The sequence below is a fragment of the Phaseolus vulgaris genome, chromosome 7 (assembly GCF_051622355.1).
Source record: "Phaseolus vulgaris cultivar YP4 chromosome 7, ASM5162235v1, whole genome shotgun sequence".
Lineage (NCBI taxonomy): Eukaryota > Viridiplantae > Streptophyta > Magnoliopsida > Fabales > Fabaceae > Phaseolus > Phaseolus vulgaris.
In genome coordinates, this window is record NC_143504.1 from 50,899,004 (window position 1) to 50,971,092 (window position 72,089).

At 30.1% G+C, this 72,089-nt stretch overlaps 4 protein-coding genes across 6 annotated transcripts in view; 1 reads left to right on the forward strand and 3 right to left on the reverse strand.

The window, feature by feature from the left end:
- Positions 1 to 11,629: 11,629 nt before the first annotated feature.
- LOC137829973 (ARM repeat superfamily protein) lies at positions 11,630 to 17,108 on the reverse strand. The gene is made up of 5 exons (XM_068637028.2): positions 16,439 to 17,108; positions 15,147 to 15,427; positions 14,840 to 14,956; positions 12,748 to 14,655; positions 11,630 to 12,219 (listed from the first exon to the last, which is right to left on the reverse strand). Exons 1-5 carry the CDS (start codon positions 16,446 to 16,448, stop codon positions 12,151 to 12,153), a joined length of 2,385 nt encoding a protein of 794 aa, XP_068493129.1. The 5' UTR covers positions 16,449 to 17,108; the 3' UTR covers positions 11,630 to 12,150.
- A 24,005-nt stretch (positions 17,109 to 41,113) lies between these two features.
- RHON1 (Rho termination factor) lies at positions 41,114 to 45,655 on the reverse strand. The gene is made up of 2 exons (XM_068637030.2): positions 45,523 to 45,655; positions 41,114 to 42,416 (listed from the first exon to the last, which is right to left on the reverse strand). Exons 1-2 carry the CDS (start codon positions 45,560 to 45,562, stop codon positions 41,335 to 41,337), a joined length of 1,122 nt encoding a protein of 373 aa, XP_068493131.1. The 5' UTR covers positions 45,563 to 45,655; the 3' UTR covers positions 41,114 to 41,334.
- A 2,137-nt stretch (positions 45,656 to 47,792) lies between these two features.
- Positions 47,793 to 56,463, reverse strand: LOC137829977 (mitochondrial ATP-independent inner membrane protease subunit 2). Of its 2 annotated transcripts, none has more exons than XM_068637033.2 (5): positions 56,288 to 56,463; positions 54,583 to 54,752; positions 49,595 to 49,778; positions 48,699 to 48,805; positions 47,793 to 48,312 (listed from the first exon to the last, which is right to left on the reverse strand). In XM_068637033.2, the coding sequence occupies exons 1-5, from the start codon at positions 56,357 to 56,359 to the stop codon at positions 48,231 to 48,233; spliced, it is 615 nt and encodes a 204-aa protein (XP_068493134.1). In that variant the 5' UTR covers positions 56,360 to 56,463; the 3' UTR covers positions 47,793 to 48,230. The 2 variants fall into 2 exon arrangements, with proteins under 2 accessions (XP_068493134.1, XP_068493132.1); XM_068637031.2 differs by having other exon boundaries at positions 48,699 to 48,808; positions 56,288 to 56,462.
- Positions 56,464 to 67,938: 11,475 nt separating this feature from the next.
- TTN8 (Structural maintenance of chromosomes (SMC) family protein) overlaps positions 67,939 to 72,089 on the forward strand; it is a 16,384-nt gene continuing 12,233 nt past the window's right edge. For both annotated transcript variants that reach the window (XR_016523142.1, XM_068637036.1), the window contains exons 1-5: positions 67,939 to 68,167; positions 68,243 to 68,707; positions 70,147 to 70,383; positions 71,072 to 71,305; positions 71,660 to 71,898. Coding sequence is in view for 1 of the 2 variants with exons in the window: in XM_068637036.1 (XP_068493137.1) it covers positions 68,270 to 68,707; positions 70,147 to 70,383; positions 71,072 to 71,305; positions 71,660 to 71,898 (1,148 nt within the window). In the remaining variant the exon portion in view is untranslated. The remainder of the gene's footprint in view (positions 68,168 to 68,242; positions 68,708 to 70,146; positions 70,384 to 71,071; positions 71,306 to 71,659; positions 71,899 to 72,089) is intronic.

Here is a 72,089-nt window from a genome sequence, read left to right on the forward strand (position 1 = left end):
TTAAATGACAAAGGAACAAAACAATAGTGCGACAAAAATTAACTCCGGCGAGACAACTCCGGTGACGTATTCAGTGAAAAGCAACTAGTCTCCCACGCTAGCTTTCACCAAAATCCAAATATGATCTGACACTGATCTTCATCACATTTTCACAATCAATTTAAGTTTTTCTAATCCCAGTGAAGTTAGGTTCGAATGGTTATTTGAATTTATAACTTGTTATGTACTTACCCTAATGTCACTGCTCCAATGCATCAGAATCTGTGCAAAAGTGGAGTGTTGCATCATGACCACAATTCGTTACCAACACACCACAAATTAATTAAGGAATTCATGACAAAACCACCACTTTATAGCACGTCAGAACATCATAATTATAATGTAAGTAAACCCTTAAGTTCTGATTCTGCTCTACACATCCTTACTTGAACATCAATATTTTTATATATAGGAAGGAACACACTGAAGAAACCTGGCTTGGCTTGTCAAATACCACTACAGACTAAAAACATCTGCTACAAATATTCCTTACTCTGTATCTTGAGGTGATGCTGAGCAACAATCAAATCAAACATAATTTGATAGGAGTATAAATTGCATAATGTATACATATATACTTTATGATTAAAATAAATAAAAAATCTCAAATAGTTATAACTAAGTTTTACAGTTGAATTTACAGTGAGTGATAATGTTATATATATCTGGAATTTAGAGTGGTGAAGCAGTGTTGGTTGTAGGTTATAGGACATGCACACAAAGAGTGAGTTACGGAGTGTTATGAGATTGCAGTGAGACTGGTATGAGAGAAACAGATCGGGCAATAGAAGCCAAAAGGGACAATAAAGCTGCACAAAGTTTACCTTCCCCGTAACTGCGTGATTTAGGCTAGTGACTGCTATTTCTGATTAATGAAAGAGAGTTTCTCCAATCCAAGGGACTAGCCACTGCACCCTGCACATCTCTGAACTCCTCCACGTTATCAACAGTATTTTGCAGATTCAATCACAATAATTGCATCACTCAATTCAACTCTCTTTCTCTCAACTCAACAAAACAAACACAAGACGTGAAGAAACTAACACAATACATATATATTATTACAAGCAAGCGTTACCGTATGCTACGTATTGTTCAATTCGCATGCATATGTCAAACCCATGTGCATGATCTCTCTCTCTCTCACTCTCTCACTCTCACTCTCACTCACACACTGCTTTGTTTCGTTTTTCCTTGCTTGCATGCTACCTGCTTCATTTCATCATTTTGTGTGTAGTAGTACAATATGCTAATTGACTAGGCTTGTCATCAACTATAGTGCCCCACTACTATACAAATTCTTTTGTCGTTATTCCTTGCTTGATAATTTCACACAAGAATATGGCCACGTAGTTTCAAACGTAGCCCTGTTTATATCCACCAAAAATTGTGCCCTTTCACTGTACATTTCTCATATAGCGAGGTAGAATTTTCACCATTCATCAAGATGTAATACTACAACACATTCACTCTGATAAATCCATGTGGTATCGAAAAAGTACCGACAAACAAAAAAAAATAGTAAGTTTTCATATCTGAATATGATCAACCAGTATATTTAGCATACTCTAGGGCATGTTCACCAACTCTACTTCACGAGGAAACCCGTACAGACTCATATATATAATTTATACCATATTTTTTATCCATTTATAACATAGATTATCTTATTTTTCTTAGATTTTTCTTTATTTTGAATTTTAAATAAGTTTTAGATAATGATTTTTATTATTATTGTAGAAATTTTAAATTTCAAATAAATTTAAAGGTAGATTAGGGATTTCAAATTGGTTAGGTCTATAAATAGATACTTAAATAATTTTTTTCTTTTATTTTTAATCTCTCTAAATTATTTCATAAGTTTCACTATTTTTATATGTTTATTTTAAAAATATTTTCTTACATTACTTCTATTTTTCAAATTTACATATAAATACAATTTTTCCGACAAATTTTTCTCACCATTTTTTTAATAAAGAAAAATGTAACTAAAATACTATTTCAAAGTTTTAAATACACGTTTTACTATTATACTTTTTTTTATTAAAAATCGCCAAATTTAGTATATTTTATATTTTTATTTAAGGTGAAATTGCAATTGCCTCTCATGATTTCATGTTTTTTTATCAAAAAAATAATAATAAATAAATAAATAAACATTTAAGATGTGCTCTAATCCTTATATATACAAACAAATCTCTCTCAAACATAGTTATCTCTTGTTCATAAATTTTTTTAAACTTTCTATATAATATTAAACCTTATATAAAATATGCACATTCTCTTCTTAGTAAACCAAGAACACAACAAAACACCTTATTCAAACAAACAAAAATCTTGACAGTTGTAAAGACTGAGAAAAATAGTTTTAGATTAGAAGTGGTATAATTAAAATGACATTTAGAATATTTTATTATTAAATTTAAAAGAGCATATAAATAGAAATTTAGTTATTCAAGTATAATTTTAAAAGAACCGTCATCTCTCTAAAAACTTCATTTTCTTTTCCTCTATCTTCTCTCTAAGATTTTGACATCCTCGCTCATCAGTTTGACGATCGGAGTACGTCATTAGACTCTTGGCAGCAAAGACTACAAGACTGCTTGATCAGAATCTTTGATAGAGTAAATTCATTTTTGTTCATTTTTTCATTCGTCTCCATTCTCTCTAAGATTTTGACCTCTTCACTCATCAACTTGACGATCGGAGTACGCCGTTAGACTTCTGACAACGAAGACTACAAGATTGCCCGATCAAAACCTTAAATAGACTAAGTTCATTCTTGGCTCCTTTTCCATTGAGTTAGTTTTAATCTGGTTAGGTTTGTCTTTAGTTTAAGCTTGCATGTGATGCTTTTACCTTCAAAAGTAGTCTCAGTTAGCTCAGGATCCTAGTGGTATAGTTAGACTTTTTATCAGGACTCTGTGTGTGTGTGTGTGAATTCTAAGATTTGGTATGATTTAATTATGTGATTTTGGATTGTTTAGAAAGTTTAAAATATCATGTGATTAAATGGTGCATTATTGTGTTACATGAGATATGGAATGATGTTAAAGTGTGATCAAGACATAATATTTTAAGGAAAGAAAATCATGTGTTGAGATTTTGTTAGGGTGTATTGATTTGTCAGACCCGTAATGAGACATCCTGACTATGCTGATATAATGGAATTACATAGATGAAGTTATTCAGTTGGTGAGAGTCGATGGAAGTTCATATGACTTTGTTTGCGGTTTGAAATATAATTTGGTCTTTCAGGTCATATGAATTTACCCTATCATACTAGATGATTAGATGATAAGATATTGAGATGTTATGTGCATGACTGTGTGAATTTTACAACGAGTAGTATGACAGATGCATGTCTCGAGATGCTAATGTCAATACACGAGTCTTCCGGAAGTAGAGTCAAGTGTCTATGTGTTGTGAGTTAGTAGAAGTCTGACATATAAAAGATGAATTGTGAATTTTAATAAACACTTGATGGTTTGAGAAATTGTATGAGACTTGATTAATTATGTTTATTAATTTGAAATTGAAATTATATAGAAATATTTATATAGCTAGCTTACCCTGTTCTTTGTTTGTGTTTGTGATGATCGTGTTTTACACGGAAACAGATAAGGTTGCAGGTAATAGAGCTCCTCAGTGAACGACTGGAGGATGAAATAGCTTTAATTTGAATTCTTTGTTTTGTTTTGAAAACTTTTGATGTATATATTAAAATCCCTATGAAACGGGACATCTTTTTGAGGTAGTTGTACATATTCATATGTTAATTACATATTGCTTGTTTTACTTTTATTTTATTATATATGGGTAAAAAAAATTAGGGATGTTGCAACAGTGCCACAACATTGCAAAAACACAGTCAGCGAAATGACTCTATGATTTCCGTTGTTATCACATGATGTTCTCCCACCCTATCTGCCAATTCTCAGCACCGTGAAGCTGTAAGGATCCAGCATAAATCCTATTCAGTATCTTTTAACTCTCTTTGCTACTTTGTAGTAGTTCTCCTCATTTGTGACACACACTCCATCCTTTTTTAGCTTCATCTCTTCTCCATTTCTCTTACATTGTCAAGCCTCATCTTAGCCTTTTCTTACGTTTTGAGCACCGCTCTTTTTCCTGCTCTTTCAATGTTTATTTTCCCTACTCTATACTTGCACAATACACATACCTTCCATAGACAACCACCACACACAATACCATAAACAATTATAACAACAAATTTTACATTACCTTTTAACTCAGGTTTTGCTTTTTAATTCTATCTCCTACCCATATCTAATCCTCTATTCCACTTTTATCTCTGCTTTCTTATTGATAGCACACACACTAAAGGATCCAAACACCAATTTGAATAAGAAAAACTTACAACCTCTATCTTAGACGTAACCTATGACCAAACCTTTAGTTGTACCATTGTGAAAATTTCCATGTGATCTATTCTATTATTCTTGAAAATACTTTTATTTATGTGCTTTCAAATTTCTCCTAAAACTGCTATCCAGATACTTTCCCATATCATGTTAACTGTTTTAGATGCTCCAATTCTGAAATGTAGAAAATGCGCCTTTGCATCGTGATAATCTACCGATGTGACTCATAACCCCTACACATTCTCCAGACTTTCCAAGTAATTTTATATTTTAAAGAACAAATGACTCGTGAACTCCTCGTTTTCTCCACACATAATGCACTGATCATTTAAAACCTTTGTCCTTCTACCTTTCAGCTTCACTCTAGTTTCAATCCTGAGTAAAACCCTGATGGAGATAAGAATTAATGTTGAATTTGTTTATTAGACTTGTGAAAAAAAATCTCAAATGAGGAAAGCAATATAAAAGTAACAAATAAGAGGCATAATAGCTATCCTTTGAATTTGGAGGCTGGTTTTAGATGCCATGAGGAAAGAAAAAATATTCCAATACAATACAATGCTTACAAATTTAACTTTCTTAATTTATTAGAATTTTTTATATTTGGTGAGGCCTTTTTTTATCAATATTTCATAAAAATAATTATAATTATATAAGTGGGTGCAAACCTCATCCCATTGAGTCGATTTTATGGGATTATCCCACAAGAAACTCATTTGTTACAAATTTTAATAAAAAATACAAATTATATCTCACAGAATATTAAAAAATTCTAATAATTTCAATTTCCAGAGTTGATTTGTAAAGGATACTAAATTAACGGGCTATTAAAAAGGCATTTGGTAAGAGACAAATTTGTTGAGAGTCAAAGAAGTTCAATCATGCTTATAATGGTGGAACACGAATCTAGTTGTGGAATGGTAAATACGAAAGCTGAATTCAATAAAAAAAATTATCATCAACAAAGAATAAGAATATGAATAAATGTGGGAGTAATAGACATATTTCCATCATTAAAAAAGTGAATACACTGTAAAATATTAAAAAAAAAAACAGAAAAGTCAACTTAACCCGTGTGAACATTACAGAAAAGTGTGGCATTTCTTAGCTACACACATCAAACTCACATACATAATTCAATAATTTATTGAATTATATAGTTTTTTTAAATGAACTATAATTTCTTACAAAATTTGTTTTATTAGTTAGTTATAGTTTATATTTTATTGAGACTTTTCATATATCAATAGGAGTTATATTTCGTACAGTTCTTAGTATCTTTTTATTATTTGTTTAGACAAGATATTATTAGAATTTGATTCAGATTTCTTAGTATCGTAGTTACTTTAGTTATCACGGGTCATGAATAAATAAACAAAGCTTACCACTCACTGTTGGAATTAATTTACTAGAATGTGTGTTTATTAATTGTAATTTTGAAATTTGGTCTTACATTGTTGAGACTTGGAATCAACACAACAACCCTCCTTGCACATTTTCTAGATGGATGTAGATGACGATTTATAGTAGAAAAATCTAAAATTTGTCAATGATTTTGATCTCAAAATTTAATATGGTAACTTTTATTTTAACATTATTACATATTAAACAAATATTTTATTAGAATGATTATAACTAAACATAGTTAATTAAAAATAATAAAATAATCTTCAAAATCAATTTATCATATTTATTAAATGTTAGTAACTAGATGTAGTTTGAACTTTAGTATGAGGTTTTTATTTTATTTTTTAGAGCTCTAGCAACTAAATTTGATAAAAGAAAAAAAGAGAATCCTATGAAATTGACAAGCACCTTTTTTTATGGCACAAAGTCCTCCATTGTATCCAGCTATATCTCCCAAGAAGAACAGTTATAAATTTGTAATGATCATGGCATCATAGGCCTAGCTAGAACCAAGTAGAGGGGGATTGTTTACTTAATATACTTCTTTCACTCTTTTTGTTATTCAAATCTTTTCTTCCTAAATTTCCTTTTTCTCCATTCAAACATACTCTGAATGAATGCAAGGTAATGTTCAGAACTCTTTATGTCAATTTTGATCTGACCATTGATTGGGATCATCACTGTCCAGGTGCATCTGCATCCTCCTTCCTGCTATTCCATGATCGCAACTTCTCACACACATTTTCAATTTCCAACTCCAAATGGACAAACTATCAAACCTATTTTATTTTTAATTCAAATTTAATATACTCATTTATTTTATAACTTTAATATCCACATACATCACCTTTTAAATTAAAAAAAGTTAGAGATCTTATGTCAACTACCTATAATAATATTTTATAATATATAGTTAGGTGTAAATCTTATTTTATATATAATTAGGTGTAAATTTTATTTTATAAAATTGAATAAAACATAAAATAGAAACTAATTTTAAAGACAAAAATAATTTAGTTGTTATAGTAACTAAATTAGAGACTATTTTAAAAAAAAATTGGTTTCTAAATTAGTTTCTATAATTATTAAATGGTTGGTATCTAATTAACTACCAATGTTTTAACTACCAAATATTTAGTTTCTAAATTTGGTAGCAAAAACCTTGGTTGCTAATTAGATATCAATTTAGAAACCATTTTAACTAATTTAGAAACCAAAAAAATTTTAGTCCCTAAAATGGTTTCTAATTTAGCAACTAATTATTTTTTGTCTCTAAAAATTGGTTTCTATTTCATGATTTTTTTGTAGTGTAGATTTAAATTTTATTTTTCAATACATTAGGTATAAACTAAATTATCTAATTTTTTTTTTAATATAAATATGTTTTAGTAATTCTTCTTATGCTTTTTATTTCAATTTTATATTTCTACAAATATTCATGAATATCTGTTAATAGCTGATTATAAAATCTTTAAACAGGCATTTAATGGATGGTATGAATTTTGTTGTCATTGAATATGTGTGAAAACAATATAGAAAAAAAAATAAGTAATATTCAGAGAGAAAGTTAATTTTGTATGACTCTTCCACTGATATCTCTTTTGTAATCAAATACAGGGAAGTCCAGTGTGGAAGAAGATATTGATTTTGCTGTTAATGTCGACGTTGAGACCCACAATGTCACTGAATTTCTTGAGGGTGGGGTCTTTCACTTACCATAGTGAGCAAATGGGTTTTTGTGTGACAGTTTGGCATTTTGGCAAAGAGAATAGTTATATACACTACTCATATATATTTCAATTTTTCATATTAATAATTTATAATATATCTTTTACTGATAAAAAATATAGTATATTTAATAAGATACAAATTATCAAAACAAAACTCTAATTTTAATTAAAGAAAAACAGCATATAACATGTAGTTATGTTCCTGTCATTTTATTCATTCCTAAGTTTTAAATATCAATTACATGCATACATTGTTGTGATTAAAATCTTGAAAAATAATCATTGTCAATTTGAAAAAAAAAATTGGTTTAAACCATTATGAAAAAAAAAATTAAAACGACTTTTACGTCAAATTATAGGAAATCCAACATAAACAAATTTATCTTAATTAAAAAAATGTCACTGTAATTTATTTATTTTTGTCACTTATTTTTTAGTCTAATATAATTGGACTGACGTGGAAGTCAACTTTCCTCTAGTATTTTTATAAATCCATTATTTTGACATTGAATAATGAGATTTTTTTTGGTGTGTTTTAAATTCAATTTTTAAGCATGCATAACTATGTGAAATAATTGAAAGAAATGTTTTGCCTACCATGGAAGAACAAGATTTTTTTTTTAAAAAAAAAAAGTAGTTATAGAAAAATGACAAGAGTTTTTTTTATCAATAATAAAAAATAAATAAATGGGAATCACTATAGAGGTGATCTAATCCTATACATAAATATATAAAACCATTCTCCTAACTAGACGCACCTACCAACTATACTAAGGAACTACCGTAACAATCACATCAAACATTAATAAATCACCCTTATACAAGCCAAATGATCTAAGACCCAACTAAGATAGGAAAAATAAGAATAACGAGACTTTGCAAAAATTTAAGACCAAACATTTACTTGCACATAAGTGAATACTTCTAACGCGTCTGTCACTCCTCTGTTGAAGATGACCGAGTTCCTATGTTTCCAGATCTCACTCACCGTACCAACCCAAATTACTCCCCAAACATCATTAACCGCTTCAGAAGCCTAACACAACCTGAATTGTGAAAAATTTGACAGTGGATCCTTGTGAATTACAAACGACACTCCAAACCACTCAAAGCAAAAGCTCCAGACACGCCATGCAAAACCACAAATAGAAAACAAATGGCTTGACGACTCAAAAAATGACAAGAGTAATGTTAGCAACATGCATGTATCCCTTACAAATCATCTTATTATCGTGTAAAAATATTAAATAAAACTAAATATATTTTGCGTCTAAAAATATATATAAAGATATATTTAATTTGTTCTATATAATAAAAGTGAAAAGACTAGTCTAAGAACATTATTGGAATATTTAGAATTATTCTTTAATGAAAGTAATATTTAATTATTTTGTTTTTTCTCTACTTATTTTGAAAATATTCCCTCCAAATAAGTAATAGAAAAATATTTGCTTTCTTATTCTTATTTTTGCTTTTTTTTCCCTTGTTGGTGTCAATAAAAGATAAAAACACTAAACACGTTTGATTTAAGCTGATCATAAAATGAATAGACATGTAATATACTTGGAGTAAGTGTATTAATTTCAGGCTATTTTTTATGCTAAACATGATATCGTATGTAATAAAAAATATAGGAAGGCTTTTAGATAGACTAGTAAATATTATTTTATTAGATATGTTAAAAAATGAAACAAAATAACGTGATAATATTAATATTTTTTATAAAAGTTTGTATGGATAAATTTGTGAAGTAAAAATTCTAATTTAGTAAAAAATTATTAAAACTAATTAAATTACTGCTACTTTTTTCCTTAATTCGCATTCCATTTTTCATTTTAAAAATATGTTTTAGTTCATAGTGTTTAAACAGTTTGTATAGTCTTACAAAACTGAGAACAAGTAAATAAGTGCCACGAATATGACTTTCACTTATTAAACATGATTTTAATACTGTAGGAATCGAATCATAAAGAATTTTTTGATAATAAATCTGAAAGTATACAAATTACAGACTTTATTTTTCTTATTGAAAAGGATTTTATCTTAGAGTTTAAAGACAGAATAAAATATATTAATTAAACTTTTATTATCAACCTAAACTCAACTATATAATATTTTAAGTAAATTAAAAAAGTTATATTAATTTTAATGAACTGAATCATATTTCACTATATTCTAAATTATTTTAAATTACTTGAACTATTTCAATGATTTGTATATGGCGGTTTCTCTACTGCACTCTTACATTTTTCTTCTTGCATCCTCGTAATGTTCTCGTAATGTTTTGCAAAGACAAAACCGTCTTTATATAAAAACGGTACATTTATTTATTTTTCATTTCAGATTATGAAATCCGGTAATATTTTGGATTGGCGTTTTCAGTAAAATTTTGGATTGGCACGTCCAGTAAGCTCCCGAATTTGTGCTTTCGATAGTACATGAATGACAGTGTTAATTCAAAATGAAAAAATGCAGAATATCCATAATTAAAAAAATCATTCCAAATCTGCCAATCCGTAATTCAAAATATGTATTCCGGATTCATAAATCCATAATTGAAAAAAAAAATCATTCCAGATCCACCAATCTATAATAGAAATTAGGTTTCTGAGCAATCCAAAAATCAACAATTTATGTAAACTTTGCTTTCAAAACATCCCCTCATCCGGAAAGAAACATAATTCACTTTCACATTTATGAATCTGTAACACACTCCATATCCCAATTTCAAATAAAATTTGAAGGTCAGTTTTCGGGTTTAAAAAATTGTGGGGATGGAGGAAGAAAAATGTAGGGTGCAGGAAGAAACTACCTTTGTGTATATATAACGTGAATCATGAAGTAGTGGGCCATAGCGTGAAGCGCAACCCATAATATCAACAATGTTGTCTCTATTGGTTTGTGGTAGTTAGGTTTTGAACCTCCTAAAATTACCACTTCCACCTCTTCAGAATTTAAAAAAAAAAAAGAATGGGCAAAAAGGCCTTAAAATTTATATTCTTAACCCAAACTAACACGATAATTCCATGTAACCATTTTTATTACCTTTAATATTAATATTCTCTCCCTTTATTTTCAAATGTGAAACTTTTTAAATTTGAAGATAACATTTTTTCAACTATATTCTTAATTTAATTAATATAAAAAAATTAATTATAATTGTGTATATATATAATGTGAAACAAATTTATATTAAAATGAAATAAAATACTGAAAAATATAATAGATAATTCACTTAAAATTAAATTTGAAATATAACAGTTAAATATTTTTATTAATTTTAATGAAAAAAGCCTTTCATAACTATTAGAAAGAGAGGACTACATTACAACAGAATATCCTACACATTTTAAAAAAGTTGTCTATTATTTTATAAAAATAGATTCAAAAACAGATAATTTAATAAGTATTTTTCTTCCTATAATGATAACTTAGTGAAAACCACAAATTTTAACAAGTACTTCTCATAATGAATCTCTTTTTAATAAATTTTAACCAATAGTAAAACATTTTTAAGAGTATCGTGTTATAAACTCTTTCTACTTTTTTTGATTCATTCATTTAAATTTTCTCATGATCATGTCTGATATTTCAAGAGTCTTAATTTGATCATATTATGACATATCTATTTTGTAATTTCTCGGTGAAGAAAATTAATAAATATTAAATCATGTTTATGATTAATTATTAAAGAATAAAGAATAGTTTTATCTTCAATTAATATAAATAAATAAAATTATAGAAAAAAATAAGTGAATATATAAACTTAAAACCAATTTAATTAAAATTGGATTGGTTTAGTAGTTCAAATGGTTAAAAATATAACAAATCAAAACTCAAATCAAATCAATCCAATCTGATTAAATAAGTTTGAAGAATTCGATTTTCTTCCAAAGCCAAACCAAAGTATGAAGGGTCCAAGATATTGCCCCAATTGCACTGTGTGATGATTTCGTCCATTCTACCACAGTCTGCAATATTAAAGAGAAAGAGCTAGAATTCCATAACATTTTTGCAGCATAGCCTATGAACCATGGTAAGATAATGCAAAGGGTCAAAACAAAAGTGTAGATCACAAAGTTGACACGGTTGAATATATAAAAATAAAAGCTCAGAGAACAGTATAAGGTACAATGATTTATAGTAGATGGCAAAAATCTATAGTATATGTACAAATATATACAACACTGACTTGGGACCACATCAGTGATGGTCTAGCAGAATATCATTGTGGTTTACATGTTTCCAAGCTTAAGCTTCAGAAATGTAGAGCCTATATCCTCCCAAGAACAGCTACCAAAGTAAGAACAAAATTAGAAGTCCGTACAGAACAAAACTTGGAAAATACTAATACCCCAGGAGAGGGGAAGAAATGAGCCAGCCAGGAAATGGTGTCCCAATCCTATTTCTTGAACCTGAGAAAAAGCAATGACATGCCACTAAAATATGCAACAAGACAGCTTTGCAAATGATACATGTAAAAATCAAAAGAATGCAATGAAACAAAAGTCCTATAGGCCTAGACAGCAGCTATCACGTGTTACTTAGGCAAGAAAAAGTGGCAATAGGATAACCAAATTTGCCCATGTTCATGATTTTCCCTTCCCAGAAGCAGCTTGTTCCCGCTGATTGCGAAAATGGCTGAGAAGCTGTTGTGCCTGCATCAACATGTACATGTCAGCACTTTTTCTCTCACAATTTTCAGATTATGCCCATTACAAGAGACAGTGCATGCAATGCATTTATGATCAAAGTTTCACATGATAGCTATAGTAGTTATTGTGTTGTGACTACAGAAGTTTTCTAAGTTCAAATAGAAGGGGAAATCTTATTTTGGACAGCAGGAGGTTAGGATGAAGAATTCATTTAAAATGCACAAATACAATATTATCCAATCATACTATTATGCAAAATAAGTTTGCTAACTCGTATAAATTGGTTGACCATGTAAAAATCTTTACACTGATAGTGCATGAAAATTAAACTCGTGAAAAAATATTAGAGAACAAGATTGCAGCCCTTAGTTTCAACTTTCAACAAAATGAGTTCATAATTATGATTGACCCCAGGCTTCAACACTATTCTACCATAAGAGAACAAAGAATTCAGCTAAATGCAGCAAACTGACTGACAGATATACAGACAATAAAACTGTTAACCACCAATATAGATAATAAGCACCACACCTTTTCCTTTGCTCTTGGTGTACCAGATACTGACAATGCAACTAGGGGAGGGACAGCTCCTTCTTGCAAAACCAGATTACAGAACTTAGAACTATGAAGGCACAATTGCAAGAGAATGGAGGCAGCATTTTCCTTTCCCCTCTGGGAACCTGACTCAACAAATTCAACAAGTAAGGGGATACCCCTTTCCCTTGCAATTTCTATTCGGCCCTCTGGAATTGTTGACAGGTTTGACAGAAGAGCAACAGACTTGTCAGCCATTCCACCAGCATTGTCCATTAACCGAACCAGAAATTTCACTGCTCCAGCTTGAACTATACGAGCTTTATTCTCATGAAATATTGACAGGTTAAATAAAGCAGTAGCCGCATCCTTCTTTCCTCTAAGAGTCCCTGAGGCAAGAAGATCAACCAAAGCTTTAACTGCTCCAGAACGACCAATTCTTGCCTTATTGTTCTCAATTACTGAGAGGCTGAATAGAGTTGCCGCAGAATTCTCCTTGGCACTATCATTTCCTGTCTTCAAAACATGGATTAGAGGTTCTATGGCTCCTGCTTCCATGATCAAGGCCTTGTTATCTTCATTAATTGACAAGTTCAGTAGAGCTGTCACAGCATGCTCTTGTGTTACCTTCATGTCTGAATATAGCAATGAAAGCAAAGGCATGGCAGCCCCACACTGCCCTACAATGGTACGGTTTTCCCGGTTATGCTTCGTGAGGAGCCTCAATTCTTCTGCAGCAGTAGTCTGTGTTTCAATTGATTGGCTGTGAAGATCTTCAATCAATCTACTGGCTTGAGATGATGTGGTCAATTCATCTGACCCGGAGTTGAAAACAGAATGGGAATCAAATATTGAAAGACTATTATTATTACTATTGTTATTATTATTATCATTATTGTTTCCATTCTCCAACAATCCCACATTTGATCCAGGGTTTTGAAATGTCTTTCCAGATAACAAAGGAGATATCCCTGATTGTTTGTTACCAGGTGAAGGACACGTGTTTGTGATTTCTCCAGAGAGCACCTTCACATTTTGATGCCTACTGGATATCCCTGACACCTCTTTCGAAACTGCACAATCAGTACTAGAAATTGAACTTGAAAATGATTCACTTCTGCTGTGAGTATATGGGGACTCTTGCTCACACTTTTCAGCTGCTTCACTCTGGCATCCATTGTATTCTCCGCATAATCTGGTAGAGTTATTACCCTTTTGCTTTTCAAATGCATTTTCAGTTTGAAGAGATGATCTTGAAATGGAATTGCTACTAGATAAAGACCCAGCACGGCAATCATGAGTTAAATCTTGAGGCAATAAATTATCCATGGGGACACAGGCATATTTTTTGTGCTCAGAGTTACCAGAAAGTTTGACATTATTTTCCTCACACCAAGTTGCTATCATAGCTTTGACAGTGTAATTGGGAATGAGATTTGTATGGGTAAGTCTCTGACGAGTTTTGGGACAAACTGTCAGTCCATGATCAAGCCACTTTTGGATGGATTGCCTCTCATATGTTTGACCCGAAGCCACAATAACAGGATCCAACATGAGTTCCAACGATAAAGGACAGAGGAAGTATGGAGGGATTGAGAGACCACTCTTGACTACAGGGCACTCAGTTTTGATCACATAATCACGCAAACTACGGACAAGATTCACAATTTCATTAATTTCTTCAATGTCCGCTATCATTTTATTGGCTTCAGTGTTCAACCTTTCCTTTTCTACAGCAATGCTTTCTTTTAAGAGCTCCTGATTTGATGTCAATTTAAGTAACTCAATAATTTCCTTGAGACGAACCTTGCATGGTTCAATATTGTCTCTTTGGTTTCTCAGCGCTTCTTCTATATAGACCATTGCAATTTCCTTCTTGAGACACTGAAGTTCCTGGATATAGTGCTGAAAAAGTTGGTAGAAATTAATCCCAAGCTTAAACAGATCAACAAAACACCTGAAAACTGACAATGATTTTTCCCCCTAAATATAGGATTTTGATTTGCTTTTCCTGTTTATACTTTTGGAGGGCATGGTGTATATGATCAGGATAAAGAGATAGAGAGGTAACTTCCAACATTGCACATACCTGGAGATTAGCCAAAACTGATGCAGATGGAGGTGACTGTAAGGATCTAACTATCATGTGACAGATATCTAGAGAAGTGCTCTGTAACTTGATCAACAATGTACCACCTTGTAGAACCTGGAAATAGAATAATCCCGGCAAAAAGTTAAGCAGTTGCAATTAACCTCATCTAATGAAGACAAATGGTTGATTCGTTCATTCAATTCAACTTTCAAATGGAAACAAAGATGCCAAAGATTAAACAGGTTGAAAATACAGTTGTTGGATATGGTATTAATTTGACTGCAAGAATGCAAGAGATTCTTACACTGTGAATCCTGCTCGTCTTTGGACTCCATTTTTCAATGAAGTCTCTGGCTTCATTAACTCGCTTATCCAATTCCTCACACTCTTTACATAGATTGACATCTGATGGGATTAAGTGATCCATAACGTCATCAAGCACCGGCTTCAAACGCTTTAACACCCCAACCATATTATTACAGATCTTCTGAAAGGTCACAGGTTTCATTGTTTGACATGAAACCAGGTGAATGAATCGAGAAATGCTGTTGATCAGACATTTCACAGAAGTTGTATCTGTCTGACCTGCTCAAGTGAAACCATATAACAAACTAATTTTACACAAACAAGAATTCCAAAGGAAGAGTTACAAGATATAATGGGATTCACTTAAAGAGATAGGTAGTCCCCTATTTAGTCCTATTTATCTTTCAACGATTAAATAGGACTCAAGTGCATGGTAGACAATAATATTGATAAATATTTTAACTGCAATACCACAAGCTTCTCTTCAAGCAAAAACACATCATGAATAATGATTTGTAGTACATAAGTGTGTAATCGAATATAGCACTAAAGGAGGCACTAGACATAAACTTTGATGAATCCAACACCAAAAAAAACATAGGTAGATGGAATCCATTTGCAGGAAGAAGGGTCTAGTACAAAATTGCAAATAGGTTATTATTGATCAACCAAAGGGTGCATGTCCCCCTACCTTTTGTTGAAACAGTAACATAGGCCTTTCGCCAATGAAAATGGTGCATGCAAGACAAGTCAAAAAGTTCACTAACGGAGAAGAATTTTCGGTTCAAAAATCCCAGTAAAATAATCATGGAAAGACAACACCGTCAACTTAGAAGACCCTAATTCAACTATAAAGCTCAAAGAGAATTCTTCATCTCCCCGGAACCACACAAATAAAAAAAAGTCCAAATCACCCTCTCTTTTTGACAACTTCACCACAGATTTTCCCCCAACACCCAAATGGAAAGCATGTATCTTTCCATTAACCAACCCGATAAATCACTAACAAAAAACTCTAACCATAACATAGCGAAAGTTAACTGCTTAAGGAGATTTCATCAAACATTTCCAAATTCATAGCACCCCCATCAATCTACAGAAACCCAGAAGCCAGTCAAAGCTCAGATTTTCAGTACAAGTGATGGAAGAACTAATTCGATCCACCAATAAATCAGAAACAGAAAAGGGAACCACAGAAACCCAGATAAAAAAATAAATTATAAAAAATAAACATTTTGCAAGGACGAAAAACAAAAGCTTTGGATCATGGCATATATTATACATACACACCTATATGCATGGTTCTGAAACTCAAACGGAACAGGTAAAACAGATCCCGATCAGCCTCAAACCATAAGGAATGGAATGGAAGGTTCCAAAAGCAAAAGCATGTAGAGATTTAAGAAATTCAATGGTTGTCCCAGAAGAGCATCATCTTCCTCCATTCATTCATTCATTCTTTTGGAATCATTCGTCCCTGCATTTTTCTCCCAACAAAGCTGTCTGAAAAGCCTGGGTGAAAGGAGAGGGTCCAACACCACCAACAACAAGGAAATTTTTTTTAGGAAAATAAAAATGGGTTAATGTGGTGGGTCCTTAATGTCATGAGGATACGGTTGCAAAATTTGTTGTTTTTCGTGGCAAAATTTAATTAACAAAGTACTAATGAACAGTTCCAGTGGTGAGATACAATAAGATTTTTGGGATATAATAGCAGGTCACTGTAACACCAAATATATTTTTCTCCTCAAATCTGAGGACAGTATAACAAAAATAAAGACCTTTTTTTCTGTACCATTAAAAAACCTTTTCTTTAAACAAATTTTTTTTTATCTGTGAATTTGCCAGCTCAAATATGCACCACGTTTCACTATTTTTTCTTAAAAGATTTTCACTAATTTGAACTTAAGAATTTACCAAATAAAAAATTAACAAGACCAACATATATCAAAATGTGTATAAAAAGTTATACTATTACTTTTCTTTTCTGGCTGGAACAGTGGTACAACATTCCATATCAGTGTATTTTCTACCTCGAAATTAGTATGAAAATATGGAATCTGGAACTATTATTTTCTTGTGTTTCTGAAGATGATGAAGGATAAGTGGACTACAAATCCCATTTTTGCATTTTCTACCCAAACAAAACCCATCTTTTTGGCACACATTTTTTTCTATTCAACAAAAGTGGAAATTGTGGGAAATCTCAAGTACTTGCACTGTATGATACGCTGTCTCTCATCTCTGGACAGTTGCATTGAAAAGGTAGGACAAATAATTGTTTGAGAGAAAAAAAAATATGTACCCTGTGTCTTCAGTTAACTTATAAAATACTTGCATTGGTTCAATTTATATATCCAACTTTCAACATGAGGAATGTGGAAGATAATATATATATATATATATATATGGTGATGTTTTTTCTTTAACAACATTGTACATGGTATCTTGCACCTAGTATATATAAATCTTTTTAAATTTAGCCAAATTTTGATAATATAAATTTAAAATATGTATAGTTAAAAATGTTTTCAATTAATGTGAATATTTTACTAAATAAATTTAAATAACAAAATTCAAATTGCAAAATAATTTAGTTAGAAAAGAACACCAACATCACTAGAAGATAAACATTAAATGAAAATTAATTTTAGAGATAAAAATAAGTTTAGTTATTATATTAGTAAAATTAAATATTTTTTGTCTTTAAAAATAATACCTAATTTAGTTGATATAATAATTAATTTTTTTTTAAATTAGTTTTTATTTAATAATTTTCTAGTAATAATACAAGATTAAAATTACATGTAAATTAAATATTATTAAGAACACATGTTATATGAAAAGAAATGTAATGAGAAGTTTATTTTTCAATATAAACTCTAATTTATTATATAAAGAAGGATAGATAAAAAAAAAATACTTTTATACATTATTTTTAATTATTTTTACTCAATGAGACGGTTCTTCTTCTTCTTTTTTTATCTTAATCTTCAATGTTAAAGTATATGCACAAATTCTAATCTTATGACCAAAAGTTTAAAAAAATTAAGTTAACATTTTAGGTAAGAAATTGTTTTATAAGTTTAAAAAAATTAACTAAATAAAGAATAAATATTATAATAAAAGTTATAAAGGTTATATATAATATAAAATAAATTTTGTTTTATTTATTTAAAATATTTTATCCCTCTAAAACATTTTATTTTTTTTGAGTAGTTATCCTTTTTTTTTCTATTAGAGTGCATGGATTAAAGGGTGACAAAGTATAGGAAAAATAAACATGATCATATTTTATTTTTCAATTAGTTTTTATTTTCCTTCATATTTTTGTTTATTGTTTTTCATAAAATTAGGGGTGGCAATGCGGGTTAGCTCGTCCCGCATAGAACCTGCGGACTGATTTTTCTAGCCTGCCCCGCATAAGGGTAGGCTCACGGACCTGCGGGCTAGCCCGCATAAGAAATATTTTTTTAAAAAAATAATTTTTTTTATTTAGATGCATTAGGTAAATAGTCTCATAATATTATTTTCACTAGACATGCGTACTAAGATGTTATTAAAATTTTTGGAATGTAAAATATGAGGCTACATGAAGAAAATATGGAGGTGTAGAAAAAAAATTCTACATTTTAAAGTTATGCGGGTCAACCTGCCCTGCCTCGCACTTGGCTCGCGCGGGTTGCAGGTTATGCGTGGTGGTTCTAAGTAATCCGTCCCGCAGGATGAAATAAGTAACCCGCCCCGCATTTTTTTCAGTGGGTCGTGGGCCGACCCGCACGACTCGCCTCACTTTGCCTACAATAAAAGTGTTGCCTAAACATAGTAAAGATCATGATTTTAGCAAAGTGGCTTAAAATATATAAGAGACCACGACCATAAAAGTGTTGATACTTTAAGCCATGTTTATAAAAGCGTTAACACTTTAAGCCACGGTTATTTATGTGTAGCCTTTTGGGTTAAATAAACTATAAACAAAATTCAATTTTGGGGGAATTTTTTTTCTTCTTCCCTCTCTCGTGACTTAAAAACACATGGTCTCCCTCTCACTTCTCTACGTTCTTATAAAACTTCTAAACTTCCTGTTCTCCCTCACTTCGCACTTCTCACTTTCTCATACCCACTTTGTCGCACCTTCTTCTTCCCAAATCCCATCGTGTGTCTTCTTTTTCCCAAATTCTCTCGCGCCTTCTTCTTTCCAAAAGTTGTAATGATCGCCAAATTCTGAAATTGGGTGGTGTGAAAATCCTAGTTTGTAAGTATCACATGCCCTCTATACACGTTTAAATCGGTGCACTATTGATAAACACACTAATACACAGGTGCATTGCAATTCGGTGCGACATATAGGTTTAAGTTGAATAAATTAATTTTTTATATTTTAAGTCTGAAGGGATATGCTTGATTTGTAAATTAAGATCTATAAGTAAGTTAGGACTTCTTATTTTTCTAAATTTGGGAGCAATTTCTTGAAAAACATATGAATTATGGAAAATGAAGTTAACTTGAATTACTATGTTGATTATACAAAATACTAGCATGAACACTTATGGATTAATTGTGCTTGAATTGAGATTTGATTGGTTAGATGATTGATGTTTAGTGTTGTAAATTTTGATGGTGAAATGAGAAGTGTTATTAGTAGAAGTTAGTTACGAAAATGTTCCTAGTAGGGAGATGGGACTTAGAGAACTATTGAAGTCTTCTTCTCCTTCCTTCGGTTGGCCAGGTCGTTGGGTGGTGAGCTGAGATTCTTCTCGTCCTCCTACTTCTCCTTCGGCACTCGGTCTCAGGTGAAAACCGGATGGTGGGAGTACCTGCGAAGGCACTCCGACGCTCAAGTCAGTAAAGCAGGTGGTCAGCTCTCAGGTAGGTGAACAGTAATAAATGACATACCTTACTCCTTAGGATGCGTGCTATTTATATTATTCTAATGGGCCTACCTTGTTGGGCTCGTTTATCGAGGTGGATACCGCTTAGGGTTGCATTACCTAATTCTTGTTGGGTTTAATAGTGCCAAAGTTCAAGAGGGGGGGTGAATTGACCTTTTAAAACTTTCTCGCAGAAACAGTGTTTAACACAGTTTTACAGAAAATAAATCGATTTATGTGAAAATGAACAGATTTATTTCAGCACTGTTTTTGTTTTGAAAAACGTATATACAACAAGGTTAACCACAAGATTATGCAGATAGATTTTCCAGATGCACACACACAGATATCAGATTGAAAAACAGTGAAACACAAAAACAGCAAACCTTAATTCCAATTCGTGTGATTTAGGTTCAGTTAAGGGCTTGACAATTAGTGAGACAATCTGTCACACACAACCTGTTTTATTAGCCTTTAACAGATTATCAGTGTTCTTATTGAAACCAGACAGTTTTCCAGAAATTAAGAACAATGAATCACAGAACAGCAAGCTTCAACTTTAAGCAATTGTTTAAGGTTCAATTAATAGCTTTGACAATTTCTTGAGCAACCTATCACAGTCAATCTGTTCCAGTGGCTTTTAGCAGATTTTATATGTTCTTATCAGATTCAAACAACTTTTTCAGAAATTAAGAACAGTATGCACAGTGCCCAGAAAGAACAGATTTATTTTCAGTTGAACAGATTTATTTTTTTGCTGTTTTATCAATTATGCAGAAACGAAATTGCAGAGAGTGAGAGAGAATGAACACAAGCAGTTATACTGGTTCACTCAACTGAGCTACATCCAGTCTTCACCAAAACCAAGTGGAAATCACTAAAACACAGTACAACCAAGTACAATTCCCACTGTTCTTGAAACCTACAAGAACTTAGGTACTCTTGCTGAAAAAACCTATTTCAGCTCACACACACACATTCTCCAAGAAAACCTATCAAGAAGAGTGTTCAACCAAACTATTACAAGAAATGAGAAGTGAAACGACTACACCTGATTGAGGATACAAAGATCTGCCTTAAACCAGTAGGCAAGATTGCTAGAACAGTAGCTGCACCTCACACCAAGCTTTTGGAACCAAACCAAGAACAAGCACTTTGTGATTTTTGAAATCTTTGAAGAACAAATGCTAATCCTTTGTAAACTTTTGATTCTCTGCTGTAAAACTTGTTTTTGCAAATGTATGAACGATTCAATAAACTCAGAAACAAGTTTTCATTTTATAGAAAACCAACTTATAACAGAATTTTGAAAAACAGTTAAAGCTGTTATAAAATGAACAGATTGAAAATAAAATGAACAAATTTATTTTCAAAAGCAGTTAGAGAATTTGTTAAGTGAGGAGACTTAGTCAACCATTCTGGTGCTGAGATAAAACTGAAAAACGTTTAAGCTTGACATGGCACCAGAGACAAAAAGAATATATTCATTTACAGATGAACAGATTTATTTTTTCAAAACGAAAACAGAAAAGCTTAACTATTTAAACACAGTCGTTTTGAAAGGTAGAAGACTTAGTCAAAATACATGATGCACAAAATCTAATTTTCACAAGACTTAGCCAAGGCATCCGTGTAAAAAATGAATCTGTTTATTTAGAAAAGAACAAATTTATTTTTATGCAGTAAACGTGTTTTTTGTAAAACATGTGAAAAACAGTTTAAGAAAACTTATGCTTGTTCTTATCACATGGCCAGTGGTTATGATGTGAGTTACTCAGCAAAAAGCACACTATTAGACAACCTCTAAGCACTACCTAAGACACACTTAAAGCAAAGCACAATACAAATGACATGTACATAGAAGTCTTCATCAAACACAATCTTGAAGGGGCAACAACCATCTTCAACAATTCTTAATGATGGATTAACTTCGCTGACCTTGGTTTGAGCGTTAATGGTAATCAGGGTTGGCCGTCGGCCAGATCCTCAGGTATGAGTCGGCCATCGGCCAGATTTCCCTGGTCTCGGTCGTCTCGGCCAAGTCTTCTAAGGTCTCGGCCAGGTGGGTCGTCGGCCTCGTCGTTCAGCCAAGTCTCTCAGGCTTCGATCGGCTCTCTTTTAATCTCGATCAGTTTGACCAGGTCTCGATCAGGTTGTCTAGGTCTCGGCTTTGTCCATACCAGTACAAAAAACATCAATTGTTCATAAGTGTATGTAGATTTATTAGGTTAAACACTCAAGTTTTAGTAAGATATTTTATTTTAAATTAAATTATTTATATATTATTTGATCTGTAAGGTATTTAAAATCGTTGTTTTATCATTAAAATCATAAAATCATATTAAAGAGACACGACTTAATAAAGTCATATTGTTCATTATAAATATAAATCAATAAAATGCTTTTAATAGAAAAGCTGATACCAACTACAATGAATGACCAAATTTCAACCTTTCAAGCTAGGTTGGTCAAATAAATTAATTAAGCTCATCTGTAATATGTTGTTGAATAAATCTCAGTATCCTTTAGCACTTTCTCTTGACATTGACAAATAAAAAAAGAATAAAAAAATTCATCCACACACACATATAAAATGGTTAAAAGTTCACTTTTAGATTACACAAAAAGAAACTAAAAATCATAAAAAAAAACAGGGCATCAAGACCAACCTTTTCATATATAGATATGGGTAGATACTGATGGAGACAAATAACAACTCCATTTGGAGACTGTTGCACTATAATACAACCAAACTACCTAGCTAAAGCAAAATTGGTAACTTTTCTTCCAGTGGTGTCATGTGATAGTAGTAAACCATGTAAAAATGACTACTTTTTCCCATGTTTTTCTTTTATTCAACTTTCAAATTGAATATTATATTTAATAGTTAATGTAGATAGAAACCTTTAGCATATATATAAGATGGGTATTTCCTTCTTAACATAACTTATTTTATATTTAAAGTGATATAACTAGAAGTTAAATCATACATTATTTTATTAAGAGACACAATGAAATGCTACTTATGTCAACCATTGTCGGTTCATAAGTATAAAGAGAATTGAATAAACAACTAATTAGTACTTTTAGTTTGAAGTTAGGGATTTTGCATCCTTGTCTTGTTTTGGATATAAAAAAACACACACTTTATAGTATGTTTGATTTTGAGAAATGAAAAAGAGAAAATAATTTGGAAAAAAAGATGAATAGATAAGAAATCAAATTAAATATTTAGTTTGTTGGTGAGAAAATTTAGAGATAAAGAAATAAATAGATAGAAAAGTTAAGATGAGAATTTTAAATCTACCTAATCTTATAAAATTGATTTATAAAAATGAGTTTTATATTTAGTCATGACCTATGAAATGTCTTGAGTATAATTAATATGATTTTTTAAAAAAAAATATATAAAAAATAAATTCTATAATTCTTTTAAATTAATTTTTTTTTCTCCATCAACTTAACTCTCTTGCCTCCCTCCTCCCTCTTGGTCAAAGAAATATTTAGGTTAGTTGTGAATCATAATGTGATATTTAACATGATTTCATTCGAAACCAAACTTTTTTAGTTCTTGAGAGAATAGTTGTAGGTTAATAAATGGATCGAAGTGAAAAAGGTATTGCACATCCCTTCTTAAATTAGTGTGACATAAATTTACAAAGTACTAACTTATTTAATAATGCATGTGTATGAGTTTGAGAAACTTCCCTTTTTTTTAACCAAAAACGAAGAATGCTTTTAGGTGGTGGCAGCCAATAGAGATAGAACACGTGTGTTAAAAGCATTTAACTTGACATTTGTGGCGAACATGTGAGCCTACAATATTCCGTGTCACTTTGGACAGGTTCGAGGACTTAAAGATGGCTGTCATTGTACCATCACTAACTTTAAAATCACTTTTTATAATAATAATAATAATAAATAAATGACATTCAAAACTGCTAAAACTTATGTAATCATAAACTATTGACATGTCAACGTTATAAATAATTTTACGATATTGAGTTAGAGATGAAATCTACTTTTTAATAAATCAATTTCTTTGCTCTACTAAAAAATTCTTATTGGAAAATTTCTTTGTTATAAAAAAATTAATTAAATTATTATTTTAGTTTAATTTTAAAATCAATTTTTAAATTTTGAAAAAAGGAAATTGATTATATAACGTCATATTTAAATACAATTTACATAAACAAGATGACTATAGGCTTAATTTTTTAACATTTAATAGTTATGATGAAAACTTCTTAAGTTGTATTTAATCAATTTCTGTGGTCAATTTTAAGTAGTTTTTTTTTCTTTGTAGCTCCAACGGCAACCAAAAATCTATAAGTATTTTTTTGATAAATAATATACTATAACTAGTTAACAATTTTGTATGAATTTTAATGTATTTTTTTTTAAGTTTATAATTATTTGTGCTAAATCGTTAAAATTTTATTTTAAAAATATTTACTTAAGAATTATGGTTATTAAGTAGGAAAATGAAAATGTCACAATTATTTTTTTTAAAAAAATATATTTTTTATGACAGTTATTGTTAAATTTGTCATAAAAAATATTATATTATATGACTGTTTTGTCTTTAATCATCATAGAAAACAATGTATTCTATGACGGTTAAAATATTATATATTATAAAAAATAACACATTTTATGATGGTTAAAATAATATGTGTCATAGAATGTAATATTTTCTATGATAGGTGTAATTTTAATTGTCATAACATGTGTTATTTTCTATGATGGTTAAAAACAAATCAGTCATAGAAAGTGAATTTTCTATGATGTCTCTTTTAGGTATTGCATAAAAAACAAACTTTCTATGACGATCGTCATAGAAAGTATAACGGATCTAAAATCGACATAAAAAATTATATTTTAATCATCATAAAAAGTGTTTTCTGCATTAGTATAACAAAAAATTTAGAAATTAATTAAATATCAATTTAAAAATTATTTTTCAATAATAAAAATTAATTTAAAAATCAATAATTTTTTTAGTTTATAAAATAATATCTAATTTAGTCAATATGTTTATTTTTTATTTAATGATTTTTTTAAATATTTATTTATATTTATTAAAGTATTAAATTTAAATTTTACAAACTGCTATATTAAATAAAGACATTTTATATTATAGATATAATAATTAATGTCTTTGAATGTTGTGTACTGAATTAAAGCAATTATTTCATTTATTCTTAAAAGATTATGGGTTTGGTTGATAAAGTTAATTGATAGCTGATAAAAAATTATAAGTTAACTAGTAGTTAATAAATTAGTTGATTGTTGATAGATCAGGTAATATGATTGTTGATAAGCTAAGTACTACTTGAGTATGATAGAACTACGTGATATATAGTTAATAGATCTAAAATGACATAAATTATAGTTTTATTATATAAATAAAAAATTATTATACAGAAAAATTTATTGTTTATTATATAATTAAAAAAATTTATTTAAAAAAAAATATTTTTATTAATATTTTGAGTGCTTATATTTGTTTTCTAGAAGTTATATACTTTTAGTTGAACAAATCATTACTTTTAAACAAGTTATTTGAATAAGTATTAATTAAATTTTTATTTATTTATTTTTTATAAATTTATTTTCTTGTTATTTTTTAATTTAATGACTGTTATTACGTTGACTTACTTTTAAAAAAAATTATTATATGTAATTATAATATAAAAAGAATAATAAATAAAAATTAAATAATTTATAGTTTATAATTAAAATTTTTTAAAACATGTAAAACAAATAAGAGTTAAAAATAAGTAGTGGATTGGTTTAAAATGACTTTTAAAATTTAAAAAAAAAATATTAAATTATTGTTGATAATAAAGAGATTAAGGATGAAACACAATTCAATTTCTTTTGAATTTACATTCACTTTATCTAAATTCTTTTCATATCTATATTTAGTTAACTCAAAAGTTGAATATTTCATTAAAGATCTTGAAGTATTCAATTATATGAGTGCTCTTATGTAATTAGAACAAGAAAAAAATTGGAAACACCCTTCAAAAAGTTTTGTACAAGATAATAATTACCAAACATTTGTGCAAGATTTGTAAATCAAACGCAAACATCACTTAATATGTGTTAAGTTTACCACACAATAATCTTATAGCATGATCAATTTTATTGATGAATCTTGAGTAATATTTTTTTTCCAAACAATTCTATTATGTAAAAGTATTGGAAAAAAAGTTCACTTGATATCTTGAAAAATATGAAAAAATATAAGTTTAAAAGAAAAAACTTTCTTTTAAAAGAGATTTGAGGTAATTGGTCAAAATAATAATTTTTTATTAAAGATGTTAATTATTATGTTATTCAACAATTCACGAGACACTCTAAAAAATAATTTAATTGATTATTATTAAATATAAGTGAATTTTTAAAAATACTTAATATAATTAATTATATTTTAAGATGATAAATTATATTTTATGAAATTTTATCACTACAAGAAAATCATTAAATAACAATCAAATTTAAAGACAACAAATAATTAGTCACTATATTAACTAAATACTATTTTAGAGAGTAAAAAACTATTGGTATCTAAATGATTTTTATTATTAATAAAAAATTATAAAATAATTTCTAAATTGGTATCTAAATTAGCTACCAAAGTTTTAACTACTAATATTTTAAATTCTAGATTAGTTTCTAAAAGACCAATAAAAACTAATTTAGGATATAAAGTAGTAAGTAACTAAAAACTTTGATAGCTAATTATTAGATACTAATTTAGAAATTATTTTATATATTTTTACTAATAATAAAAATTACTTTAGATATCAATATTTTTTTTAATTTATAAAATAATTTATAATTTAGTCAAATAATAACTAATTATTTTGATTTCTAAAATTAGTTTCTATTTAATAATTTTGTTGTAATGTAATTTTATTTAAAATAATTAATTAATACACCTTTTTGAACTCAGATAATTGATTAATTTTTAATATAATTGATTATTTTAAAATTTATGAAAAATAAATTTAGATCGATTATAACTTATTCTAATAAATTAAATATTTATAATAAATAAAAGTTAAATAATTTATAGTTGATAATTAAAAACTCTTACAGTAAATTATAGCAAAGTACTTCATTAAACACGTTTATATTGATTAAATTAATTTATAAATTAGTGAAATGAAATAATATCTAACTTGTTACTTTACCAAACATTCTTTCTATAATAAGTTTATTGCATACTACACAGATTAAGAAGAACAATAAACATATATTTTTATAAACTATTTTATCAAATAAATCTTATTTTTATAAATACATTATTTTAAATAAAAGATAGAAAAATAATTAATTTAAATATATAATAGGAAACAATTATTTCACCAACATCAAATAATTTGAAACGTACTATATGACTAAAGAAATTAATGGTATTTATAACAGATGGAGTATAGTTTTAGAAAGAAATGAGTTTATTAAACAAATTAAATAATGTGAAATATTTTGTATATAATGAACTTAATAATAAAAGAGGTGTAGTGTAGTATATAATGAATTTGATATTTACATTAAGTGGGTACTGCCAGATTCAATATATGTTCAGATAGATTTATATCTATGTTTGTGAGAAAACTATGTTATAAAAAGATTGTGATATTTACTTAAACTACTATTGTTATTATCGTTATCTTAATTTAATATAAAAAAGTTATAAGTTTGCACGAGCAAAAACATATATGAAAAAAAATGCATCCCCTCATCAATTTCAGTTTTAAATTAAAACATCTATATTTTTTATTAATAAATTAATAGGTAATAAAAATAATTTACCTTTTCTAAAGTGTGTTTGAATAGAAATTTTTTAATAGATAATTATTTTTATAAAGAATTTTATGATAAAATATGTTGTTTGATCATTTTTAAAAATGTTTTTAAAATTTTATGTAAGTAATTTGATTTCTTAAATTTAAACTATTCCAGATTTTACCTGAAAAACATATATTTATAAAAAAAATACTCTTTACTCTTTTAAAGTATTTATATTTATTTTGTATTTTCTTTTGGTCTTGTAATCAATTGAAAAAATCATCGTCACATTAATTTTGGTCAAGATGTTGATGATTTGTTTAGGTTGAGATGTTGTGAAATCAATAATTTTTTTATTGATGTTGATTGGGATGTCTTTCATGTTAAAATTAATAATGATTATTTTTTCAACTATCATCGCTAAAACTATATTTGTGTCCATATAGATAAGTAATAATTTTCAGCTAAAGTTAATTATAATTTTCTTTTATAATCTAAATAATGTTTTTCATTTGATTTGAAATATAATTTTTTAGGGTTATTTTTTAACTAATATTAATTAACATATGTATGTTAGAGTTATTTCTCGACAAACACTGATTAATGTTTTTACGAACATTGATATAACTACTTTTCGATATCAATAAATTTTCTTATTGATGTTAACAGACTTTTTTTTTGTCAGTGTAAATTAAAATATTTTAGTCATCGTTGATAACTATTGTTTTTCTAGGTAACATTATTTTAGTTATGTCTCTTATAATGTAAACTATAATTATTTATTACTTAACATTTGATAGGATTTTTTCAACCAATATTTATGAAACTATTTTTTTTTTTTACTGATATCAGTAATATGTTTTTATTGAAGTTAGTAAAGTTTTAGTCGTGGTATGAATATTTTTTTTTATAAAAAACTTTCATATTAGGTATTACTATATTACTTGATATCTCATTTAAGTTGACACTTTAAGTAAGAATAATCATTTGTCATCACATTAGTTGATGTATGAATATTTTGCAATCGATATCACTGATGTTATTTGGTGGTAATTAAAATATTTTATCCAAAAAAAATCAATTTTTTTAATTTAGTTATAAAAAACATTTAAAATTCTAAATAATTTACAATAAAAAAAATTCAATGTGTTTTAATTTTTTGAAAATTAAAAAAATGCAATGATCAAAAGCTTTCTTTGAAGCCAAACCGTCGTAAAATGAGTAAGAAACAGTATATCCATATTTATTCAATTTAGAGTATGATATTTAGCCACTAAAGTTTAAAAAAATATACTTTAACTTGCTCACTTTAATAATAATCAATTTAAAATATTTTTATAGAAGTGCACGTGTTTGAATATTCATAAATATCTATGTGATTACCATTTAATTAAGGATTGCTTACAAAATAATTTGCTTACATGAAACGTTTAAAAAAATTGAAATGTTTTTTCGTTGAATAATATAAGAGAGTGTAAGGATTTAGAAAATTATCTTAAAGTAAAAGTGGTATATTTTAAATGACACAAAAATATTTTATTATTAAAATAAAAAAATATATATAGAAAATTCAGTTATTCAGATCATCTCTCTAAAAGTTTTTTTTTCCTTTCCTCTCTCTTCTCTCAAAGATTCTAACATTCTCGCTCATCAATTTGACGGAGTCTGCCATTAGACTTCTGGCAACAAAGACTACAAGACTGCCCGATCAGAATCTTTGATAGAGTAAGTTCAATTTTACTCTTTTCTTTGAGTTAAATTTTGAACTTGTAGATTTGTCTCTGTCTAAGTTTATGCATGTGACCCTTTTAACTTTATGATTAGTCTTTGTTAGCTTAAAGTCCTAGTGATATAGTTAGATTTTTTATCAGGACTCTCTGGTGCAGGTTAAGCTACTCTTAAGCTCTTGGTAGGTTTGAAGCTCTTAGTGAGCATTTGCTCAAGTAAAGGTAAGGGAAGCTAGTTTAAATTTTCAATAGAACCCTATACTAGAAGATCTGAATGTGGGAGTGACATAGTCACATACGGTTCCAAATTTTATGTTTGCATGATTTCTTGTTTTGAATAGATTAAAAATTGATTGAGATTAAAATGTGAAATTGTAGATATAGTAGATGTTGTAGAATGTATATTATTTTGAAATTGAATGGGTTAAAGAATGTATTTGAATAGTTAATTGAATCAAGTTAAATGAAATGTTTGATTGGTTGTTTGATTTTAAATGGTTTTAATTTAGAAATCATATATATGTATAGATTGACATAATAGCTCAATGAGAATGCTTGTATAATTATGAGTAGGAACTGTCAATGTAATATATAGAGTTTATAAATTTATGAATTGAATGAAATGTTGGTTTAAAATTTAAACAGGTTTATGCAAAAAAAATTTGCATATCTCGCTCAGGCGAGATAATTTTCGCTCAAGCGAGAATAAAATAGAAATATAAGGTGCTATTGGGTTCATTCTCGCTCAAGCGAAAAGGAATCTCGCTCAAACGAGATATGAGATGAAATTTTGGGTGCTCTCGGGTTTACACAAGCCATACAATTTTCACTTAAGTGAGTAAATTTTCATTTAGGCTAGATTGTAACAACAATAAAAAATAAACTAAAATTTAATATTTTCTTTTAAAATGTTGGTTTATTTATTTCTGTATAGTTTTATTTATAAATTATGTAAACTTCTATTTTTTTTAATATTTAATTGGAATTTTCTTTAATTTGATATTTATGTGATTATTGAATGAATTGTTGTGTGTTTGGAAATTTTAAATTTTGTCATGTTTTAATTGTGTAATTTTAAATATTGTGAAATTTAGAATATGAATTTTAATCAATACATAGTATTTTTAAGAAAGAAAGTACCGTGTTAAGATGATTTAGGATGTGTATTGACTAGGAATTTGTTTAAAAGGAGGTTGTTTGTTTTATTTTTATTTTATTATATATAGATAATAATTAAGAATTTTACCAGAGAAATTGTAATAAAAACTAAAAAAAAAGCACATTTTTATACTACTTGATATTTTTTTAATTTAGCATTTGCACTTTTATATTTACTAAAGATAATGTTTAACTCCGATAATAAGAAGATAATTAAAGTGGTGAGATAACCGAAGTTGGTTTAGGTTCTCCAAAAATTCTTTTATATATACAAACAGAGGGATTGGTTTTAAAATAGTAATTTAAAATTCACATTAGATACTGTAACAACCACTAATAATTACTACCATTCACATCATTTTGTTTATACCTGTATATTATTCTCATAAAGTTGCTCAAAAAGTCTCTACCTACTTCCCCTACAAAACAAAACCCTCATAAATTCTTTTTTCTTTTTCAGTTGGAAGCTAACAAAATTGTTGTGTAAAAGGAATAGAAGGTTTATTTATTCTATTCCTAAATATTTTAATCTTTAAAAAAACTTCAAATTAATTAATATTTTATATGACACAATTCTGGTTTTATTGCTTGAAGCATTGACCCTAAAAGCTCACAAGACAACCATGATTATGGTGGCTAAGTTCTCAGCATTAATGTCTCAAAGAGTGGGTATTAATTTAGGTATATTGTTTGCCGTATACGTTATGGTTTGTGTTATTGATTGTTTTTCCTTGTCTTTTGAGCACGTGAAGGGTTAAAAGGAGAATTCCAAAACATTAAGAAGTGAATGTGAAATTGTAAATATTTAGAGTTGATTTGGTTTTGTGAAAAAAGTGGCATTGGAAGGAAGAAGAAAGCATGCACGTGGTGTTGTTTCCATGGAAAAGGAAAGGAAAGTTGGAGTTGAATAATGGGCTCCAGTCCAAATTATAATTATGGTAGTGAGAGTTGGATAATGATTATGGGCCTATAAGAAGTGATCACATCAATGAAATGCCCATGTTCATCACACCCCACCTTCACATTCGACTATTTCTTGTCTCCTTTATAAACAAAACCATCATGCTGCCGACATTCTAAACACTCATTTCGTTAACTTAACAAAATCAAACAATGCTCCTTAAATCTATACCAAACTTAAAACTTTAACAAAAATATATTACTCTATTCTTATGTTTCTTTTTTTCTGTCACTAAATCTGAGTTAGATGATGTGGACCAGTGTTTCTGCTTTTGAACTAGACCAAATATATGAAAATAATATTCACACTTGCGTCCAAATTGGGGAAGGGTATAGAGTCAAATTTAAGATATCCCTTAAAGAGGAGGGACGTCTTTTGACTATAAGAACATGTGTATTTTAAATTTCACTTTTGTTACTCTTTCTGATGTTAAATTGGTTACTACAATTTTATAGTGAAATTTAGATGCAAAATCTTTTTCAATAATCAAACTATTCAATCTTTTATAAAACATACTTGCAAAAATTATTCTAACCATTTTAGTTTTAAAAACATGTTTTTCCACTGTGAAATTACACTATCAATATTTAATCGTATTTTTATTTTTATTAGAAACATAATATTCATTAACTCAAATAAATGGAATATCTAGAGTGTATACTAAATATCCAATTTGATATTTTATTACATATCATCTCTCTTTCCACGATATTTTGAAAGAATGTTAAAAAATGATATTGATGTTTATTTACCGTCACATGAGTTAAAAAGATATTTAAAAGAATTAAGAAACTTTGACACTATAATTTTTTTTATTCATATATCAATGAAAGGTTTAATATGCATGTTTTATATTGTGGATTATTACTATAGGTCTTGGAAACTTACAAATGGAACTAATAATTAAAGAGAGAGAAATTAGAGAAAGAACGTGACAAGGTACAAATGGATTGATTTAAAAAATATATCAATTAAGTATTAATTCATGTTATAAAGATGTTGTAAGAATTAACCATCCATTTTATAGCAATAGTGGGAGGGAGAGATTAAAAAAGGAGGAGAAATGTGAAAGGATTAGCTTGTTTGGTTGAAGAGGAAAAAAATCATAGTAAAGAAACAATAATCAATAATTTCCAAAAAAAAAATGTTTGAAAAAATAAATAAATAAAGTAAAAGAAAATGAAAGAAACTGATAATGATTGAAAGAAAAGGAAACAGTTAAAAGTTGGATGTTTGTTCCTGTATAATACCATACAAAAATCTTCCTATACATCAATATCTAAAAATACGATTTTACCATTTTCTAAATAACTTCCGAATTAGTAATTGTAGAACTTTGGGACATCCCTTTCCAGAATTTATAAATATATTCTAGGAAATATTTTTTGGAATTTTTAAAAAGCATTTTCTGAAAAGGACTTCTGGAATAATATTTCGAGAACATGTTAATACATTCTAGAATGTGTTTTTTAAATAAATTTATACATTTTACATTTTGACCATTTTACTTATTAGATGGGATGTAGGAAGAAATTTGGTGAGGTGCAAGAATAAACACCTTTAAAAGTGAGTAATGAGATTTATCCAAGTCACTCTTGCATAGAGCTGGTAAAATAAAATTGGCGTGATGACTTAATTTGAAAAATTCGTAAATGTGTTAGGTCAAACTTAAAAATAATTATCTAAATTGAAATGAATCAAATTTGACCAGCCCATTTAGCATATGGCCCACACATGATTAAGTCAAGTAGGGATTTTACTTTTTCACCCGTCATTTTTGAACCTACATCTCAAATTGGGTAAAATGACAAAATTGTCTTGTCTGTTTCTCTCTCACCGCACCTCAACATTGTCGCTGCTATCATAATTAGTGCAAGTGGAAGAGAGCTTCTAACACGACTGGGAGAGAGTGTCTAAGGAAATTAAGCAACAGAGAAAGAGAGAGGAAGCCAGTGAAGAAGAGAAGATAGAGATTTAGGTGTGAATCACATGAAGATTTCGAAAAAATAAGGATCTCAACAAGTGGATCCGCACATGTATTAATGTGAGAGAAGAACATAACAATGTTATAATGTGTTTTTCCTAAAGGAATAAGAAAGACGTCAGATGTGAAGGTGGTTTGTTGGATGTGACATGAAATTTCTTTTACCATTGAAGATATGATAATTTTAGTCTCATTTTCTATAGTAACCGATAGAGGACCTCGTTCCTCAATTACGCAACCAAACTTCTTAGCAACTTGTATATCCAACAAATTATGTGTGTTGCAACTATTCAACAATATGTGAACCACATAATCAGTAACTCGCATGGTTCGAAAATTAGGTACCCATGTCAACACGCTAATAGAAATTTGTGGGTCAAGTTGATCTTCAATCTCATTGTGTTCTTGGTCCTCATAAGGTTCTTGAAGTCTCTTGTGGGTCAGACCATGTTCAACAAATAAGGTTCATCACAAAAGTAACAAAGACCTTTGGATCTACTTTCATTCACGAATGTTGGCATGAGAGTGTGAGTTGTGCGCATTTGTTGTATTCCAGTTTGATCAACATAGTTAGATATTATTGTTTTCTCCAATTGCATGTGTTTAAGACCTAACATCCTTTTGTTCTTAGTAAGGTGCCAAGAAGTATCTTGGGTCGTATTTGTGTTAGCAACTTCATACATTCGCGTCAAAGAAAAAGCTCGATGGATAGTGGTGGTTGAACCATTCTCACTAACATAACATGTGTATCTTTATATATTTTTTTATCAGTAATAAATAAATAAAATTAAGAGGGATACTTCAGGGGTATCCCAACCCGTATACAAAACCAAAACTATTACACTCATGATGGATACTAACAGAACCATACATAAAAGCTTCTAACAGATAAACCTAGAACTAACTACCATCAAACCTTCCTTGGGAACCTAATGAGAGGCAAGCAAAAAAGAAGCTACAAGAACAACCTTGAGTATAGATCCCATAGGTCTTCACACCTACAGTGCCACCAGGAGATGCACAAAGAGGACAAGATTCTCGGCATCAGAAGACTAATATGATCTCTCCAACAGGCTCAGGTTTAACAAGGCCATAAATCCTAGATGGCCCTTGCACCCACCCACCTTTATATACCGGCCACTTGGGGTAAAAACCAGGGGAAATTTATGAGTTCATACTATTTCTGCAGACTTGAGATATCTACTTCAAGTGATATAGGCTCCTGATAATCCTCCTTGTCTCTTTCGAGCCCTCAGCCTCCAGATTGTCTCCTTTACTATGCCCAAACCACTTTACTTCGACTGCTCCCTGTTCTGCAGACCCACACCAGCACACCAACCTTTTGACAGGCAAATCTGTGACTCCTGTGTGCTCACGATGGTACCATATCAGATATCACACTGCTCCTTAACAGTCTACACCTTAATAAACTTCTGAATAGCCAAAACTTCTTCTAATTTGAATTCTTCCATCCATTTTCCACTATTGTCCATCGTGTTGAGGGTGTGGTGACAACTACTAGATCTCCTCATACTGCTACACATGCAAAACACCACGACTGCTTACACTTTTTGATGGAAATGGCACCCGTATATTCTAACATTCCTCCAACACTACAGACCTCTCACAGCATGCATAAACCCAACATGATAGCCTCCCTAATGCAATAACCAGTTGTGACTTCCTAATAATCCAAGCATAAGCTTCTCATACAAAGAAAATACCTTAAGCCAGAAAAACCATAATCTTCCTCACAAGCAGCACAATTCGCTCATGTGATACATCTAGAAAGCTGACTAGGTGTTGTGTCTCCATCTTCTCCACTTCCTTCCGAACCTAGCGCCAGAACTCAACACATGCACCGACATACACATCATCACAGATCCCATTTCCAGCAAGAGACATAAACTGTTGCATTAAAACCCCTGCATTTACTTCAAACCAGCCCATTCCATCATACTGCACTCATGACATGATATTTCTTGACGCATTTGGGCCCTACTTATAGCTTCCAATGCATATCATTGGATTAGTAACCCAGTCTACGAAGGAGTAGTGAAAGGATTGCACCTTATGCTTCATCAAGAGCCATGATTTGAGTTAAGCCTTCTGGAACACCTCCTCCGCATCTTCTACCCCTTGCTTGAAAACTATCAGGTTCCTTTGATCCCAAATGCATTTAATAACAGTTGCCCATACACCTTTCCATACCAGATTTTGCTTATTACTGGCTTAGCTCAAATGGAAACTTAGAAAGTGCATATTTAAGTCATTAAGTTGAACAAAGGAGACACATATCCACTTGAAGCACATAGACCAAACCCATTGTGCATGTTTACACTCCAGAAAGAGATGTTGGCATGACTCCTCCTTTAACTGATACATTGCACATAATGTAGAGTTCATCATCACCCCTCTCCTGTTCAAGCTCACCCTTATAGGAACTCTACCCAGCAACACCCTTCAGGCTGTTGTTAACACATTTGGGAATGCCTTAGCCTTCCAAAGGAGTTTAAAAACTTCGGAGTGAGGACCTTTAGATCGCTTGGCTAGGCACTCATACGCAGAGTTCACGGAAAATAACCCTGGTACTTCCTTCCCCCACACCTGCACATCCTTGACATCCTTTTTCAAAAGGGTCCCAGATAAAAGCATAAAAAGATTTGTTTCCAATGAAGATTCTCATTCAAATTTGGTACGTCTCCATCTCAGACTCCACCTCCACTCCGACTAAACCCAGTTGCCAAACGGGGGAACATGGATTTGAGATCAGCATTTCCAACCCACACCTCCTCCCAGAATTTTAATTTATCTCCACTCCCTAATTCTCATCCTAGTTCTTCTTGAAACCATCATTTTCCTCCTCCCTCCTTGCATACTTTAGAAAGGTCTCTCCACCACCAAGAATGGAGTTTGACAGATGTTTGAGCGCTTTCAAGCTCCAAATCGTACTTTGAATCCAGAATCTCCTTCCACCTTCTAATATCTTGAGATATATAATGTCATTTGCATTTAGCTAGGAGAGCATGATTGAGCTTACGTATTTCTCTTAAACCCAGACCTACTTCCTCTCTAGGTCTGCAGACATCTTTCCAACTTACCTAGGAGATTAGCTTATTCACTCTCCCCCATCCCTATAAGAATCTCCTTTGGATGCTGGTAATCCTTTTATAGACTGGGTCCGATGCTCTGAACAGGGAGAGGTAATACAAGGGTATAGCAGTTATAAAAGAGTTGATGAGGCCAAATTCTTCCTGCCATGGTTAAGAATCTCTCTTTCCACACACTGAGCCTTGCTTTTATCTTATTAATGATCGGTTCCCAGAATTGTTTCTTCCTTGGGTTTCCACCCACCTCAAGGCCTAAATACTTGAACGGTATCCCCATCTGGGTACAGTTCAGGGTCTCTATGTAACAAGCTACAACATTACTTTGAACATTTATGCCTGCTAGCTTTGATTTGTGAAAGTTAATCTTCAAACCTGAGGCTCACTCAAATCCCCTCAAGATAGCCTTCACAGAGGAATAGAGTACCATCCGCAAATTGAAGGATGCACACCTCTATCTCCTTTCTTCCAATCTTTAGGCCCGTCAACAAATTGGTCTTCATAGCTTGTCTTACTATCCCACCAAGGCCTTCAGCTACCATTAGGAAAAGAAAGGGTGTTAGGGGATCTCCTTGCCTCAACCCTCTTATTGGCTTGAATTCCTTCGTAGGGCTTTCATTGACTAGCACAGACACAGAGGCAGATTCCAAGCATCCTCAAATTCATGTAATTCATAAGTTGTGGAAACCCATCCTGAGTAACATATTATATAAGAATTTTCATGTAACCGAGTCATAAGCTTTTTTGAAGTCCACCTTTAGGCATAGCCCTCTTCTCCCATTTCTCCTGAGATCCTCTACCACTTCATTATCCATAAGCACACTGTCTAAGACCCCTCTTCCTTTTACAAAAGCTTATTGACTTTCGTCTATAATTGAGGGCAACACCTTCTTCATTCTACTAGCCAACACCTTAGAAATGATTTTGTACAGGGCTTCTACTAATGAGATGGGTCTATACTGCTCAAGCTTGGAGGGATCCCTAACTTTAGGAACTAAAGCTATGAAGGAGGCATTACAACCCTTCAGGATGCTCCCAGTCTCATGAAAGAGGGACAACGTTGTCATAATCTCATCTTTTATAAAGTCCCAGCTTTTCCTGATGAAGTTGAAGTTAAAGCCGGCTGGTCCAGGACTCTTAGAACCTTCACACTGCCACACTGCATCCCTTATCTCTTCCTCAGAGAACTCAGCTAGGAGACTCTCATTAGCAATCGAGATTATCGACTTAAACTCTATTTCATCCAGTCTTACCCCTAGATCTTTCGTTGCTTGGAATCTAGCTTCGAACAACTTCTTCGCCTCCAAACATACGGTATTTGGTTCCTCACACCATTGGTCTCCCACCTGGACGCCTTTCACTTCGTTCTTGAGCCTTCTCCACTTTAAAGATGAGTGGTAAAATCTAGTACAGGAATCCCCATTCTTGAACCAACTTACTCTAGCCTTTTAACAGCTAAGGGATTCCAGTTTCTTATCATTCTCTTTCAATCGGCTTACCAACTCCAATCTTTTCAACCTCTCAGTTTCCTCTAATTTCCCAATGCAATCGTGGGAGTCTAGAACCTCTAGCTCTTGTAGAATCCTCCTTTTGGTGATGTCAAGGTTACCAAACACTTCCCGGTTCCAAGATTTCAGATCAGACTTGTGGAGTTCCAGCTTTTCTTTGAGTTTCGTTATGACATTCTCCTAAACTTAGTAGGACTGCCATTTATCCTTCACCACCCTACTAAAACCTCTCTCCAGGAACCATGCATCTATGGTTCTGAAGGGTTTGGGACCCTAGTCCTTCTCCACATACTTTACCACCAGTGCACAATGGTCAGACACTTCCCTCTGAAGGACATACTGTTTACTCATGGGCCATAGTTGTAGCCAATCTTCAGTAACAAGCACTCTATCAATTATGCTCTTAGCCGTTCCGTCAGGTTTAAACCAAGAAACAACTTATTTTGTATGATTCATAAAGATTTAATTTGTTGATGTATCAAAAGTATTATAGTATTAAAGTAACCCTATTTCCCTGGAACTACCTTCTGAATCCTATAATCTGAAATGTATTTTTTTTTATCTACCATAAGAAGTGTTGTGGTTGTGAAGAAAAACAAGGGATGTGTGGTTGATAACGTTGTAAGATGGGGTGTTGCACTTGAGAAGAGGAAGAGGAAGATAGGATCTAGTTCAAAAAAGGAAGATTGGTTGCAACGGTGAGGAAGAAGAAGAGGGGATGCTCAATACATTGAATAGGAAGAGAAGGGTGTAGGGTTACTTTAATTTTTTCATTAAGAGTATAATGGTCATTTCGTAGACTCTATGCAAGTGTAGGAAAAAGTATGGAGATGCACAAAGAATTGGTCGTCAAATCAATTCATAAATTTGTGGGTTGCTCGTTTTTAAAAATAATAATTATAATTTTAAAAATTTGAAATTGATATTATTTTATTAAAACATATACATGCACTAAGTTTATATACAAAACCACTATATATCTAAAAATTGAAATTAAACTTAGTTGGGTGACTTATTTTTAGAAGTAACTATTATATATATTTTTAAAATTTTATAATTTTCTTTAAAAATAATTCTTTTAATTCGTAACAAAATGGCTCGTTGGTTCGATATAGGATTAGGCTGGGTAAAAAAAAATTGTCCATTTAAAATATAGGTTACATTCGATTAACATAATTTTTTACTTAGCCTATTGGGTCATCCTAGGCCAACCCACCCATTTTATCAGCGACAAATTCTCTCTACACCTCCATACCTTCTCTTTGTCCCCTCCATATTTTTTTTAATTCCAATAATATCCTTCTGAGTATGGTGAAGAGTGTGATGTTTTCTTCTTCATTTTTAAGTGGTGGAGGTTGTTTGTGGTGACTGGTGGTGAATGTTGGTGGTTGAGGTAAGTTTGGTGGTGTTTTTAATGATAGTGGTTGTCTTTTCGTTCAGTTATTCTTTTTTTAAGCCACAAAACCCAGAAAAAAAAAACCCAGTGATGTGCAAAAATGGAGTGCAAAACTAAAAACAAAATTTTGTACTGGGAAACATTAAATACATCAAATCTTCTCGTCAAATCTCTCACTCACGATCAAATGATGAAATTGTTCTCTCAAACGTTACAACTGATTGAAAAAGAATGGAAGTGTTACGACTAGAAGAGAGATATGAAGGTGCAACAGAGATTATGTTTCATTTAGGATTATTTAAAATTTTTATAAAGGTTAAAATCGATTTTTCACAATTAATATAGAGGTACAGGGAAGAGATATGGAGGTGGAGGGAGAATTTGTCTTTATGAACTCTACTTGCAAATGAGCATAATGGGATGTGATCTTAAAAACAAATTAAAAATGTATTTATTTTTGTTGTAAGTTTAGTAAGAATAAGCCAAGTTAACCATATTTTTTATGTTCTATGTTTTGTTTGGATATAGGATTAGGGAAGAAAAATGTTTAACCAATCCCTTGCCACCATATTCTCTATAAAATGAGAGTGTGGGTTTATCCAAAGTGTCCTTATTTAGGTTATCTTTTAATGGTGTTGGAAGGGTTGTATCATTACTTATAACTTTTGATGCTCTTGTAATTTATCATTGATGGTGTTTTAGTGTGAAATGGAGAGTATTATCATTACTTGTAATTTATCCAAGTTTGAGAAATGGAGAGTATTCTTTCTTAGAATTTCTTATTTTGTAAACTAAGGAGTCGGATGATACAGTATTCTTCCCAATTTCAACCGTTTTTTATTCTCATCTTCTAAAGTAATTCCCAAGTAGCTAACCATCATCTTACCTATCTCATAAAATTTGATTACAGATAGTGTCCTACAATACTTTGCATTTTCTTGAACATATTATCTAGTAATTTTTTTTCATTTTCATAATTTGTGCAACATAAATCAATATCATTTTATTCAAGAATTTCTTGGAAGATTTCTTGAAGAGGTAAACTTTAGACTTTAGATAATAGATCCGCAGTAAAATAAATGCCTCCTGGATTACAAATGAGAATAAGGGTTCCTGCATGAGCAAACGACATCTTTGGAGCGTAAAAGATTCCCAAAGATGCCTTCAGCTTTTGTAATCATGCCTTGTGCCTTTGACTATGTGTCTAATGTAAACAAAATCATTAAGATATAAACCAAATGGGACAATACATTTTTCGAACCACCTTTAACGTGTTCTCAAGAAGGTTTTGAACCTTTGATTTATATCCTTTATTTTAACACCATCATGCATATTTGTTCTTTGACTTTATTCTTGCACATGCATTTTCCCATACAATACAGATAAAAAATCTCACTTTCAATTGCGTAACAACCAAAAGACCATCTCATAATGGAAACATAACTACAAATTAAAAAACCTTCCACGGCAAAGATATATCATGATTACTTTAATGATCCACAAACTCCCGACCTCAAGTACTTCGAAGAATTAAATTAGAATGCGACAAACAAAAAAACACAAAGAAACATCAGATAGAATGTCAAGTCAAAGGCAAGAAAAAAATCTAATTTATCATGGCATGTGTTGGTTTTGTCCCCTTTTTCTTCACCATATATCATTCCATCAGAATTAGCTCTCAGTTAGCAACTCCAAGAGGTCACTCTTCTTCATTTTTGAGAACCCTTTCAGGCCTCGAGACTTTGCAACCACCCTCAATTCAGACAACTTTAGTGCACTCAAATCTTCGTGTTGAACAGCTGGCTGCTCCTCCACACTCTCATCATTATTGGTTTGCTCAAAATCATCATCCTCAGACAATGCAGCTATCCCAATGTTTGGGAAGAACAGCTCATCCTTTGAATCAATATCTAACTCAGAGTCAGGCTCTGGTTCGTCATCATGCTTCAAATCTATCTGATCATGACTGTTCTCTCCATCCTCACTGCCTACTGGCAAGACATTCATATCATCCTCATTGATAGGGACGGGCTGGTATTTTACACGAGGAACGGGAGACCTTCTCTGGAAACTTGACCGAGGCCTAGTCACTGAGGAGGAGACCTGGCCCTCTTGTGGCTCATCCTTGGGAATACTGTCAAAATCAGAAAATTTGGTGTTTCGTCCTCCATCGTATTGGTTACTATCTTGCAACTGATCTGAACTAAGATCATTCCCTCTGGCCCCTCCGCTACTTCTCTTCACCTGCTCAACAGAGTGTTTCTTCAGCAGTTTGAGGAGGGAATCTACAGTGCTGTTATCTTTAGTCTGCACTCGAGAGGCTTCAACTTTCTTTTCTTCTTTGGATGCAGCCCTCTCACGCAGGCGAGCCTGGACCTTCCTGAATAGCTCAACAATCTCCTTCTCTCTAGGACCAGGGGCTGAAGTGGAATGGAATTTTCCTGAGGTTGAAAGAGACAAAGGTGGTCCATTTTTCAAAGAAAACATATCATCATCAAAGCTCTCAAAGCTCTCTCTCCCATCATTGGTCCTGTTCCTGCCTCTGGAGTGCCCGTGCTTGTTTTGCCTTGAGAAATCTGGGTTTCTCTTTGCTTCACATAGAACAGAAGCACCTCGAAAGCCACACTTTAGCCCTCTAACTTTGACATGGGAATGAATTATATGATGACCTAGAGAAGAGTAAGAATATACAGCAGCAGTTCGTCCAGAAACACCTGAACATGGGAGGCACTTTCCTTCTGTCATTCCACAACCTTCAATACCACCAAAATAATTTAGTTCCATGGAGAAACAAGCAAATGAGAACAGAAAAATTGTTAAAAAAGGTGTTAAATGACACAAAACAGCCTGTCGTGACAAGTAAACTCACGGGAATGCAACAAACAGTCAACCTCTAAGTTTAATAAAGAATTAATTATAGATGTAATGACTAATCACAACAATCCAATTCTAGAAACCCTAAAAACAAACTAATCATGTTAAAATACAACCATTATGACTTAACACTATTATACAATCAGCTTGCAGAGCTACATTGGTTCAATCATCCTAGAAAAAAGAAGACAAACTTTGAGTTTGTCAAGTTCCCCTCTGACTCATCAATATAAATTCCATTTCCCATAGTCAAAAGACCAACATTTTAATAACTGAACTTTGATTATTTGTTTTCTCTAAATGGATGCTGAAAACCATGGTAGAAAATGATATATAATATAAAAACTACCAACAATTGCAAAATGCATTGCATGACAAAGAAGACCATAAAGAAGAGCAAAAACAGCACTTATTCAATAAGTTCTTATCACCGCTTGTGTTATAAATTTGACAGAAATTAATTGAAATAAGCTAAAAAGAGCTAACTTTGATAAACTATATCAAGTTGTTAAAACAAACTAAAAAGGCATATCAGAGTGGTGTCGGCAATGCAGTTTGATTCAGTTTTTACTTAAAAGTACATTTGAACCAAACATAAAAGTTATATACAGTTTGTTTTAGTTTGATTGAAACATATAATAAAATCCGAATCAAACTAAACCAAATTTTGTAGTTTAGACTGAATCGGTTTTTGTAGCTTTTAATTCCTAGTTCTAAAATTTTCTTTTATTAAAGGTTGAAATCATTAAAACCTAACACTGCATACATAAAACATAAAAACATTGCTAGCTGCAACAAAGATAATAAACTAATAAAAACATAGCATTATCAACAGGACGGAGTAGAGATAACCAAACCAAATAAACCTAACCAAAGGAAAGCATTACATTAAATCACGGCAAAGCATTGCATTAAACCTACCCAAATAATCCGAACTATTAGTAATATCATTGGCAAATAGACCTAACCAAAGCATCACAATAAACCACACTTCCAAATAACCTTCCTGTCCTACAGTACACTTCACACACACACACACCATATTCGACCCTCAATAATAAAAAATATAATAAACTAATAAAAACATAACATTATCATCAATTAAACTTCAATTGCAACAGTAGATTGCAACAAGACAGAGTAGAGATAACCAAAGCATCAGTGTCCAAATGAACCTAACCAAAGCAAAGCATTACAACGTGTCCAAATTATCCCAATAGTTAGTAAAATCATTGGCAAATAAACCTAACCATAGCTTCACAATAAACCACACTTCCAAATAACCATACCTATCCTACAGTACACTTCACACACCTACAATATTTGACCCCCAAATACAATGCAGATTTTGTACAAATCAATAGATCTGGAAGCAATAGACATTTGTCACACAAACAATTAGATCCTTCATTCGGCTCCCTTGAAACCACAATAAAGGGAAAACAGAACAACTCATTTCATTACTTTACAGATTCATCAATTTCATGATTTTCATCAGTGGCAGAACTATGGTTTACTGTTACGAAACATTAAACATTAAAATGCAATAACAAGTATTTTGATCCCTAAGAACAGCTACTAAACAATAAATAATTCAAAAATATCATCATCACCAAAGACCTCTAAGGAAGCCATTGTGGCTGAACAGAAAACAAATAAAAAAAAGAACGTGATTCGTCAAGAGAGATTTAGGGAAGAAAGGGCAAAAGCTATTCCTTGAAAAATAATACCTGAAGAGGAACGAATTGCTAGTGCTTGGTACTGCAGAATTTACTCATTTCTAATAATCATGTTTCTAGAATTATGTAAATAATTTTCCCTTCTTCTAGAGGCAAAAGCTACTTATCACTTCTAGTCCCAGGGTTTTGAGACTAGATCAATTTTACCTAACAGTAGCAAAACATATAATTTTTTTATAAAATCAAGTTTGATGGCAGTCAAATCAATTACCATGATTCTCACCATGAAACTAAACACACTCAGCAATCAATTGAAAGAAACGCAACTAATTAGAAAGAAATTGGCATAATTTTAACTGGGAGATCTAAAGAAAGAAGAATGAACCAAACATAGGAAGAAAAAAACATCCCAGTAAAGTTTGAAGGAACAGAGTTCAAATAAGATGAACCTTTTGTGGAATAATTAATGAAGAAAGGTTTTAAATCTTAATATGTTTCTGAAGCAAGAAATGCAATAAAAATGAGGAGAAATTCCCAAAAAAAACAATGTTTTAATGGCCGCTAATGAAAACTACTCCACTATGTGTATCCCATCGCAACTGAGGGCAACTCCGCTCCAAAAATTGTTTGTGACTTTATAGTGTCATGTTGACTGCTATGATTTTCATAAGTACAAATAAGCTCTTCTAGTCAATCCCCCCACTCAAAAAAATCAAGACAAAAATCTACAAATGGTTACAAAGAAAGAAAACCACTTCCATTATTAATGGAAGTGTACAAAACAGGTGTAGAATTTCAGTTGTAAATGTAACATTCAATTCAACAAATAGATGGCGGGCAATAGAAGCCAGCTCCAAAATCACAAACGCGCAGAACATTATATCATCAACCCAAACTCAAAACGTCAATTCCCAAAAGAACGAAGCCTCAAAGACACTTAATAGCCACGCAAACAGATAAGAAACAAAAGTAAAAACACACACGATGGGATTAAAGAACCATTAAAAACAGAATAGAAAAAGAAGATAACAGCCACGGGAAAAGAAGCTTTCTATCATAATTCATAAAGCTATGAAGTTCACAGGAATAGGACAGATAATTTACCCAACTAAACACACCGTATTGAAAACCCTGTTGTTTAACACGTAATTTAAGCTAAACAAATGAAACGGGGTTTTGAAGCTGAAGCACTTAAGCGTGGCTAAGGTTTCTGCATGTTTAGTTTTGTGTTCTATAATAATGATTGAGAAGGAAGAATCATAAAGTCTGAGAGAAGAAGAGGGCTTAGAGTGAGAGAGACACTAACCAAGGTTTTTGGCGAGGAGGGGATGCAGCGTTTGCGACATTGTTTGAGGCCTAATGCAGAGGAGGTGAGAGGGAACTCTCACTCAATGCCGCTTTTCATGCGATTCGTAGGTTCTTTTGTTTGATAAGGGATGTTGTTGGAAAAATGTAATATTTTAGAGTTAAAATGGTCATTGTTCTTCCAACTAACTAAACTTGTGGGCTGGATCAACTAAATGTTACCATCACAAGCAAAAGAACCCCTGGACTGTTTCTTCCTGCACCTCCTTATGTTCTTCTGGCACCCTATACAAAACATGAAAATACTTTTTTTATCTTTCTTGTGCCACCTCCATATTTTGAATTACATAATCTAAAATAATTTTCCGAATTATATAATCCAGAAGTTTGGATTTGATAGTAGCTTCCAGATTATGTAATCCGGATACACATTTGAAAAGGCTTCCGAATTACATAATTCAGAAGTTAGAAAAGACTTTCAGATTATGTAATCCAGAAACTAATCATACATGTGAAAAAAGACTTCTGAATTATGTAATCCAAAAGCTAATTATAAATTTGAAAATGACTTCGAGATTACATAATCCAGAATATAGGGACATTTTTGGAAATACGAAAATTTATGGAGGTGAGAAAAGAATATGGAGGGGAAGGAAGAAACAATCCAATCCCTGCCATGGAAGTCTTTAACGTTGTCTTGTCTTTCAAATAAAACTGACAAGGTTAATTTCGAAATTTTGAAAATTGTAGGGGTTCAGGATGAAGAATGTAAGGGTGTAGGAAGAAACACCCTAAGGATTTTAACCAACTTTAAAAAAGTTGAACAGCTTTTGCTTCTGCACCCCATCAATTTAAACATGTAGCCTACCAAATTTTACCTGTATCTTAGCAAATTCTAAAATTTCAAAATTGTTCTTGTGCATTTTATTTCATAGTACCAGTTTCCATATCAATGTGCTGGGTTTTGGTGGCTTTGTGTGGTGATTCAAGCAAGGTTAACATCCGACAGAGTGCGGTGGAGGTGGTAGTGGTGTTTAGAAGTCTGAGTTAGTGGTAAGTATGAAAGGGTGGTTTTTTAATGATTTGGGGTGAAATGGCGAAATTGGATTTCCAAAATTGAGAATCTGGAAAGACACTTTTGGAATAGGAAATCCAGAACATGTTTGAGGTAGTTTGAAACAAATTCTCTCTACAAATTTGTACTCAATTTATTATTAAAATAAAAAATTTACAGACGAAAATGACATTAAATAAAAGAGGGTGTGGATAAAAAATATTTTCACTTTTCATGCAACTAATTTGCTCCTACAACAACCATAGTAGGAAAAAGGTTTACAAAAGTATTCTAAATCAATTTCATGTCCTCTTGTGGCTAGAAAAAAAGGAGTTTTCGATAAAAATCATGAAGTTCGTCCAATTGCTTCTATTCCACTCTCATAGTGAATACAATGTTTTATTCATGTTTTTTGTCATCATGGTCGTCCTAGTAGTTATGATCACGGACATAATCATAAAGAAATTTTCAAGAATATCTCTTTTTATCATAAGTGGAATAATAATGTAAAAAAAAAAAAAACACTAAAAAAAGTAACAGACAAAAGGAAAATATGTGGTATCGTTATGGTGGCAAAGGTCACTGGTTTCATATTTAACCTACACCAAAACATCTTGTTAAACTCTCTATGAAGATAGTGATTAAAATTATGATTATATGGAAACTACTAGTCATAAAATTTCTAATTTCTTTGCTAAACCAAATGAAAACATTGACGAGTGCTAAGAAATACTTTTTTATATTATCTTCATGTAAAGGATGATGTTTAATGATTTTTATGTGTAAGTTTTTTTTTTATAAAAAGATTAATCTTCTAAATATATGCTTTCTACCGAATGTTCTTTAATACTGTTAATCAAAAAAAATTGAACGTTAACACCAAGATATGTGTTTCACTAATAATACAACAGCTCATACAATTTTTTAAAAGTAATAACTTTTGCTGTTGCTTGGTAATGCAAAAAATTAGTATTAGTATTATTTCTGTTACTACAAATATACTCAAAGAGCTAATATATTACTACCAGGAGATATAAGGTTGCATGTTAAAAATGCATTTTACTCTCCTCGGTCAAATAAAAACTTACTAGTTTTAAATGAAAAATGAACGTTTGTGAGTGCATCATTAATCATAAATTGGGCGCAAAAGAGGAAAATAAAATAAAAGGAAATAACTTCGTGCGAGTAAAAACAAGAACAAGTTTATGTGCGTGTGATGCAGACAATTAAGCTCTCTGACTAGACGAAACAGATATCAAACAGTGTGAGTACAGCACCATTCTATATCATTGTCATCGAGCACCAGAGAAATAGAAAATACCTGAAACCATGATTTTTGTAATGGTGCAGCCTTTTATGGTCTTTAACAAATAGACCAAAATTTAGTCAGTTTTAGAGCCAAACCAATGACTTACGAATAGAACAAAGGGTAGAGGAGTCCTTGCTAGAACTTAGCTTACAATCATGTTTGTGTTGTGAAGAACGAACCAATCTCCTAAGATGCAATGCAAAGGATAGCCATACAACATTACCGCCCCATTGCAACAATTTAAAAATCATCTATTTTATTCTTCATCTGTGCTTCAAGGAAAATCCACAAGAAGAAACTAGTGAATGCATAACGTAAAGTAGTTAGTGCTTCCCGGGACAAAAGCTCAGGCTTTGTGACTCTTTGCCATCTCATCAACATCAAGTTCAACTTCCAACACTGGTGTATCCTTTCGCATGCCAAAATAACTGGTAGAGGAGTAAAATATATATCAATAATAATCATTTCAAAAGAGCACCCCCATTTTAGTGCATGATAAATTTAAGGTTCAGTACATCAGAAGGTCCCTAAATTTTTTGGGAATTTCATTTAATTAGATCCCTAAGTATAAAAAAAACAGTTAGGTCTTTGATCTTGTAAATTTTTGGCATTGGGGTCCATGGAGTTAATTTAAAATGGCTTGAAACTGCTAGAAAAATAACAATTTGTGTCAGTTTTAATTATTCCAGGGACTCAATTTCAAAAATTATAAAAAATCAAGGACTCAATTACAATTTTTAGTCTAAGGACCTAATTAAAAACTCTAAAAAAATCAAGGACATAACAACTAATTAGCCTAAGAAATTAAGTTCACCTGTTTTGTACACGGCCATGGTCTACAGCGCTTCGCAGGCAATATATGACTCTGCCTACAATGTCTGTCATCTGAACTGGACCAAATGTCCGACTATCATTCGCTTCCTGCTGTTTGGGTTAGGAGCATTAAAAATCAATTATTCTAAGTGTTCTACAACCAATTGAGGAGGGAAAAACATTGCAATGTCAGACAAAAAGGAGTGAATATATGAGGTTCAAACTTAACTATATCCTCAGTTCTCACCTTAACCATACGGTGCTACATAGAAAATATTGAGAGTTTAACACTAATCATTAGCAGGAGATTTTTCGGTCTGATAGAGGCGATTTTGTTTGTCTTCATGTACTACCATGGTTATTGTTCAGGAATAAGCAAGTTTGGTATTACAAGAAAAATGATAAAAGTCATGAATGAATTAAAACATAGATTGAACATTTCCACTCGAGAAATCCAAGTCGCAAATTATCTCTAGGCTCTAGCCATATCATAAACTGAACTACAAAAGTTACTTAACTGAATTCCCATGGTAAGCTGTGGTCTATTTCATTATGTCTTGAAAAAAGGGGGTTTAAGTAAAAACTAAATCTGGATCCAGTCAACAATGTCAAATCTACATTATGTCTACTGACTCAACAAACAACCTAAGTCTTACCTCACTAGATGAGGTCAACTATATTATCTACTAACTCATCATAGAAAATTATTCTAACCCAACCAACCATTGAAACAAATCTATTTATAATTTTTTGTAACAATCTAGTTATTGGACTAATTTTACATGCAAATTTCAGAAAATTTAAATAACTACAAGCATGCGTCCACCTTGCTTTCTGCTTTTATATCAATAATAACTCATTGCTTGATTAAATGATATATTAATCCAAAACGTTTACCTTCGCTTTCAATTTTTCATTTTCAGCCTCTACCCAGCATTGGTCCTTCTCAAGAGTAAATGATTCATCATTTTCATCAGTAGAAACCATTTCATAACCTTCAATCGCAGTTAATCTTCTGACTAGGTAATTATCTGGCTTCTCAGGATCCTTCAAAAGCACAACATCTCCTACAAAGACACGCCTGTAAAAGAACCAAGTCCATCACTAATGAGTAATGCAGATTAATTACTGAGCTCCACATGAAACGGTCAATCATCAGTCAGTCTCCATCTTTTGTGGAATTCAGAGTCAAATTGTAGTTAATATTAGCACAGTCCTACCAACTTAAATAGACAAATTTAAGGAGTACATGTCGTTACAACAAAAACATACAGTCAGACACAAATTCTAGACTCATTTATCATATAGTTTCCCAAGATATTATTTGAACAGAAATAGTCTCATACAAATCTCCATGGGTCACCACTTATTGACAAGAAATCATCATCTGAACAGGAAATGAGATCTGACATTTCAGTGTTACTCGCAGCAACCATGTTACTGACTATACAGTGGCCTCCCAGAATATAGGGTCTGCAGAGAGTTGGTGCATGAAATCCAATTGTTTATACTGTGAGCAATAAGACCGTCTCCACAACAAGAACCTTACCACGACATTACACAGAAGCTAAGCATAATGTTGCATAAAGGCTTGCCATTGGAAAGCCACCTTAATTAAAATTACCCCTAGCCCACTTCAATTGTGGTCTCTTTGAGGCTACCTTAATTGTAATCTCAAGGGAGTGTAGTCTCACTTCAACTAGAGATGACTTAAGTAGAGCTTATAAAACTTGGGTATCTTATAAATCAGTTTTGTAAGATTCAGTTAGACCATAAGTCCAAAATTCTAAAATGGTATTAGAGTTTTATCCTAAATCCACTATTGGGCAACCTAAATTGCAATGGTCCAAGCCCATAGCTTTGGGCATAAGGGGGGGTGTGGAAAAGTCACCTTTAACCATTTACTATCGTTTTGGTCTCTAAACTTAACTACATACAACAGTCATTTTAGCTTTTTAAAGTACTTCCGAATTTTGAATTAAGTCCCACATTAATGTAAATTACTAGAAGATGGTGAAGGTGAAAATGGTGGGTCAGAAGAAGGTGAAGTATATAAGAGATACAAAATGGAAGAAAATGAAATAATTGTGATATTTATGCTAATAATTTACAGGCAACATGAAGACTTATTGAAAATTCAAAGTACTTTCATAAACTAAAACAATAGTTAGTGATTAAGTTCAGATACAAATTAATAATAAGTGTGTCACGTAGGCACAAACTTTAAACTTTAACAAAGACTTAGTAGGATTAAAGTGACAGTTGAATCACACTTTCAGAGATCTTTTTTGAAGTTTAATACTTTTAGTAAGTGTTGACAACTTAAACTTTTCGAGAACCAAAGTGATTGTTTTACCCTCACATTTTTTAGTAGTAAATACCAATGCATTCCCTAACTACCTAAGATAAGCACTATACATAAATCAGACTATTCATGTACCCATAGACTTTAATTCAACAATTACCAATATATAAAAATTGTTTCCCAAAGGTATGAATGGAAACTTTTTCAGCAGATATTTCTCTCTTTATTATGATTGACTATTTGAGGCATTATGTAGCACAGTAGTCCTCTTCCTCCATTGCCAAGGTTGCTCCCTATTGAATGTCTAACTCAGTCATATCTTGCCCCTTAGGACCTTGATTTTGATGCCCCTACCCACATGTCGAGTAATTTCCTTTTACTCTCATGTTAATTAGCCCAACATCCTACCTCTTATTCCTTGGGATTTTGTGTTATATTAATTGTCCATTTAATCTTATTCACATTGATTTATTTATTGAGCAGTAAGGGATCCTCCAATGCCACATTATGTCAACAAGATCAATCAAGTGCATCTTCCTCAATATTATAGTGTTCAGTAAGGTTATAAATGTCACTCTCTTGATACTAATTTTTCCACTGATATACGCTCTTTTAAAGTTTCCCTTTCAATTCCTCATTCTCCTCTGTAGGCCTTATAGGTTTATGACCATAGATTTCACACTACTGTTGATGATCCTCCAGAAGCCCGTACTGACTCACTTCCTGCTCCAGCATCTCCTCCTGCGGTAGATAAATATCCTAGAGATAATCTCCCCATTGCCATTGGAAGGTTCTTGTTCACTCATAATCCCCATCCAATTTATAACTTCATTAATTATCATTGTTTTCTACACCATATTGTGCTTCTGTATCCTCTTTGTAGGTTTTTTTGTTCCTAATCACCACCACCATAGTCAGTTTTGCACCCAAGATAGAGTCAAGCAATGGAGGGTGAGACAATACTACTGCATGCTAACAGTCAATAGGATCATAGGAGTGATGCTCCTCAAGTTAAACTCCTTTTACTTATCATTGGATTTACAATACGAATGTTGGTCCAAGTAGTCAGATCACCTTAAGACTCGTCTGGTTGCGATGGACACACTCAAGCTTATGGTTAAAATATCATCCTAATACTTTTTTTTCTAGTTGCCAAGATGTCATTTGTTCACCATTCTCTAATCCATGGCGGTTATGTTAAGTGTTCCTGGCCTTTGTTTTAGCTTGATATTAAAAATGCCTTCATAGTGAGCTTCATGACTAGATTTGTACAAGCAACCTCCAAGTTTTACTAATCTGGTTAGTAAACTCCATCTCTCTTTTCATAGCCTAAAGTAATCTCGTAATCAAAGTGTTCCTGGCCCATGTTTTAACTTGATATTAAATATGCCTTCATAGTGAGCTCCATGACAAGATTTGTATGGAGCAAACTCCAAGTTTTATTTCTCACAATGAGTCTAATCCAATTCGTAAACTCAGTTACTCTTTTCATAGCCTAAAGTAATCTCGTAATTAAAGGGTTTAGTACAATTTGATGTGATTGTAATCATTCAATCTTTTATTCGTATAATTCTCTAAGAAAATGCATGTATTTTGGTTGTTAATGTTGATGACATTTCCATAACTTGAGATGCTCATAACAGTGTCGATAAACTAAAGAAACACTTATTTCATCACTTTCAAAACCAAAGATAAAGGCACATAAATAACATTTACGTATTGAAGTAGCTCAGTCTAACTCTAGTACTTTTGTTTTTCTTCTCAAACGAAATACATGACTATGTAATGGATAATTCTAGTGGAACTTAGCATGTTAGATAATAAACCAGTAGACACTATCTTATGGAATCTAATGTCAAGCTTTCCTAAGTTAAGGGAAGTCGTTGATTGATCCATAAAGGTATCTCTTAAAAAGTGAACTTTAAGTCTAATTCAACCTCACAAAATCAACTTGTAAGATAAGTTTTGCACCTACTTATATATTATAATTTGGTCATATATCTAGTCAATGTAGGATTTCCAACACACTCCCTCACACTAAGGACTGCACATCTCGAGTGTGGAACTAGATATTTGTAAGTAGTCCAATAGCAAGACCCCTAGCAGGTGACAAAATAGGCCCAACAAGCCTTGATAGGATAGACTCTGATATCATCTTAGAAAGTAGACTTTAAACCTAACTCAACCTCACAAAACCGACTTAGTAAGGAGAGGTTTGCACCTACTTGTATACTATAATTTGACTATATCTCTAGTTAAGTTAAGATTTCTAACACACTCCCTCACACCAAGGACATGAAGGATGAGAATAGAGGATGGGTCTTTAACAGGTGTCACAATAAGCCCAACAAACCTCAATAGGATAGACATTAATAAGCTTTGATATTATCTTAAAAAGTGGACTTTAAGTTTAACTCAACCTCACAAAACCAACTTGTAAGGTGAGATTTGCACTCACTTATATACTTTAATTTTGTCATATCTATAGTCAATGTGAGAACTCAAACAGTTTCATAGACTAGTTAGTAGTTTGCAAGTTAAGTTAACATCTTCCGTTAAGACATTTCCTTTGTTGTTTCAGACTTTCGGTGATGAGTTAATTTCTACCATCTCCTTGTGCTAATAATTAGGATTCAGCCAGTTGCATTTTGAAGTATGAAAAGAAGTCTCTTGGTCAAGGTTTACTTTATAAGAATATTGGTCATTGACAACAATCCTTACCCTACAAACCAATTTTGTGGGGTTGAATTAGACTCTAAGTCCAAATTCTAAGAAATACCATTCCATTCCACTTCTTATCTCCATTATATTGAATTGAGTTCATTTGTAACTACACCTAATCCGAGGGGGATGTTAATTTATATAGGTAGTTTCGGCCAATTAGTCCCTTTTAAGTATGTACGTATGTATGTACACTGTTGCAATAGTAACTATTCAAAGTAAATGGAAAAAATCCTAATCATATCTATCTCTCTTTCTGCAGTCATCGTATGTATTATACATGCCACATGTAAATGAAGTTTTGGCAAATGAAAATGGTACAAGCCAAAAACCAACCCTGCCTCATGTTCTTTTTTATTATTAAAAAACGGATTAAAAGCTGCAAAAGACTCAACCTCTATGTTTTTGTCTCTTTCAACGTTTAAACTTTAAATATCTATGTATATGTCATTCTGCTATCCTGGATGGACCCAGCACCTAAATGGTGTCCATGCTATTTAATGTTGTCCAGATAACATGGGTAAACCATAATTTCACAAGAAAAGGTATTTTAAGAGTTCAGTGTGATGTGACAAATATATGACGGACCAATTGTAGAAAAAGTGGGGGTCTATCTCAACTGAAATTGAAAAGAAAATAAGTGACTGAAAGAATTTTTAAGCAAGGGTTGCACAGATATCCAAAAAAGATGACACCATACCACAAGTCTAAGAAAGGTAAAGCAAATAGAAGTCTTTTATGCAAAACATTTATATTATATCTCTAGCTTTAGAAGGCCCACATCAAACAACTAGCAATAACTGTCTATAAATTTTCACAAAAGGATAGTGTGTGTTATATTAGATGAATATGAGATTACGTTGGGTCTGCAGTTGGCAAGTTCCGAACAAGAGTTACTGCTTTTCCATCAATAGTAGGGGCCATCTCCTCTCCTTTATTCCAGTGCAAGTACGTCATCCTTCCTTGAAAGAAGTTTTTCCAAATAATATCCCTTGCCTCTCTGTCTGTAACTTGACCTCCTTTATAGTTCTACATTGAATGGCAAAAAGCATTTCAAAGGAGGGGAAGGGGGTTTATAAGTGCTAACAAAGTGATATACAATTACAGAAAAGAGGAAAAAAGGTAAACCTTGCACTAGGACAATTGTAGAGCTTAAACTACAAGAAAAAGTATATAAATGTAATTGTTTAGTTGATAATTTTTCATTGTTCTGTTCCAAGAATGAAAATTCACAATTGTTCAAAATGATATCTCACCTTTAATATCTAAATTAGCTCAAATATGCTTTTCAGTCTTCAAACAATTATGTCCCAATTATCCCCTCACATAATAATCATCTTAATTTCAAATAGCAGAAATTCAACAGATATAATGAAAAAGGAGAAAAGAGAGAACAAGTGTATAAGACTATGAACGATTGTCATGTTGCAAGACACTGATTTAACACTTTTATTTTTTCATATTAAAATTCCACAGCACATACAAGAATAGTACAAGATTCAACCAGAACAAGCCTAGCCCAATAACATTCCTAATCAAATATTATTCCTAGTATTTTTTTAACAGATCCCAAGTAACCCATGACTATTCTATTTATTATTTTTTACAATAAACAAGTAAAAGAAAGAGAATTCCCCAAATCAAGGAAATGAAATAAATGCAAGCGAAATGGATGATATGATGAACAACCAAAAGAATATTCTGTTCAAGATAAAAGCATAATCTTCAAAATCACATGCCATCCAACACCTCTTCTCTAATGCTTCCTCAATTTTCATAAAATAACATAGAAATTGGTTTCCAAGCAACTGACACCTTTATTAACACTGCATAAATTTACATCAGAGTGGAGAAGCCCTACTGTTTAAAATAATAACCATAATACAGCAAAGGTTATGATTTCCTCTTATCCAAGGCAGTTTAGATACACATACAGTTAAACTTATTCACTTTGGTGTAATAAATAAAAGTTAAACCTCTCAGCTTTGATATTTCAACCACCATTCTATGGCCATAACAGACAAGAACACCAAATATAATTTATTTCAAACTAAATTTTTCTATTCGGTAACTTTTCACCCACATCTAATTAACCTGCAAGCTAGAGTGCCTGCCTATCAACAAATAATTCAAAGAGGTCTCGCATTAACCAAGAACTTGTGAATGAACTAACAGAGAATATCTCATTGCAAATAAACAACAAAGGTGTTATTAGAACAATTACGAGAAGGAAATTGCCATAGAGCCAAATTACAAAACTTTCTCATCAGCATTGCCATGCTGAACACTTAAACAGCAAAGCAGTTCTAAATGTAACTAGCAATGATTAATTTCCACTAACAATCACTGAAAGAAAAAATCTTGAAATGTGCCCATAAGTTCAAGATGAGAGATTCTATCATCGTGCCTAAAGTCAGCCTATACAGAATCGCATTCATTAACAAGAGGCAGTTCCAAGATCACCCTAACACGGCCTACGAGTGTGATCTGCAAGACTGAACCTAAATGAAAGCATAACAAATACACAGAACATGACAGAGAAAGTAAAGAGAGGGAAGAAGGACCTTCCAGCCGAGAGAGACGGAATAATCGACTTTGTGGGCAATATAGCGAAACCATGTCGATATCGAAACCATTGCTGTGTGCAGACAGTGTTCAATTGTGTCCAGAACCAGAACAGAACGCAGCAGCAGAGGCGCTACTTTCTCCTCCTCTTCTCCTCTAAACCCCAAAAATTTCTCTCAGCTATTTGCATTTATTGAAACTATTTTTTTTTTCAAAAATAATAATAATAATAAATTTCGAAGAATAACAAAAATATATTATTTCAATAATTACATATTTTTATATTTTAGTGTGAGGTTTTCATTTTCATTGTAAGAGCAATATTTTTATATTTTGATATTTATATCATCGTGTTATAATCATTTTATAAGATAGAATTTGAGATTATTTTTATGTTTCTACTTAAGTTTTATATTAAATATTTAATGTATTTTTAGGTGGACACTATATTTTTATGACTTTTTCTTTTTCTTACTTTAAATTACAGTGTTTTTTTTATATAGTTAAAAAATATTAGTTTTATTGTTCGTAAAACTATAGGAAGTTATGTTTGTAATGAGAATCTAATTATAAAATTAGATAGAGAATAAATGAAATATTAGATGGGTATAAAATAAATCATCTATATTTTAGGATTGTAAGTGTTTACAGTATTCTTAATGATTTTTTTATATGTATGGACTTTGATAATAAGTCTTCAGTTTTATATGAGTAGTTTTACAATATCATTAATGGTTTAAACACTAGTGAACATGTAATAAACATGTTAATCTCTTATAATTAATTATCGGGTATTTTTAAGTAGATCAATATGTTTTCAAAATTTTGATGGCTAATTAAGTACATATTTAGTCGTCCATTTTACTTCATTTTATAAAAACTAAAGAGTGCTTTTTATTATGGTGATAAAATGATATTTTTAATTTATTGGAGAATAAATTATATCAAGTATCGTATGTATGTGATTGAGGTTAATGGTAACAAGAACGATTTAAGATATTGTCTAATAATTTTATATATTTTATTTAGAGAAAGAAACAATAAACATGAGAAAAAATGTGATATATTTTATTAATCAAATAAATATCATACACATATTTAAATTATTGAGTACTTTATTTATAAAACGTATAAATTATTGATAGAGCCACCTTATTAATATTTTTATTTATTTTATGATTTTAGTTTGATTAATTTTCATATATTATATATTATGTTTGTCGTGAATTCAAAAAATAAGAACTATTTCAAGGAACTTCAAATAAAGTATCTTGTGATGGTTTCCAATAAGGAGAAGAAAAGGGTGGTTGAAAGAAATACGGTTGCATAAGAAAACTCAGTTATGAACTTGCACCAGTCACATGAATAATGAAAAAAGCATAAGAAAATAGAGAGTACTCCTGAAAACAACATCTAAAAAGATTATCATATAATCATGCACACTACATATAATTCATTTTTATATTTACATAAATAATTTGATACATATTAACTTTATATTCACATTCAAATGTATCTTTTAGAACAAAAATAAATAATTATAAATATTTAATCAAAGAGGCATGTGCTAAATTAACTCATAACTTTTTTTTACTATGATTAGGAACAAAACTAAACTTCTGTAATCAAATTGGTCATGATTATTGTCTTCTTCATCTCATTTGTAGCTTTATTATCTTCATGAAATGCATGATTTTAGAAAAATACTCCTTATGCTACAATGAACTTTATGAATTTTTTGTTTGGATTTAATTATGGATGCAATGTGAAACACTCTTTTTTATCAACAATGTGATGACAAGTTAATAATCAAAATCAAGTATAATTATCCTAAAATTCTTGGGTTGATGCAACTTTTAGTCCAACAAGATGGATCACAATCTAACTTCCAAAATTGAAAAACTTCCAACTCTAGCTTAAAATTCTCGCATAAAAAAAACATCACATCAATATAAGATATCTTAATCCCATTCAAAATTGCCTCATCACAGCTGAGGAAGAGTCTCAATCAAATTTGGAAAATGTTGGAATGTGATAGATAATAGTTTGTATATCTTGTTGCTAGTTATGTAATTTGCATTAACTCACAACCTTTAAAAATCATCTCATTAGACAATCACTTCTCATTATTATATATAAACCTTTTACATTGTCGTCCAATAAAATATAAAATAATGTTAAAAAAGGTTTTATTGTATCACATACATGAGATGAATTTTATAACAATAGTTTATAGTCAATCATTCCTAACATTACACAAGTATAATTTCTTTTACAATCCAAAAAAATAAATTAGTGTGCCACAAACACATGAAATAAAGCTTTTCCAAGACATGGACAAAATTATAAAATTGTATAAATGAATACTCACACGTGGAAGCCTGTAAAGAAATAATAATGGACTTAACTTGGACAAGTTGGTAAAGAAACAAAGATGAACTAGTATAAGAACATTGAGTTTTCATTATCATCTCTCTCATGCTTATTGTATTTAATTTGCTTACTCTAACTTATGAGTTGTACTTTAAACTCATGTTATTTGTTATTTATCCGTATGTAACTTTTGGCGCCATGGAGCGGGAATCCGTATGTAAATTTTGGCACCAAAATATAAAATGTGCAATGAATGGGATTCGAAGTGAGGTTCCTTCAGATAACTCAAAGAAAATTTAACCCCTACACCAAGCAAATGCTTTAGTATGATTCTAATTTTTATTATACTTATTATTATTAAGAATATTAACAATATTAATATTAACAATATTATTATTAATATTAACAATATTAATATTAACAATATTATTATTAATATTAACAATATTAATATTAACAATATTATTATTAATATTAACAATATTATTATTAATATTAACAATATTAATATTAACAATATTATTATTAATATTAACAATATTAATATTAATATTAACAATATTAATATTAATATTAACAATATTAATATTAATATTAACAATATTAATATTAACAATAACAATATTAATATTAATAATCTATAACTATATATAGAGGGGATTCTATTCTTAACTGTTTTTTCTTTTTACATAAATTGTTTCTCTATTTTACCCTCATTTCAATATTTATTTTATTATTTTATTTTGGACATTTCAGTCATTTTGTCATTTTTCTGAACAGTTACTAAATATTGGTTCTCTTTTATTATTTTATTTAATTATTTTGTAACTACTTGAACAGTTACAACAGTTTTGAAATGGTAAAATTGAAAAATATTACTTAAATTAAAAATTGAGAAAAAAATGAGTCTTAATGTTAAATTTGAAAAAAACTGATTGAAAAACTAGATGTTTGTTTAAGAGAGTGGAGGAGATTGAACTTTGGATTGAAAACATGCTTATTTTCTTCCTCTATACGTTTTGATCATTTTCTATATGTTCATGATGCTCTTTTTTCTCTCTTTTGATTTTTCCAATTCTCATTCATTTGTTGTTTTATCAGGATTCCATATCCCGTTAAATCTTGATGGCGTTGGGGTTTCTTCTGAAAAATTCTCACTTCGCAAAATACTTCCTTTTCTGTTTTCTTTTTTATCTTCTATTGGATGAAAATTAATCATGCACTTTTCATTGATTGTTTGTGGATTTTTGGGTTTTTTTTGTAGTGGCTTTGGATCAGTGATTGGGAAAATCTTGAGAAACTATGGTGTTTTCGGTATGTTATGGGAGCATCTCTCCAAGGTTTATTTGTTTTCAAGGAACAAAATATTTTTGTTTTCTGTTTTTATCTTCTATTAGATGAAAATTAGTCATGCACTTTTCATTGATTGTTTGTGAGTTTTTGGGGTTTTTTTGCAGTGGCTTTGGATCAGTGATTGGGAAAATTTTGAGAAACTATGGTGTTATGGGAGCATCTCTCCAAGGTTTATTTGTTTTCAAGAAACTATGCAGGTTTTGTTGTCTAATGATTATGAAGGTTTTGTTGTCTAATTATTATGGAGGTTTTGTTGTGTCTAATGAGGGTCTAGCCTATACTCAAGACTGAAAAAGATATTGATGTAAGTTCTTTAGAAGAAGAATTTGTCGAAGACCACCTTCTTGACCAACATAATGAGATTGAGTATTTGTTCCCTTTTTGTTTTCTTTCTTTTCTTCTTCTTTGGGCAATTCATTATCTACCATGAATTTGAATTATATGCATATATATTACTGTATGTAGATGTACACTACATTTCTTTCTTCGGGAGAGAAGAATATTGTTGCAATTTTGAGAGAAAGTTGGTTGCGAAAGAGTCCTATTTCAATGGGTATAAAAAAAGTGCAACAAATCTAATACATATACCTCAAGTTTTTATATCTTAATTATAAAGCATTAAAGTTAAATACATATTAATTATTGTTTTTATGATCATTTAATATCTGTTGTGAGGTGTTGTGACCGGTCTTTGTAATTTGATAACATAAAACCTGTATTTTCTCAATATTGCACTACATTATAATTCAAACCTTTTTAACTTTTATGCTTTGCTTTATATTAAATTATAAAAAAAAAATGGAAAGTGATAACTTCTCATACTCTAATTTCACCTCCGCAATCATAGAATAATGTTATTTCATCATTACTCTAATTCAAATTTGAACAATAAAATTAGTATGTAAAATGTTTCAATTTTTTATTTTATGCATTATCTTATTTTGGTTTATATTTTTTTTATTTTATGCATTATCTTATTTTGGTTTATATTTTCTTCTGCCTATCATAATTCTTTGGTGTTGTGACCGTCTTTGTAATTTGATAACATAAAACCTGTATTTTCTCAATATTGCACTACATTATAATTCAAACCTTTTTAACTTTTTTTGCTTTGCTTTATGTTAAATTGTAAAAAAAATGGAAAGTGATAAATTCTCATACTCTAATTTCACCTCCACAATCATAAAATAATATTTTTTCATCATTACTCTAATCCAAATTTAATTAATAAAATTAGTATGTAAAATATTTCAATTTTTTATTTTATGCATTATATTATTTTGGTTTATATTTTTATTTATGAAGTTCTGATTTTTTTTTTTATGTTGTGGAACATAATTTAATGGGAGGTGTTTTAAAATTATTGTGTAAACCATAATAAACATAATTTTACTAAATTTAATGAGTTTTAATAATATTCAATCAATATGCATTTAAAAAAAAAATTATGACATAATTTTCAATGTTAAAACAAAATGAATATATATATGATCGTCTATATATTTGATTTAAAAGGTTAAATATTACTATAATCACTAAAACAATGTATTATTTAAGACCTAAGTTTCTTTTAGTTTGAAATACTAATTAAGAGAAATAAAGTAATAAAATATTTAAATTAAAATAAATTTTGTTTAGTTGTAAAATTAATTCAAGTAATTTATCTAATGTTAAAATATTTGTTTATTTTTTTACGATATCACAATATAAAAGTAAAAAAATAGATATAAAATTAAAAAAAAATATTAAAAATATGAGAAAATATGTGATAAGAATATAGATTAATACTTCTTAACAATTTCAAAGTTTAAAAAGAAATTTCATTCTAAAACGTTTCAAATAACATCCAATATAAAAACCACACTAAGTTAGGTTTATTTAAATAGCAAAAATGATAAAAATAAATTGTATATTATGTATTGAAAATCAATCAAGTATCCAAACTCTAAAGAATCATTATTTATGGTTCAAGATCACACATATTGAAAAATCAAACTACTATAGATTTGATGAATAATCAAATCAGTAAAAATAAAAAATATTAATACATAATAATAATAACATTAATAGCAAAAATAAAAAAACACAATAATTATAAAAATAAAATATTAGATACATAATAATAAAAATAAAATATAAATATACATTAAAAACAAAAACAAAAATAAAAAATGCGGATACACAGGCGCTCTCGCGCCTGTGTTCCCGCTAGTATTAATAATATGAATATGATATTAATAATATGAATATAATATTAATAATATGAATATTAATACTAATAATATTAATAATAATAGTAATAATACTAATAATATTAATAATACTAATAATGATATTAATAATATTAATGATATTAATAATATTAATGATATTTATAATAATATTCATAATAATATTCATAATAATATTAATAATATTCATAATAATATTAATAATATTCATAATAATATTAATAATATTTATAATAATATTTATAATAATATTAATAATAATATTTATAATAATATTTATAATAATATTTATAATAATATTAATAATAATATTAATAATATGAATAATAATATGAATAATATTAATAATAATATTTAGAATAATTTTAATTACAATAATAATATTAATGATAATATTTATAATAATTTTAATTATAATAATAATATTAATAATATTAATAATGTTAATAATAATAATAATAATAATATTAGTAATAATATTAATAATATTAATTATATGAATAATATTAATAAATATTAATTATATGAATAATATTAATAAATATTAATAATGTGAATAATATTAATAATAATAATTATATTAATAATAATAATTATATTAATATGTATAAATTATGTTAATGATAATAAGTATAATAAAAATGATAATATGACCAAAGAACTACTAAATAAGTATAAAATGATCAAGGCAAGAAAAAAATAAATAATTAAAAAAGTAAATTAAGAAGGCAGATGAAGAATAATTTAAAGAATTACTAAAGAACTTGAGAATTATTAAAGATAGTTTATTAGAGTCATCTTTAATATTCATTAAAAGAAATATCACAAAAAATCTATATTCAACTCAATTCTTAGTAAGAGTGCTTTGTTCACCTCATTAATATTTATGGATTGAGTTTTATTTTTGTCCAAATCAACTATATATGAAGTACAATACATTAATGTAATATTTCATATTCTATAATATATCCTGACCTAGTTATAATAAACTTTTTCAATCTAACTTCACATATATTCTCATAAATTTGCTTTAAAAATGAATGTAAACCATATAATCCTAAATCTTAAATCATACAATCAACCTTAAAAAAATATTATCAAACTTTAACTCTTTATATTATACAATTTCATGAGAATACATCAGATTTTAAATCATACAACTATTTTTGTTGTTGTATCCATATTCATTGAGAGTGTGGGAGAGTAGAAGTGGGAAGAAAGTTCATATTGTTTTGATTGGGGTATATTAGAGTGGAGGTGTGAGGAAAGTTTATTGAAATTGGTGAGTTATGTGATGATTGTAAGGATATTCTTAATTATTTTGAATGTTATAAATTGTAAGATTACAAATTTACCCTTGTGTATAAAAAAAAAATTTCCATACATTTTAGTTAATTAAAATAATGTAAATTTTAATTAGAAATAAAAGAATAAAAGAATATAAAATTAAAATAATAATTATAAATAATATTATTATTTAATAAATTTATTTAATTGTTATTAATTTATTTAATTTATATTTATGATCATTATTTTTAAAAAATATTTTAATTAACATTATTATTTTATAAATTATTTTCACATATTATTGTTATTTTAATATTTAAACATTTATATTATTAATATTAATAAAAATTTACTGTTATAAATAGATAAATATTTATAATATTATTTATTTTATTATTATATTATATAATTATATTATATTATTATAAAGATTTCAGAATGAAATTCATATACTGTTTACTTTATGAGAATCAAGTTTATTAATATACATTTACTGAAACTTGTTTATTATGTGGGATAAAATTGTAAATTATATGTGCTTAGGTGTCTTTCTCGTTGTTTCTGAGCTTTGAGAAGGAGAAACAATTCCACTATTCACGCTTGTATACCCACTCTCCTTTCCGTGCATCTCCCTTGAACCAAACGCGAATCATCTCCTCCTTTCTATCGTCGCATACAGGTCTCTTCCTGAAGCAAACAAACTGTTAGGCTCTCTTTGTACTGTTCAATAAGAAAGATGTGAGTGAATATCCATGGTTTAAATAAAGAGATGTGTAGGGAAGGGAGAGAGTGGATATCCATGAACAGTGATTTTTCTCATCTTTCTCATATGCAGAGATTTTAGGGAAAAACCACCTAAGATGGTGGTGTTTTCCATTTTTAGCTTTTTTTTTGTCATTAATGTAATAATATATATAATAATACCTTTTATTTTTATTATTTTTCCATCATAATTATCATATTATGATATTTCATACTTTATTATATATATTTCTTGTTCTTTATAAATAAATTTGTTGTACAATTCACTCTATATATACTATTTTTTTATTATAAAATGTCTTATAAAATATCTACATGGTTATGTATCTACATACAATCTAAATCAAAATCAATGAATATAAAAAACTTTCAAAATGTATAAATAAATATAACAATAAATTTGTATATGCTTAGATAATATTATTTTTATGATTTTTTTCATGTTTTGATAATATTAAATAACTCGTAGTTTTTAAGAAAATAATTATTTAATAGTATCGAAATAAATTATTTAATTATACAGAAAATAATTTATAAATACAAGGGTAAATTTGTAAACTTATATTTTACACTTTTAAAAAAAAATTAAAAATCTCACAACAATTACTATCACTCACCAACTCCCATAAACTTTTCTCAGAGATCCACCTTAACATACCCCAATCCAAACAAACTCACTTTATTCTCACATCCTCACATATCCACTCCCTCAAATCCTCACACATCCACTCCCAAATCCAAATACACACTTAGAGTGGATGTGTAAAGAAAATTTATTGAAATATGTGAGTGATTTGATGATTGTAAGGATATTTTAAATTATTTTTAATTATGTAAATTGTAAGATTACAAATTTACCCTTGTGTATAAAAAATAAATAATAATTACTTTTATACACATTTTATTTAATTAAAATAAATAAAATATAAAATTTAAATATAATTAAATTATTTTTCAATTTATTAATCTATTTTAATTTTATTAGTTAAATTAATGTATTTAGATAACTTTGATATTATTTATGATTCTTTAAATTATATATATATATAAATAAATATATATAAATTGAAGATAATGAAGATTAAATTTGATTTATACATAATATAAATTAAATGCTAAAAAAATTCATTCAAAATAATATAATTCTCTAAGTACCATTAAAATGGATAGTGATTAATAAAAAAAATTAATAATTACATTAATAAAATAATTATAATATTATTTTTATTTATAGAATTTAAATATTCAAATTTTCATTAATAAAATCAAATCTAAATTATTATAATATATCAATTGAATTCTATTATTTATATTTTTAAAATTTAAATGAATTTTGTATTCTCCTTAATAAATCAAAATCTAGATTATTATAATATATAATTGAATTCTATTATTTATATTTTTAGAATTTAAATATTTAAATGGATTTTTTATTCTTATTAATAAATCAAAATCTAAATTACTATAATATATAAATAAAATTACTAAAATATTAGCTTATAATTTTAAATAATGTATTATATTAATTATGATTAATAAGAAAAAATATTTTTTAACATTTCTAAATATAAATACTAACAGAATATTAAATTATAACAAAAAAAATCTAAAAAATTAAAGGAAAAATCATAAAAAACAAAAATTGGAAAATTTGAAGAAAAAAAATAACATAACCGAATATGCCTTGCTTAAAAAGAATAACATAGTTGATTACCCACTATTGTTAGGAGCCTAATCGATTATGTCTTCCCTTAAAAAAGAAATTATGTTGAATATCTGAATAACATAATCGATTATGTCTATTTTAATAGACACTACATAATCGATTATCCTTCTAAATATAGATGATAATTGATTATGTTGTATGCTTAATGACTATCAACTATTTTTTAGGACATAATCGATTATGTTGTATGCTTAATCGACTATCAACTAATTTTTAGGATATAATCGATTAAGTCCTGTGTGATTTTTCATGCATAATCGATTAGGTACAATGAAAAATCTTAAAATTATTATTTATAATTTTATTATAATTTTATAAATTAATCTGAAATATTATTATTATTTTAATATTTATATTATTAATATTAATAATTCTTTTTTATTATAAGTATATTTATATTTTAAGGTATATAAATATTTTTATTACAAATATATTTAATATCTTTTATTTTTATTATAAATATATTAAATATTTTTTTGGATACTTACAATTTACTTGGAATAAAATCAAATAAAATTAAGTAATCTAAATTATTTTCTATTAAAATTGAATTCTATTATTTATATTTTTAGAATTTAAATATTTAAATGGATTTTGTAATTTCATTAATAAATCAAAATCTAGATTATTATAATATACAATTGAATTCTATTATTTATACTTTTAAAATTTAAATATTTAAATGTATTTTCTATTCTTATTAAGGATAAAAATGTAAATGCATATAAGCATATGTGGCTTTCTCTTCTCCCATTGCACTTTTTTTTCATATATGAAAGATACCAAAAAACTTGTAACTTCTCATTTCCACACACCTTCCCCCTCATCCATCACTTGAAATAAACGTGGGGTGCACAAAAGTGCACCATCAATCGAACCGAACGTATGAATTATAATAAATCTTTTCAATCTAACTTCACATATATTCTCACAAATTTCTTTGAAAATGAATGTAAATCCTTAACCATATAATCTTAAATCCTAAATCACACAATCAACCTTAAATTTTTTTTTATCAAACTTTAACTCTTTATATTACACAATTTCAATGAGAATACATTAGATTCTAAATCATACAAATATTTTTGTTTTTATCCACATTCATTAAGAAAAACAATCTCCATCTTTAAACAATCAAATAGTGATATTCATATATATATATATATATAATTTATAATCTTTCCTATTAAAAATCACTTGTTAAAACATATCTTTAATATGAATAATTGTTTTATCTTTGGTCATGTACTTTGAAGGTTGGTCTATGACTTACAGATCCTAGAGAATTTCACTAGTATCAGGTCAATACTTCTACATTAGTTAGACACATATGTTTGACAACCTTCAAACATTTTTTTTCCCGAAATATCATCTAATTACTATGACAAAAAAAATTTAAACATTCATCAAAACTCCTCTTTCATTCCTACGAGATTGCAACAATTTCTATGCAAAATAATGATACATCTCTTTATAAACCAACTTAAAATCCTGATTATTTTTCTTTATAGATTAATGTTAGAGAATAATTTTTGTTTAAAACTAAAATAAGCATCATAAAAAAAAAAATCCTAAAACGAAATGTTTCCGGCAATTTGTAATAGTAATATCATCGTAACAACAATGAATGTTACGGGTATGACAAGGTTATCAAGAAGCTATCATTCTTTCTATGTTTAAATGTCTTGAAATACTATTTTACTTATGCACATGTATTATGTGATTTTAATTTTAAAAAAATAATAATTAATATAAATAGTTGATTAAATTTACCAATGCATAACGTTATATTTAGAATATAAATTAAAGGTAAAAATTAAGAGATGATTTGTTATACATTTATCATTATAAAGAGTATAATAGTAATATACATATGAAAAAAAGTTTTATGAACCTTAAAAAACAACAATGAAACAATAAAATTCTAAATGTCCATTGCTTACATCAAACAGTATCTATCCCGCCATAAACACTCGTAATTTTTTTTGCTGAAATTATAAACTTTGAATCTAAAGACGATTACGTGAGCAAGCAGGTAAAGGGCCATTGCAAGGCGGAGATTCCCGATTTCACTGATTTCACAGTTGCTGCACGGTTTCTTGCTTCTGCTACTGCCTACTTGCATCACTACCTAAAGTTATCTCTCGGTTAGGGTTTCTTCTCCCGCCAATTTTTCTTCTCCATTTCAGTTCCCAAATCATAACTAACCCTAGGGTTCACAGTTTCACGGTTTCACTCTGAACGGAACCATGCCGTCGCTCCTCTCTCCGGGGAGAATCCACTGTCTGGAGGTGGACAATTTCAAGTCCTACAAGGGCTTCCAAATGATCGGCCCCTTCTACGACTTCACTGCCGTCATCGGCCCCAACGGCGCTGGTAAGTCCAACCTCATGGACGCCATCAGCTTCGTCCTCGGCGTCCGCACCGGCCAGCTCCGCGGTGCGCAGCTCAAGGACCTCATCTACGCCCTCGACGACCGTGAGAAGGACCAGAAGGGTCGCCGAGCCTTCGTCCGCCTCGTCTACCACCTTGCCAACTCCACTGAGATCAGATTCACCCGCACCATCACCAGCGCCGGCTCCAGCGAGTACCGCATCGATGACACCCTTGTCAATTGGGACGCCTATAACAACAGACTCAAGTCCCTCGGCATCCTCATCAAAGCTCGCAATTTCTTGGTCTTTCAGGTTCTGCTTCAATATTTCTCCTGTTTATGTCATTGACATTTATAGAAGAAACTTATGGATTAAGTTCTCGGAAAAGTAAAGGTGCATACGAATAAATATAAAAAAATTATGGAGTTTAGAACCTTAAAATCCCCAAAAGCTAAGGTGCATATAGGATTTATTTTGACAACTTTTTCATTAACACTTGATACTTCTAAAAAGGGAAAAATAAGAAGAAAACATTGAATGGGTTTATCTGTAACTAAAATTATTCTGTGCACAAGTTAAAACTTTTTTTTTTTGAAAATTTACATTAGTGAACTTTTCCAATTTAACTAATTTTAAATTATGGAAAAACTCATTTCATTTTGTTCTTATTTTTCTTTCTTATAATAGCTGTCCCAAGTAGGGGATGTTCTATCATAGACTACCCAAACTGAAACCTTGTTAGGGTCATTTAGTTGAACCCGTAGCCAATCTAATTAAGACCCGGAAAAATTGGAGCAAGACTGGGTTGACCTGATTTTTGAACATAATATATGAATATTAATATTATGTATAATTTAATCGTAAGATTAAAGAAGCATATAGTTACAATTTTATATTTTACAACATATTTCAATATTTATAATACTAATATAAATATAATGTCGTGTTTTCCAAAACATTATCTAAGTGAAAATATTGTATCACTAATGCATAATTTTTGAAAATATAATACTTTTAAAGAAATATAGGACTTGGGACCAGGTTGGAACGAGTTGAAGCACAACCAAAACCCGTCTTAAAGTTCCTTGGGTCTAATCTTCTAACGGGAATCCGTCCAAATTAACTTTGAGTTGGGATGGGTCAATGGACAGGGTCAGATATCATGAACACCCCTCGCTACTGGATCTAAAAATGCTATAGTGCGATAACGGATCATGGGATAATAACTATGCTTAAATTTTTTAAATATAGTTTATGTTTATGTTATGTTATATGCATATAAGTTGTAAAAATAATTAAAAAATACTAAACATTCATGACATTCATAAATATCCATAATTAACAATAAAAAATAATAGGTATACGTATAGGTATCTTAAACAAAATGTACTACTAAATATCAATAGAAGTAAAATCTAAGCTACTTAGATAGGAATAGTCAATTGTCATCTCTTTTAAGTCTCATGTCTTATTTTTTTTTTGAAATTAAAATCCTAGATAGCCCTTAAAAAGGCCCTTGCCTTTATTCAAAGGGCTTTTTAGGAAACAACACATAGTGAGGATCCTATTTGCTGCAGCTGCTATTTGGTCCACTACTGGCAATACACTTAAACTCTATGCTATGGTGGTTCTACTAGTGACAGTTCTGCTTCCGCATTATAACAACGATGATTAAAACTTTGTACAGAAGTTTATCTAAATATGACTTAAATTTGTTACTGATCTTAAATTGACAATGCTAAGTTTCACAGGGTGATGTCGAGTCCATTGCATCGAAGAATCCCAAAGAACTCACTGCACTGGTGGAGCAGATATCTGGCTCTGATGAGTGCAAGAGGGACTATGAACAGTTTGAAGAGGAAAAAGGCACTGCTGAAGAAAAATCAGCGCTTGCTTATCAGAAGAAGAAGACTGTGGTTATGGAAAGAAAGCAGAAGAAAGAACAGAAGGAAGAAGCAGAGAAGCATCTCCGCCTGCTACAAGAACTGGTAATAGATCTGTCTTGATGTATGTGTGTTTGTGTGCACTATGTACGTGTGTAGGTTGCCTGCAGCTACAATATGCCTGTTTTAGTTTGATGTAGTTCATTGCTTTGTTTACTGTATGCCTTACTATTCTGTTTTGTTTTAATTTTTTTGCCACATGACTCATTAGACCAAGGCATGGGGTACTTCTAGTAACTATAACTAATAGAAAGTAAGAATTTCACCCTTTCCTATTACCGCTCTTACATCAATGCTTCCATGATGTCACTGCTTTTCTGAGTTTTCCACCTTCGTTGCTCCATCTGATCTGGTTGGATACCTGATGGAAATAGTTGATTGGAAGTGGAACTTTTTCTTGAAGATCCAAAGGCTATTGACAACGAATTGAAGGTGACACTTTGAGTGGCCTCTATGATTCCCCTATTTCTGTTTCCCCTTCTTTGAAATTGCTTAAGCTGAAGTAAGGGTATTCTTTCTAATATCTTTGATAAATTAGCTTTATAACTGAATTGGTGGAAAACTGTACCACTACAGTATCTTTAATCCTAGTGTCGCTAGATATTATTTACTTTGAACTGAAGAAAAAATATGATGAAATTCCTAGATTTTGTGCATTTTTCTCTCTTGATCTCGATCAGTCCTATTGTGGCAAGCAATGTTTTCAAGTATTTGTTTTTTTTTTCTCTTGCAGAAATCTATGAAGAGAGAACATTTCTTGTGGCAGTTGTTTAATATACATAATGATTATGTTAAAACAATTAAGGATCTTGAAGATGAGGAGAGAAGTCGTGAAGGTGTTGTTAAAGAGCTGGAAAATTTTGAAAATGAAGCTAGTAAAAAGAAAAAAGAGCAGGCCAAATATCTCAAAGAGATTGCACTGCGGGAAAAGAGAATTAATGAGAAAAACAGCAAGCTTGACAAGAGTGTAAGTATTTTTCCTATACTTTTAAGAATATTGTCATCATAATATTATACTTTACAGCCATTGAATTTTTTACATAGGTTGATTCTATGCTTTACTCATTGAACTTTGTTACTCGCGGTCATATTGATTTTGAAGAAAACTGGATTGGAAATTGCAATTTTAAGGTTTGGAATGTGGTTTTGTTAATCGGGGAATAGTGAGTGGTAAAGATAACAGCTCATGTAGACACAAAAAAGGCATAAAGAGCTGGTAGTACTGAATCATGTAGTTGTAATCCTATTGTTTGTATTTGTTATGCTCTTAGTAGACTGAATTTTATGAAATTATTTCTCTGGTTTTCTTCCCTCCTAGCAGCAGCCCGAGCTTCTGAAGTTAAAGGAGGAAATGACTCGTATCACTTCAAAAATTAAGAAAGGGAAGAAAGAACTTGATAAAAAAAAGGTTGAACGGACGAAGCATGATGCTGATATTGCATTGCTACAGAATGGCATCCAGGATCTTACAGCAAAAATGGTAGAACTTCAGGAAAAGGGACGCGATGTTGGTGATGAGCTTGATTTGCAAGGCAATGATTTGGATGAGTATTTTCGAATGTGAGTGTTTATTTGTTGTAGCTGTTAGCCAATTTTTGTTCTCTCTCTCTCTCTCTATATGTATATATGTATGCTATTTTGTTATTTTTTTTAATTTTTTTTTTAAAAACAAAATACTTGTATTGTGCGGGGTAAACTTCAATGCTAATGAGTTGTGGCATGCACTTAAAATCACGTCTGCCACATTTATT

Excerpts from the sequence above, each read along its gene's own strand:
- LOC137829973 (XM_068637028.2), bottom strand. Across the intron at positions 14,957-15,146 it reads AGACGAGCAGGATTCACAGT|GTTCTACAAGGTGGTACATT; the intron begins GTAAGAATCTCT and ends TTCTATTTCCAG. Across the intron at positions 12,220-12,747 it reads CACCAAGAGCAAAGGAAAAG|GCACAACAGCTTCTCAGCCA; the intron begins GTGTGGTGCTTA and ends ATGTTGATGCAG.
- RHON1 (XM_068637030.2), bottom strand. The coding sequence starts at position 45,562 with ATGTCGCAAACGCTGCATCCCCTCCTCGCCAAAAACCTTG. Across the intron at positions 42,417-45,522 it reads CCTCCTCGCCAAAAACCTTG|GTTGTGGAATGACAGAAGGA; the intron begins GTTAGTGTCTCT and ends GTGGTATTGAAG.
- LOC137829977 (XM_068637031.2), bottom strand. The coding sequence starts at position 56,359 with ATGGTTTCGATATCGACATGGTTTCGCTATATTGCCCACAAAGTCGAT. Across the intron at positions 49,779-54,582 it reads TTGCCAACTGCAGACCCAAC|GCGTGTCTTTGTAGGAGATG; the intron begins GTAATCTCATAT and ends GTTCTTTTACAG. Across the intron at positions 48,313-48,698 it reads CATGGCCGTGTACAAAACAG|TTATTTTGGCATGCGAAAGG; the intron begins GTGAACTTAATT and ends CTCCTCTACCAG.